This window comes from Leiobunum rupestre, chromosome 3, assembly GCF_980474605.1.
Source record: "Leiobunum rupestre chromosome 3, qqLeiRupe1.1.hap1, whole genome shotgun sequence".
Taxonomy (NCBI): domain Eukaryota; kingdom Metazoa; phylum Arthropoda; class Arachnida; order Opiliones; family Sclerosomatidae; genus Leiobunum; species Leiobunum rupestre.
The window spans coordinates 66187140-66259228 of NC_143386.1; the positions used below are offsets into that span (position 1 = coordinate 66187140).

At 36.7% G+C, this 72089-nt stretch overlaps 8 non-coding genes across 8 annotated transcripts; 4 read left to right on the forward strand and 4 right to left on the reverse strand.

Moving 5' to 3' along the window:
* Positions 1-22560: 22560 nt before the first annotated feature.
* TRNAT-GGU (transfer RNA threonine (anticodon GGU)) lies at positions 22561-22633 on the reverse strand. Its single transcript has one exon. It is a non-coding gene; the product is annotated as a tRNA-Thr (tRNA).
* A 941-nt stretch (positions 22634-23574) lies between these two features.
* Positions 23575-23647, reverse strand: TRNAT-GGU (transfer RNA threonine (anticodon GGU)). Its single transcript has one exon. It is a non-coding gene; the product is annotated as a tRNA-Thr (tRNA).
* Positions 23648-24250: 603 nt separating this feature from the next.
* On the reverse strand, positions 24251-24323 carry TRNAT-GGU (transfer RNA threonine (anticodon GGU)). Its single transcript has one exon. It is a non-coding gene; the product is annotated as a tRNA-Thr (tRNA).
* Positions 24324-24744: 421 nt separating this feature from the next.
* Positions 24745-24817, forward strand: TRNAT-GGU (transfer RNA threonine (anticodon GGU)). The gene has a single exon. It is a non-coding gene; the product is annotated as a tRNA-Thr (tRNA).
* A 265-nt stretch (positions 24818-25082) lies between these two features.
* Positions 25083-25155, forward strand: TRNAT-GGU (transfer RNA threonine (anticodon GGU)). The gene has a single exon. It is a non-coding gene; the product is annotated as a tRNA-Thr (tRNA).
* Positions 25156-25420: 265 nt separating this feature from the next.
* TRNAT-GGU (transfer RNA threonine (anticodon GGU)) lies at positions 25421-25493 on the forward strand. The gene has a single exon. It is a non-coding gene; the product is annotated as a tRNA-Thr (tRNA).
* Positions 25494-25758: 265 nt separating this feature from the next.
* On the forward strand, positions 25759-25831 carry TRNAT-GGU (transfer RNA threonine (anticodon GGU)). Its single transcript has one exon. It is a non-coding gene; the product is annotated as a tRNA-Thr (tRNA).
* A 10102-nt stretch (positions 25832-35933) lies between these two features.
* Positions 35934-36006, reverse strand: TRNAT-GGU (transfer RNA threonine (anticodon GGU)). The gene has a single exon. It is a non-coding gene; the product is annotated as a tRNA-Thr (tRNA).
* Positions 36007-72089: the final 36083 nt, after the last annotated feature.

A 72089-nucleotide genomic window follows, 5' to 3' on the forward strand; every position in this document is an offset into this window, starting at 1 on the left:
TTGCTGCCAATATCCCCAGTGCCGGACTTAGACTACTTCAGGTCCTGTTCTTAAAATACTTATGGAGGCTCCCCCCATTAGGGTCCAAGCTATAGATCATCAACGGCGTTAAAGCAAGTCGTGGCTTTTAGAAGGTATTTCAATATAAATTGTTAGAAACTTGTAATTTTGAGGTAAAATGGCTTATTTTAAATTTAAACCATACTAATAGCGTTTTCCAGTTCATTGCTTGAGATTCGCTCCCCATCTGTCTCTGACGTCATAGATCTCGCGGCGATCGACGACAGTAAAACCGTAAATGGAACATTCCATGAACATATGATGTTTTCCGTCTGCTAGTAATTTGAATTTTGGTGTCTTGGATTGCAAAAAATCTAGAAGGAACACGCAAAAATTTGCTCCGATCTCAATCTCAATCCGTTGGTTGATCTGTCAAAATCGGCATGTCGTTTTTGGGTGATTTTCGAGCACCCGAGAGCAGGAAATGAAACACGCGAAACTTGATCGGATCAGATCCGAGCACGCAAATGGAACACAAAATGTTGATCAGCAAGGTTTGGTCCCCTAGGATGAGTATTTCAATCACCGTGTCTGTCGGTGGGTGTGTCTGGGCTGCGAACGCGTACGTATTTTCGGGGCAAAGCGTAATCGCTGCGTACGCAGTTTCTTAGAATTAAGGAAAATGTTTTTCCAAAAGCGCCCACTTTTCGTCATTGAGTGAATTATAACTTTCTTTTGCTAATTGTGATTTTACGTGAAGAATCATCGACGTCTGGGACGGAAGGAGTGCTGAGGGTTTACGGTAAACGTCTCAACGTCCAAATGGCGGGGTTTCCACCAAATGTGGAGTGTTCTACCACAGAACCACCGATTCTTGTTACGCTTCATTGAAAATTATAAGCTCAGCTAAATCGTAAGAGTGTATTAATAGTTTTTAAAGTCTACATTTTTTTAGTTATGAAATTTTAAATGTCAAATCTTGTTTTAGCGCAGTTAGCAGAGATAAGAGGGATGTTCCACCTAGTTAGTTTTTTGTCTATCGGTACTTTTGAACCGTTAAGGGTCATTTATGAATACAATTTCAATTGGTATAGTACGCGCTTTTTTCTTTTTGCTCACTTTACTCGTAACTTCGTATTTTATTTTACGTGTTTTATTATCTACTTTAAATGTGCGATATATTTTCATTAATGTGGTTACGTTGGTTTTATATTTTGAGATATGCGCTGTTGTTTAGCCTTCACTATTCAGTTACGTTTTTTGTGTGCGTTATAAACCAGGAATTGTTAATGGTAAGGATTTTTGGTTTTTTCTATTACAATTTTCATTACCGTGGGTATTTAGATTGACTTTTTCTGGATTCCTAAGCATTGGCCGGATTTCAATTTATACTTTGTGTTACCAAAACAATAAAATTGGGCGAAGTAAAACTGACGAAGAGCTGTTTTATTAGTTCAGTATGTACTAATATCAAAAAATTTCGTGGGAGGGATAAAAACAGGGGCTTTTTGTGGAGAACAAAAGCAGTCTATTTCCGTGAACCACCTGTCACCTAACCTAACTTATCTTATACTACTCCATGTGACAGCATGTAACACGTGATGTTCAGTAATAGCCAATAATTTGTATTTCGCCCCCAAATATTTACTTTCTGTACTTGCATACAAACAATATTACATTTTTGAAAATACCGCCAAAACATTCCCAATTAATAACTTTTAAAACGGTCCCGTGTGATGGATGACCTACAAGTTCCTATTTCCTAGAGTGAAGTGTACTATAGTCTGAAAAAAATTAAATTCGTCACGTACCCTGTTATATCCTTGAAACTAATAAATTCAGATATTTAAGAAAAATCATACTATGGCTATAAATTGAAATTGTTGCTAGAAAAATTCTTTCAAATGGGATTCGGTTGTATAGGCATACGGTATATAACTACGTAGTTATATTATCTTTGTTCATACTCAAGCACAAACTCGTGAAAAATTCCACTTATCGCACGTGGTGGCGTTGGAGTAGCGACGACTGGAGATTTACGAGACAATCTGCGTTTTAGATCGCGCTTAAAAGTGGAATATTTTCAATCTTTCGAACAGTCTTTAATTTTTACCGCTTTTCAAGAAATCACAGCATTTTGAGAATTTTAGTATTTTAAAATACTAAAATAAAGTATTATATTTATTTTAAATACTTTATGCTGTGGGTATTTAGTATTATATTTTACCGCTTTTCAAGAAATCACAGCATTTTGAGAATTTTAGTATTTTAAAATACTAAAATAAAGTATTATATTTATTTTAAATACTTTATGCTGTGGGTATTTAGTATTATATTTTAAATCATTTACCGTAGGAGTATTTAGTATTTTATTATTTTAAATACTTTACTGTTTGAGTATTCAGTATTTTACCCAACACTGTGTAGCCAGAAATTCGACAAAGGGGGGGGGGGGGTCTAAGTATGTGAATGTTAAGAGGCGGTCGAGAAGGGGGTGAAAATGTAGTACAGTCAAAGCTAGGCCCAAGGACAGGGAGTCTGGACCTCGAAAACCCCCTTGTCTACGCCACTGAATAATAAAAATAATAATTAAAATAATATGATTCAGTCTTGTATAGATTAAGTAAGCAGGATATAAATTAATATGTATTATCAAATTAGAATCTTAAATATAAAAATATTAATTATCTTTTGATGAGATTCGAACTCGTTAATCCCTCAACCGCATTTAGTGCAGATATCTCACAATTAACCATTCGACCACGCACGGATAACTAACAGGAAAGTACAAAAATGTTAATAATCGAAGTGTAAGCCAAAACTTAGTTAAAGCACGAGCTAGTGCATCGCGGCGATACGCCATTTTATTTTTATGATAGAGTAGAGACATAATCAATAGAGGCTCAGGCTAGACAACCAAGGTTAAAATATTTGGAGCTGTAGTTGTATCGACATCTGGTGGTATCAATTTTGGAACGTTTGTAAATTAATTTTTAAATACTTATTTGGCAATTAATTTAATAAAATATACAAAAGCACACAACCTACTCTCAAACGAAGATTCCTTTAAAAAAAATTAAAACATCGGATAAACCATTTTTAAATTAAAAATGCGCAAAGAATAGTTGATTTTGCCATAGCGTGAAGCCCATTAGAAAGTCCCATTATTCCCATAGCATTTGGTGGCAAAACGGGATAATTTTTACATAGCGTTACGGTGGGGGAAGGATGAGGTTTTAATGTTAAACTCGAGACTACCTACTGGACACGGTACTCAATGATATTACACCATCAAAAGCGTCCTCCAAAAAATGTTATCCCGGTGCTACCAGTAGATAATTTTTATTTTAATTATTATAAATATTACAGATATTATTGCAACAAATTTCCAATATCAATAGAACAAAAAACCAACTTTAGACCCAAAATGTTATTAAATTACCAAAGCAACAAAATGAGAAATAGAAAATACAAATTTAAAAAATTATTAGAACGCTCACGAAACGTAAAATATAAGTGCAAGAAACTATTTTATAGAGAAAAACCAACCCATTGTATTATAGGTCTAAAACAATCAAATTTATATGGTAAAACAAAAGATAAAGCGAAAACCAAAACTATACCCATGTAGCACAGCGCGGTCGGTTAGTAGTCGGTTAAGAGACTGAGAGTCGGTTAAAGGTCGGGTCGGTTTTGCCGACTGAAACCGACTACAGTCCAATGTTTTGACTTTTTGCCATCGGCGGTTAAAGTGGGCACTAAGCAGACGGCCATTGCAACACTCCCAGTTCAATGAATTCTTAGGTGCCGACTATTTACCAACGCTGATTAAGATAACCATTTTAAAGTCGGCATTTGCAACCCTAAATTTGTTAGTACGAGAGGTCGGCTCAACCAACCATTGACCGACCTCAAGTGAATCGGTCTTAGGTCGGTGAAATTAACTGACATACGGCTAACTAATGTACGACTGCTCTTGTGGTCGTTTTAACCGACCTTTCCGTTTTATATGTGTTGTATGTGCCGCCTGTTTACCAACACTGTTTCGGTTTGCCATTTTACAGTCGTCAATAACGACCCATACTTTGATATTCGAAAAGTCGGGTTAAACAACTATCTGCCGACGTAAAATAAATGTACCTAAAATTTTGATTATAAACTGATTTGCTGATAGGTAATTGTCGACTCAATTTATTGACGGTTTTACCGACTCAGTAATTAGATTCTGACTAGAATGAGAGTGGCTAAAATGAGATAGAGGATATGCTATTTGGGTAAGTGTCATCATATTTTAATTTACGAGTTATAACAGTTTTGACCTGCCACCTGTTGGTAGCGTCTATTTCAAACGGGGGAACTAAAGTTCGTTAGCCTTCTACCATACAAATATCTTTCCGTGCGTACCACGTTATACTCGGAAATCAGGACTCTGAGAGAGAAGGGGAAAGCCGGTAGCTGCTCGCCCTGCTCGTTGCATGTCGTGGTCAAAAGTTTAAGTTTTACTTTATTCGACCGTGTTAAATTTATATCTCTATGGTGTAAATACTTGTAATGATAATTTAGATAATTTTTGAAATTTAAGAAGTTGAAAGATAACAGTGAGTTATTATCTTCTTTAAAGAGCTATTATTTGTTTGAAAACAAGACAGTCGTAAACGATTAAACGTGTCCGTGACTGGTAAATTTAAGCCTTTGCTTTATCAAATAATCATTTACCAATGCTTTGTAATATAGTTAAGCGAATTAATCATAATTATTCAGGTGTGTTCTCAGATTTCCTACATTTATCTACCAAATATTGATTCAAAATATTTTTAAGTAATATTTTTAGCTGGATATAGTTCAGCTGATGATGTTAGTAATAAGCAGAGATGGGCGAAACTGTAAACACTCTCAATCGTAGCACTCTCCCTCTAGAGTGCGAGTGATCGTCGAAAGAGGGGATTTTCCCCCTCTTTCGACACTCTTCCCGCTCTTACCACTCCCTCTTTCGAAAGAGTGGCATTCTCGGAACTCTGAGTATTCCACTCTTATTGTTCTTCTGGCGCGCTAAAAATGGCGCGAAATTTGAATTTCAATATTTTTTCCAGGTCTTTAAAGGGCGGGAATTTTGAATTTCAATATTTTTATATATCTTTAATGAGCCGGGAAATTCCAATTTTCACTTTATTCTTATTTTTAGAGTACTTGAAATAGTTTAGTGATTTTAAATTAAATATTTAAATGTAATGAAGTCTTAAACGCATAGCATAGTAAATAATTTTTTATTAGTGATTAGAATTAATCAAGGGTGAGATTTGTGTTACGGCCACGCCAACGGGGTGATACTTGGGAATATGGATGGGACACCCGTAACGGAAGTATAACAACCACCCGTTTGTAGATTGTTGTTTTTTCTCACAAGGCCGTCCACATTCGGTCTCCAAAATGCTTTGTATTACAAGACTATGCTACTTGTCCCGGCAGTTATTGAAATAAACCAAGTAATAAGTAAATCTGAAGTATTATTTTTTAAGATGACATTATTTGTAAAGTAAAGAAGTACTAGAGAACCAGACTGTATACTGTACTGAACTAGGTTAAAACTCTACTGGTTCGATATATATGCAACATATTAGAAAACAAACTAGGTTATTATCAGTAAAACGTTATCTTGTTTACAAACACCGAAGATACATGAAGAAACGGTAACGCGTAATTTGAACAAAGTCAATATCGATTGTTTTTTTCCTTCAACACTGGCCCTCGATGAAGACCTTGTCATACGCGTGTAGATTTAACTCCGGCGTAACGAGTGAAAGGCTCTGCCGGTAATAGTTTCGCGAAGATATCTTGACTCGGAACGTAGGCTATATTAATGAATCCTTTGCTGAACACACTCTCTTACGTTGTACTGTCGAACGCTAGCCTTGTGTTTCGTGATTGTTCCACTTTCATCTGTTTACACACGGAAAAACCATTTGTTCCCAATTATTTAACGTTCACCGTGGAGGAGTGATCAAGTCGTAGACTCCGTGTTTGTTTATCGCCCTTTTCCACTCGGTGGAATCAAGATTGGAATGAGCTTCTTCAACTGTTTTTGGCAAAGCGTCGCGTATAAGAAACACTTTATCCGCAGGAGGAGAGCAGACACTACATGATGGCTTCCTCAGCTTCGAGCGATCCCTCAGGACAGGGCCGTCAGCTCCGGCTGGACATATTTTGGGTAGTTTGACGGGTAAGGCATCTTCTCGTTCCTCGACGTATCTGGTAGTCAAGTCATCTCTTGACTTGACGGATCTGGTAGTCGCGTCATCCCCACTCTCATCTGATTCCGATGTTGCATCATGAGAGTTCGTCGACTGCTCACTCTGGCTAAAGGCATCTTCCGAACCAGAAATCCACGTCTCCACAACGAATTTCTCGGGACTGAACCGACCGTCCCGAGACCGTAAGACATTTGAGCTCAGGAACGTAGACTCGTTATTCGTTGGAATTTTCTTCGTAGCCGGCGATCACACCTTTATAGGCTTTCTTCCCCAGTTTCTTTCTCGTCACCTTTGGACTGTGAACCAAGCATTTTGTTCCGAAAAATCATAGGACGGATTCGTCTTCCCAGTCGATAGCTCATACGGTGTCTTCCCGGCAATACGAGTCGGAGCCGTTCAGTTTAATACATACGTCGTGGTATTAACCGCCTAGGCCCCACAGATTGGGTGGGAGATCTGAATTAACATGTACACTAACATCGCTCGGACGGACTCCATAATCGTTTGGTTATCTCGCTTGGCTACCCCGTTCCGATCTGGGGTGTATGGTATTGACTCGCGATTTCATCTGGTGAAAGTCGTCGTGTACGTTCTCAGTACCGTTGTCGGTTACCAACTCTAGAACAGTGTACCCGTGGGTTGTAAAAAGAGCGATAAAGTCTCTAAAACGGTCGACCACATCAGATTTCTTCGCCAGAAAATGCGTGACCCTCAAGCCAGAGTATTCATACTTAAGAAGTAGGTAGTATATCTTGCCCTTCATAAACGGTGTTGGCGATAGTCCCCAGAGATTAGATTGAATCCGATCTCCAGGTCTTTCCGCCTTGTCCAGACGAGTGCTTAAACGGTATCTGGTCTTTTTGCTGTACATACAGGCTTTTCAGCGCTTGTCAATCTTCGACTCAACCACTTCATAGCAGAGTCTCTTTAGCGTAGCTGCAACGTGACGCTTATCTTAATGACCAAAGCGTTCGTGCCAGACTTGGAGATCTGCCTTTCTTTCATTCTTTGGATCAGCTGCCAGATGTACGGATTTTCTCGACCTTTCTAGCGTGATGTCCAGACGGAATAGGTGATCGACCTTCCCAGGTAGACGCATTTTTTGGGTTCCCTCGCCATTCTCGTACAGGCCGCGTGACTTTGCCGTAGCTCTAAATTCCAAGCCATTGTTCTCGTAACTGCACTTTTCAACGAAAAAACATACAAGCGAAATCTTTGATACGCTAGACATTGTGAATGACCTCTCAATGTAACTCCTTTCCGATGCGGATTACTACTGCAAGGCCACCTTCACCGTCTGCAGACATCTGGGCTTTATTTCCGACCTGGACATTAGCTGGGGTGTTGAACTTCCGGAATCGTGTGTCTTTCCACTGCTACCTCGTGTATGGCCACCTCTCCCGTCGCCTTCATCCTTCCACGGTCTCTTCGGGTTAGGACAGTTTCTGGAGATTTGACCGTATTTGTTGCAATTATAGCACTTCGGTCTGTGATCTCTCGCAGTTTGTCCCACATCTCCTTCGGTTCCTTACGGTGATCATGTTCTGAACCTTCCTTGACAGTGATGACCAGATAAGGGTTCGAGCGCTACTGAAGGCCACTCGGAACTTCTTTTTGATAACGGTTCCATTCGGTCACCAGTGACGACGTCGAAAATATCTCAGATCGTGAGAATGACAATGACCTCCCGTTTCAAGCTCCTCCCGTTTTCTGGTCCAGTCAGTTTCTCAATGTCGTGTCGAGGAAGCCCATCCATCGTGATCAGGAAAGATCAGGAACTTATTTATTTCCGGATACTCACGTGTGGACGGTGATATCAGTGGCGCAGTGGAAGCGTACTGGGCCCATAACCTATTGAAGTTTTAAACTCATTGCATAGTCAATGAAATAAACCGACAAAATAGTAGGGCTGTGCGAGTACTCGAACTCGACCTCGAATAAGTAATTGGAGAATACTCGTCGATTACGGAGTACCAAAAAATTGCATATTTCGGTACCCGATTACTCGAATAAGCTGCTCTCGAAACTTGTTGAGTATTTGTTTTTTCTATACCCGAACAAGATAAAGTTTCAACTTAATCAAGTACGCGATAACCCGATTCGTTAAAAATATTACTCGAGGTTTTCCTTTTAGTTACTCGACTCGAACAAGAGAAAGTTTCAACTTAATCAAGTACTCGATAACCCGATTCGTTAAAAATATTACTCGAGGTTTTCCTTTTAGAAATTTATGATAATAATAATAATCAGTTATTCTAATACCCAAGAAATCAGCGACTTATAATGCCTTTAATCAGGTGGCCGGGTTACAATGCGTAGGAGGGTGGTATTAAGCCCTTCCTTCCACGCGAGCCAACAGCTCCCTACACTGACTATTATTAAACCTATAAAAATTTTATTGAAAGGGGAAACCGAAGAACACCAGGGAAAACCCCTTTAACAAGGGGGGGGGGGGATAACTTTCAAACTACGCAAAAGTAGTAGTTTTTCTAGTTCACTCATTATACTGACCATAAAAAATTAAAAGGGTTAAACGTTTCTGAAAATACGTTTTATCAGAAGTATATATTATACTTTTACGAGAGAAGTATCCATCTTCCTATATTGCTAATCTTATACGCAGGCTCTGGATGATTATTCAATATCGAAATTCGGGAAAAAAAAATAGTGCCGGGTCAAATGCATCGTATTTAAACTTTATATAGCTATTACGTCGGGAAAATAAGGTGTATAAAGCGCTAAATATCCCTACGCCGTGTAATTTCCACGTTTTACATCGATAAACTCAGCATTGCTCGCGGTAAATTCTATCACGTGATGTTATGTACACATCCGCGATTTGACGGCAAGTTCGCGCCCAATATATATTGCCTCGACCCTGCGAAGGTGAGTGTCTACCATTAATGTCGCAAATGGTAACTTATCACGTAATAGATACCATTTTAACTTCTGGTTTTATATATTACAACGCTTGAATACGATAAGATAAATGGTGTGAAAATGCAATTTCGAGTCTCAAGAGGACTAGAAATTTTTATAAATTGAAGCGAATACTGGCATGATATTTAGTTCCACGCGACAAGCTTTTTACACTCGCGATATACGCGAATCGTATTCCGAGCTGAGTGCTTTAATGTTTTTTCCCCAAATTTTTGTTATTGTTTGTAACACTCGTGAAAGGAAAAAAATTTGAACTTTGTACGCTTATAAAACTTAAAAGTAAGACCTCGCGGTTACGTTAAAATGTTTTGGTGGGTTAGAAAAACCGAGAATGAATTATGTTAAAGACCGAGAGCAGGGCGAATTGCTACCCCTCTAATCCTGTACTCGATGTTTTGACGAGTGACTGTGACAGCTTAACTGACAAATATGATAAATTGATTGACAGCTTGAGTGACCGCTTATACAGGGTGTCCACTAAAAAATGAACCAGGGCGAATATCTCAAAATCTGTTTTAGGTACGATTTTGAAATTCTCAAGTCGTTTACAAGATGTAGGGGGAAACCTACTGCGAAAATGTCGATTACCTTGAACCATGTCTTCAAGGTCATCCAAAAACAAACTCGAGAACCGTAAGTGTTACAATGTTGGTTCCAATTAGAAAAGTGTTTCACGTCACTTTGTAGGTCTAATTAGCTTTGATTCGATCGAATTTAACCAATAGGAAATCTAGGAACTGTTTTTCAAAATCACAAAGGTCGTTAAAAAGAAACTTGAAAGAAAACGACCATAACTCGAAACCAATTCGTGTTACATCGAAATTTGCTAGACAAACTTATTATGGTGGGAGATTTTCAAGTTTGTAAAATTGGATGACCTTGAAGACGTGGAACACTTTTCTAATTGGAACCAACTTTCTAGAGGTCGAGGATGGTCAACTTTTATTCAAAATTATTCGTAAAACGTTTTGATCAAGTAATTTATATTTCTGTATTATCCGATTAATTTTTGATAAATTTGTAAGACTAATCGGAAAAACGACGTTTTTTTCGACAAAAAGCTCAAATTTTACGAATAATACATGTTTTTTAATCATTTTCCGAAATATTAACTAGTAAATTTCTTTGTTTAAATTTTTTTTTCCGAAAAAAATCAATTTAAACAGGGATGAGTAACCGTCACAACTTTCTAACACTTACGGTTCTCGCGTTTGTTTTTTGGATGACCTTGAAGACATGGTTCAAGGTCATTTAATTTTTTAAGCTAAAGACCCTCAATCCTGATGAGGATGTGTAGCAAATTTCAGTACTCTAACACGGGTATCTTTAGAGTTATCAGCTCCCGAACCTCGCTTTCGACACGTTATCAACTTAACGACCTACTTGTTTTTCATCTAGCATTTATCGGCTTCCTATTGGTCAAATCCGATCAACTCAAAGCTATTTGTAAATAAAAAGTAACGTGGAACACGTTTCTAATTGGAACCAACTTTGTCACACTTACGGGTCTCGAGTTAGTTTTTGGATGACCTTGAAGACATGGTTCAAGGTCATAGAAATTTTCGCAGTAGGGTTCCCCTGCACACTCTATGCGACATGCAAATTTCAATTTCGTACCTAAAACAAATTTTGAAATATTCGCCCTGGTTAATTTTTTAGTGGACACCCTGTATTATTGTACAAGTCAAAAACAGTCTGAGCCGTCGGTCACTCTTCAAGAAATCAACAAGTTCAGATATGTGAGGGTTTTTTGGAAATAGTTCGAAAATTTTAGTTAGGCACCCGGGCCGACGGGCCCCTTTCGGAGGCCCGGGCCCGGGGTACTTTCGCCCTGCTAACGCCGGCCCTGGGCTTTCTAACGAAGCGAACCAACGAAGAGGTTACTCTAACATGGGATAACTAAACCTGGAACTGGAATTTAATGCGTTGCCACATTTTAAAAAAAAACCATACCACTCAGCTAATTTTGAAAAATAAATACAAGAAAACTTGACACTAAGAATATCGCCGTTACAACATCAAAGCGGGGACTACAGTTGCGCCTGCATGTTCTCAGTTAACATTAATTCACTCTTGGTAAAACTGGTTCCCCCTTTTTCGAAGTTCTCCCCCTTTCGGAAGCGTGCCACTCTCGGGACGCTGATAATTCGCTCTTTTGGTTTTTCTAGCGCGCTAAGTAAGGGCGCGATGTTCTTCTTAAAGGGCGGGATTGTGGAATTTCAATTCTTTGGTTTGCCTTTAACGGGGCGGGAAATTCCAATCTTCTATTTAGTTTTACTTTTAGAGTGCTTGAAATAGTCAGTGATTCAATATTTAAATAGCTGTTAAATTTATTCTTCGCTCACTGAGTACGCTGACCATAAAATATTAAACAAGGTTAAAACCGTGTCTGAAATTTACGGCAAAATTGTTGAATAAGATTACGATATATTAGGTGAATAAGATAACGTCCAAATAGGTGAATAAGATTACGATATAATAGGTGGATAAGATTACATCAAAATAGGTGAATAAGATTACGATATAATATTAAAATAGTCATAGTGAGAATTTTGCCACGGTTTTAGAAAAGTGAGCGTCACAAGCGGAACTTCAATATTTGAAGGATGGTGGATGGGCTCTCTTATCGTCAAAAATACTTTTCATTTCTTTCTTTTGAGATGGAATAGTTCTTTTTATAAAATAACCTTGGCCATCTTGTTGAAATGTTGCCTCCCAGCTTCAACTGTGAATCCGTTTTCTCTCGCACTAAAGAGTTCATGAACTCATTCTTAGGCTTTGGCTGAACTATTTCAGGGCAACATTTCAACAAGTTGGGCAAGCGTAAAGACATTTTATAAAATCAACTATTATACTTCAGTTTATCAGGATTATTTAATTTGAGCGTGGGCGCCCGCGCGGGGTGGGGTAACGGGCAATTTCCCCCCCTTTTATGAGCTATAAATGCAAAAATAAAGGTATGAAGTTCCTTCCCCCTTTTGATTAGGTATGCAGATTTCCCCCCCTTTGTAAACTTTCTGCGGGCGCCCCTGAATTTGAGTCCTTAAGAATTTGTCCCATAAAAGGTAATGATTTCGTACGAAGATAATCTTTATGTTAAACGCCTTCCTTTCGCATTAAATGTATTTTTATCCGGATTAAGAGCGAAAACGGAACCATCGATTCAATATCATCTGTTTTTAACTCAAAAGTTCTTTAATATCATCATGGGCCAAAAAATGATAAATCCAGGACATCACTCTGCGAAAAATCCGTCCAACAGCACTAACACCCGACCACTATTGCCCCCTATTACGAAAAACGCCCATGATATCATCGTGATCGTACGGTTGGAAAGACCTTGAAATGCTCTCCCCACTCTTAGAGGGGCCTAAAAAAAGGGGAAAGGCCCTTCGAAACCACGGCCGCTGAGTATTGCACGGCGCGTATCTCGTCAGTCTCTCCTGGAAACAGCGGGGTACCCAGTCGTTGGCGTCGCTAGCGCAGACACAAAGGAAGCGGTTGCCGCGCAAATCCCCCGTCGTAGTCGTAAAGCCCGGGAATCCACTGGGGTCTAAATTTAAATGGTACATTTTCAATCGAGATTTTTTAAGATTTTTTCGTTAATAATAGTTACAAAAACCTGGTGTTTTCAATCTTGGTTGTTTTCAAAGAATACCCAAAGAGTAAAAACCCGGTCATTTAACATTTAGGCTCAAAATCTAAACGGTAAATCTAATTCAAATTATGTTTGTAGCAGTAATGGAGTTATTATTTTCGAAAAAGTACTAATCAATTAGAAATTGATTTTATAGACTTTAAACCACTAAAATAAGAGTATTTTATATACTTCTGATAAAATGTAATTTCGAAATATACTTATTTACCTATTAAATCCCAATCTTATTCGCCTTTTAAACCGTAATCTTATTCAACTATTTTAACGTAAGCACTCTTTTGGTTTTTCTAGCGCGCTAAAAAAGGGGGCGATATTCTACTTAACGGGAGGGATTTTGTAATTTCAATACTTTGGTTTGCCTTTAACGGGGCGGGAAATTCGATTCTTCAATTTAGTGTTACTTTTAGTGCTTGAAATTTATTACGGGTGCCCAGTTCAGAAAGAGACCCAGACAGCTAAGAATGAGCTTGGAAGTGATACTAAACTGATTAAGAGCCTTAAGGGCAGCCAGACTGTCCGAAAAAATCTGAACAGTCTTGCCCCGATACTTCTTCGTAAGAACAGAAGTCTACACAGAAGCAGATTGCAGAAATCTCAGCATGAAAACCGTAGTAAAAACGCCAAGGCTCTCAGAGAAGCCCAACTTCCTAGTCCGACGGTAAACTCCATCTCCCACCCCTGAGTGAGTCTTGGAGCCATCCGTGAACCAAACAGTTTCACCTTTGGCTCCAAAAACTGTGTCGCCAGTCCAGTCTAGGCGACTTGGAAAGTAAACACTAAACTGCTTTTCAAATTGTAACTTTGCAGCTATCTTGTCAGAACCCATCAATAAGATCGGTAAATGACCAGAATATTGCCGAAACAATTTGGTGTGGCTGCATTCCCAATAAGCAGACCTCCACCAACCATTATGCGGAAGAGACTCATATAATTGCAACCTCCTCTATATAAAGATGGAGCGTTAGAATATTTAGGAGCACCTCTAAAGAAACGCTTGGGTCTTTCCCAAAGAAAGAAAAATCGTTAAACGAGCCTGTACCACCCTCCGAGTGAAAGGAACCAGGCTCGTCTTCAGTAGCGGCGCCAGCAACAGCCCGGGGTAGGCTTGGGCCTACTTGAAATTTTGATAGGGGCCTCCAAAAGTCGTTTTAAGGGGCCTCCAAAATGGGTCCTCCAAATTATTTAATATCAGAAAATTCTGTAATTTATTTGCAAAATAATTTTATTATTTATTAATTTTTCAATATTCAACGCGAGTGATTCCTTTAACGACACTGCTGTTTTTATTCCTTTCAAAGGTACGAGTCACTTTTTTTTGGCAGTAGTTTATTTTTTAGTTTTAATATTTCGCGAGCGCTACTTTATCCAAATTGTATCTTTAATTTTATCATTACAAATAAATGGTTCATAAACTTACTTTACTTACGACGTTAGTGTACCTACGTACATTCATTTTCGTAAAGTTGTAAGTTCTGATATATGGGACGTACATGCGAAGTACCGAAGGAATTAATGTAAATTGGTAGAAATAAGTAAATAACCACTCATTTGTTAAGTGTTATCGGTACACAAAAAAGGATCAACACACACTCTGTTTTTAGTAATGTTTAAATTCATAATTAATTCTAATTGTTTCGTCGCGTACCCATTTTACCCAAAATATTCACCACCTGCTTAAAAAATTTAAATAGTTCACGCGGACGGATTTGAAAAAATTGTGGTGGTGGGGGGGTGCCTCCATAATTTTGGGTGGCCTCCAAATGTTTGGCCTACCTCCCCAAAAATCCTGGCGCCGCTACTGCTCGTCTTGTCAGAATTGACGGTGAGGCCAAAATCCCTACGCCAGCATTCCACAGAGATGAGAGCTTTTTTCATATAGCCGAAATGGTTTCTGGGAACCTCGCAGTAATAATCATTGCGACATCGTCAGCGTAATCAAAGCCGCAACAACCATCCCTGTTTAGCCTCACCAAGAGATCGTCCACAACCATGCACCACAGCCCCCCTTGAGGGCAGCCCCGGCTGGTGGTGACCCTCACTCTAAAAATGGTTGGGTAAAAATTATTCGGTAAAATATTTTTTGACCCATTTTTAGTCCCTTTTGGCCCAATTCGGGTTATTACAACTTTTTTGGGTAGCTGGGTTTCCCCAAGGCTTTTGGGTTATTTATGGATTATAGCACCAGCCCAACTTGTGTTATTTTCTGGCCACAAAGTAGTAAAAGAAATTTGGTCGTCTTTTCAACTTTCTGGTTCATAAAATAAAAGTGATTGGCCACTTTTTCGAATATTCGTTTCCCACCTCACAAACTGGCGACAGACGTTGGAAGGATTTTGCTTAAGGGTAAATTAATTTATCGTACTTAAGATTGCGTTTAGAATTAGATCCGACTTATTAATTGTTTAATATTAGGCTTAATTTGCATAGATCTAGGCTGTCAACTGACAAGTTTCCACCTCTTCACCATAAGCTTTCCAGACTGTTCTAATAAGCAATAGCTCTTAAAAAGTCTACGATTTGGGTCTTTGAACTGGTTGCTTTGTTAAAGCAATAAGTACTATTAATCTTCTTAATCTAAATTGACGTAACGTTGATTTTTATAAAACACGTTTGTTAAGTTAGCATGGTACATCAGAGGCGAACAAAAGTGGAAAGCGCTTGCTTTTTTGAAAAACTCCCACAATGAGCGCGCACTTATATCAGTTTGAAAATCATCGTGTTTCACTCACTGTCAGCGAGGAAGCCCCACTGAGTAATTCCTAAGTGAACGCTGAAACATTCACTAGCCCATGAAGGTTCACGGCGGGGTGAGTGAGATCGTTAGAGCGTCAATGAGCGGAATACCATATTTGGTATTTTCTTGAAGGCATGATTGGTATCAAAAGTCAAAATTTCAAGCAAAGATTCAAACAAGACCGGTTTCACTCATTTGGGTCTAATCAGTACTGTGTAGGAATTCCGTCTTTACTCGGAAGAAGCTAATATACATCCAGGGTGCCCTATATTTGAGCAGTCCATTGCAATTTATAGTGAGGTTATTCACCTATTATTGCACGGCGGTCGCTATACAGCAGACAACAATTATACTAGGGCTTCCGTTTGAAAATCCAACGTTAAAAATTATATTAAATGTCAAAATTTCTTTCAGAGAAAAGGGCGAACCGGTCTAGTGTTGGAATCTCTGGCTGAAATTTGGATTTTTGATATAGTTCTTAACGTTAGATTTTCTAACGGAAACCCGAGCATAAACGTTGTCTGCAGTATAGCGACCGCCTTGCAATAATAGGTGAATAACTTCACTATAAATTTCAATGGACTACTCACATTTAGGGAACTCTGGATGTACATTAGTTTAATGGTATCGGCAGCTTCTTCCGAGTAAAGACGGAGTTCTACACTGTGCTGATTAGCCCTCAAATGGGGAACCGGTCTGCGGTTTTAATCTCTGACTGAAGTTTTGACTCTGGATATATTTCTTAACCTTGGAGTTTCAAATAGAACCTCGAGCCAAAAAGCTGTCTGCTGTATAGCGACCGTCATGCAATAGAAGGTGAATAACTTCGCTGCAAAATTCACATATAGGGCACCCTAGGTGTATAATGGTTAGTAACAGTGGGAATGGTGGAATAAGTATCTTCACGAGTGACTATAAGTCAAATTTCTGATGGAGTAATCCAGTTCTTTGGGTCAAATATATATTTGGCTCTTTTAATTGGGCACTTTTTCAATCAACCCTTATAATAAACTACCAAGATATTTGGGTTAAATTAACAATTTAACCTTTAAATTTGGGCTATTTTGAATACAACCCATTTTTTGGGTTAATATTTTATTAAGTATTTTATTACCCAAAATTTTGGGTAATTTTAGATTGACCGACATTTGGGTAATACTTTTTGCCCAATTTGGGTATTTCAAGGTTTGCTCAATTTCTTGGATAGGTGCAATGGTGGACAAATAGTTTTGGGTAAAATTTTACCCATTTTGGGTACCATTTGACCCAACCTTTTTAAGAGCGTACGGGTGTCATAACTATCGTTGCAGTGGCGTAGCACATAGGGTTACAGGGGAACGATGTACCCCATTTAAAATTGGAAAGGGGCGCTAAAAGTGTATTTTTATAACGTTTAAAAGGGACGCCAAATTCCATATTCCAACTGTACCACCCTAAATCCAAAACGTTCCTATGCGCCTGTGTCGTTGGAAACATCAGTTCGTGTACAATCTCCATGTTAATCTCAGATTCCTGGACGTAAATTTGTCAGCGCGCTATCTTCTGATCAGCCTTAATCTTTTATTTCGTGATCAGATACGTTTCTCTTTCGCTACCAATCGAGCAGATAGATTCGTACTGGTATGCAATATTCACTTCCAAGTTTCATTCTAACGTGTGTTTCAATGTACAGCTCATAGTTATGAAATCCCGGCTCGCGTGATATCAATTCTACGAATATAATTCGGTGGAATAACCGTAGCTTCTTTAGCCCACAGATTTATTTTTGGTTCTGGTAACGATGTTATGTCCAAATTAAGAAGTCGCATTCTTTTTCATTAGGACGCTCTTCGAATATGTGTAAGTGGTTTTTGCGTTTAACAACTAGGCCTGTATAGTGGATCTTCCAGGTTGCGTTCGATGGTTGAGCTCTGATTAGAGATGGAATCGTTGTCATCAGCCTGACAGTCGTCTGAATTTGGCATTTTGTCGTTAAAATTCGTTGGACTGTCAACCGCTTCGTGAAAATAATCTGCGTTATCGTCGAGAATACCTTCGTTGTTGTAGCGGATTATTATTAAAAATATCGTGGTGCACAATGAGTGCGTAGGCAGTTACATTGATAGTGTGTTTTCGGTAGAATGGTTTTTTAAGCTGAGAATTTGGTTTTCGGGTTTTGTATAGTTGGAATCCGGCAGTGAAGGGCGATTCTTTTCGTCTAGTCGCCTGTGTTTTCTTTTTTAGAGTTAAAGTATTTATTTTTCGTCACTTACTTTTTAAATTGCGCGCGTTTTTATTCGTGCTGTTTATCCGTGTGAAGAGTTAATGAATAGTTGCCTCAAATAGGTCTTTTTTGCCATCTATTAAGCCTGGTTGCTTTTCTCCTCATAAACCCATTGCTATTTTGGATAAATATTCCACTTCTGAAATTTTAGAGTGACCTCTTCGTTGGTTAGCTTCGTTAGAAGGACTTGGCGATGAACGAATTTAACAATTAACTTTAGATCAAAGAGTTTAATGGCGATAAAATACTAGAACAATCTTATATGTTGTAATGTTGAAAACTGAATCTAAGAGACTTTTCTCATAAGCGCGCGTTACCATAGTAACTTGAAGCATAAGCAACAAAGTGGCCTTTAAAGATATAAAGTAAAGAGAGTTAACATCCGTGCGATTTTCCTGGATGTTCTCCATTATGACTGCTCTATATGACTCTATACGTTTCGGCGAAACCAGGGTTAACTGCTACGGCTTGCTAGATGTGGATGCTACTTGTTGCTGTGTTACTTCGTTGGATTACTCTCCGGTTCACCATGACAAATCATTTGACCTCGAGTGCCGTTTCGGTTCGCTCCCATCAACTATATTGTTAACGTTGACTATACAATTTCGCCTTTGAATCTTTGATAGCCGTTCGGTTTATTGACCTTGCATCTCTTCCGTGTTGTAGCTCTTTGTCAAAGGTGGTTTCATACCAAATGCGTCAATATGACTCGTGAAGAATACCGCCGTATTGGCTCCGCAAATGAACGTTACATTTATCCGACATTCACCTTAACCGCGTTCAATGATTCGTTTTTCGCTGTTGGTGACTCTTCAACACGTTTTGGTACTGGCCAGTCAATTTCAAAGCCATCGAAACGTTCCAGAAATGTCACATTTCTTCTCTCTAACGTGTGTAGCGTACGTAAAAAGATCAATTACTTAACTCTTTTAAATTTGGAACATTACGATGTTATTGGTCCCACTATGACATGGATGGACCCCTCGGTTCTGGGCTCGGAAATATTTCATCCAGACTATGTTATTTTCGTTGCAGCTGTCCTACGCGTGCATGGAGGTGGTGCCCTTATTGCTATTCTTGACTCCCTTCATCTTCTTTCAGTGGAAGTGGCAGATGAATTACAGGAAACAGATAACGGCATTGTCGTAGACGCAATTTTCTTGACTTTAACATGTGGTACCCGAACAGTTGTGGCTATAGTTGAGTCTACATCTCGCGTAGTTCTTCCATGGAATACGTTTACAGACTTTGTGACATTCTTGGCTACTTACATGAAACTATTCCACCTCATGAGGTTTTCTTCCTGATGCATGGGAGACTTCAACCTGCATGTTGACTGAACGAATCCGTCTTCTAGTCCTACAATGGTATATTTTTTTCGATACTGTGATCGGATTGTGGCATTTCCAACTCATGAAAGAAGTACACTAGACTTGGTTTTTATCAACTACCATTGTTTCCTCAAAGAGATTGACAGTAAAGCCAACCTACCTAGTGATCATTTCATTATTTCTGGCACCCTTGGTACTATACTCAACTAGAAGGATCTGTCTGAGGGAGATGTTGTTGAGACTGTGTCCTATGCTCCATGGGATATGGTTTTTACTTCAAGTAATGTTGATGAGACTTGGTAATTTTGGCTGGACAAAGCGTCCCCCCTGGATTATTACCATATCCGCTCAAAATCCAAGATACTACCGGCTTCGTCATTTGAAGTACAGAATTGTCAATTGTCATGTCCTTTGGAGATTTCATTTACCGTAGTTTTACAAGTTGGAGCCTGACTTAACTCTACCTTTCCTTACACCTTCGGATAATGTTTTCTCGTTTTCCTCAGTTGACGCAACAGATGTACCTTTGGCCTAACAGCGATTAAAGAACGGCTCAGCCTGCGGACTAGATGGTATAACTCCTCGTCTTCGTTTTCTCGAGTTGGAAGCTTACTAATGTCATTCCAGTCTCTAAAGGGTCTGGAAAGCGTATTGATCTTTCGACGTCTATCATTGGCAAGTTACCGGAATCCATAGTTTCCAAGAAGCTTTTAATACGTTCCTAGTTGTTAATTCCGTTATACCTGCCTCGCAATTAGGATTCCGTCAGGGACGTTCTTGTACCCACCAGCTTCTACAATCCTTCCATGACACAAAAGGGATTCTGCTGACTAATTGAAGAAGTACGAGGACAAGGAATACCAGCCTTATACCCTTGCGAATTCGAAATTTCGACGTTAACGTACCATTTAGCTTGCAATAATGAAAACCTGTACGGTATGCAACAACGGTTTCCTTTTAATCGGGTAGCTTTTTTGACATCAAAAACACGACGTTCTGTTTACAGGTGAGAAGTTTCCATTATTTCAAAAAGCACAAAAACAAAACAGAAACTAGCAGTTCCTGGCTTTCGGAAATATTACTTCTTGGTGGTTTCCTTTACGATGTTTTATAGAATGGCCTATTATTTACAATTCATTTGAATTGGAAGGTTCGGTAAGAAAATTTGCTGAAAAATGTGAAACATTGTCATACTTATTGTTGTTAGCTTACTTATGATAAAACGTATTTCCAGAAATGCTTAGCGTATTTAATTTTCTGTGGTCAGTGTAATGAGTGCGCTAGCTATAAATTTAACTGTCTTTGGCATTATCATTTTATACCTATTTAATTATTGAATTTAAAATCACTAAACTATTTCAAGCACTCTAAAAATAAGAATAAAGCGAAGATTGGAATTTCCCGGCTCATTAAAGATATATAAAAATATTGAAATTCAAAATTCCCGCCCTTTAAAGACCTGTAAAAATATTGAAATTCAAATTTCGCGCCCTTTTTTAGCGCGCCAGAAGAACAATAAGAGTGGAATACTCAGAGTTCCGAGAATGCCACTCTTTCGAAAGAGGGAGAGTGGGGAGAGCGTCGAAAGAGGGGAAAAATCCCCTCTTCGCAGAGAGTGGTATATGCGAGAGGGAGAGGGAAAGAGGGACGCATTCGTTTCCTCTTTACACTCTCCCTCAGAGTTTCGCCCATCTCTGGTAATAAGCTAAAGAGCCGGCGAAAGACAGTTAACGCATGGATTACTGTTTAATCCATGGTTAACGTGTAATCGTTATAAGATGGTGTTTCGACTGAAAGTTTCAATTTTAATTTAAAAGTGGGTGATCTGTCGTGTAATATCAAAATATTATTATTTTTAAGAATTTTTAATTTATTTACGGTTTTCTTTAATTGATTTGAATGTTTTTGACGAAATTGTTAAAAAAAAGGTTTGTATTAATTTTTCTGTATATTCCTGATTTTTGAAAGTTTTTAAGACATATGCTACCATTTTTTATACACAGGTAACGATTTAGCTCCTAGAAATAACCAATTGGAAGTCTCTTAAGTTTTTGATTATTTTTGTTATATTGTGAATTGTACAATCTATTACCTTAAACTTATACCTTTGCATCTAAACCAAACTTTCATTAAAAAATTATATTTGACTTAAGCTAAATAAAAGTTCAGAAGAATATTATTTTATGTGATAAAATACTCTTATTAAGTAATTAGTTTTGCAATAAATTAATTTTCATAAAAATCAAGAAATAAATTTTATAATTAAATTGAAATTGTTTGCAGTTTCTTAGGGGAGATAATTTCACAACCTTTTCTTGGATAGAACATCCCGACAATTTTGGGTGGTATCCATCATACTGAAGGCTCGGCAATAAAATGACCTATCAGATAATACTGTAGGCCAATATCGAATTCTTAGGTGGGGATACAAACATTTAGATGTCGGCCAAATAAAGATCTACTGGCGGTTAATTTGTATATTTAGAAAAGGCCAACAGTAGGGCCGACTAAAAAACTACCAACTGAGCTACCCACAAATAATAAGTCGGAAAAGAGGTCAATATGCTGTCGGCCAGTTTGTGTTACTTTTATTAGTCGGGCCAACCATGGCGCGGGTAGGACATCCCGACTAATCGCCTAGTAGTGTATAGACACCACCCCCGACTTAGTCCCGACTAGTCGTCCCTACCAAAATCGTAGCGTTCGGGCCGACTAAAAAACTACCAGCTGAGCTACCCACAAATAATAAGTCGGAAAAGAGGTCAATATGCTGTCGGCCAGTTTGTGTTACTTTTATTAGTCGGGCCAACCATGGCGCGGGTAGGACATCCCGACTAATCGCCTAGTAGTGTATAGACACCAACCCCGACTTAGTCCCGACTAGTCGTCCCTACCAAAATCGTAGCGTTCGGGCCGACTGCTTTGTGCTACATGTGTATAAGTGAAAGCACTATTAACAAGTTGGGAATCCAAAATATACCTCTCCTCGGAAGAATTGTCCCTAGTGGTATTAATTTCTCGAGATGATCCTTAAAGATATATCTCCGCAATTCAGAGTTATTTAATAAAAACGCAATCCCGGCTCAATCCTGCCCGGTATAAAATTTGAATTATAATTAAAATAATTGAGACGAAACAACCGAGTTAGACTGACTAAACAACAACAAAAATAACCAATAGAAAAATATAAAAGAATATTCAACCAAGGAATAAGTTTAAGTTAACCCAAATACTTCGAAATCAAGAATAAATAAACCCAAATACTGAAATTTTGAGAATTTATTATTTATAATTACGCAGGAATTAATATATATAGAAGTTTCATTTCAAATCAAGGAATACCTCTGCGTATTGTTCCATACCAGAGTGACTGAGAAAAATCATTTCACCTCGGGCAGGAATCGAACCTACGACCTTTGGGTTACCGTCCCAACGCCACTACCATTGGACTACCGAGGCCACGAATAATCAGGCCTCGGACATCCAATTTAAGAATGACTCGATCTGGTTCACATTATTGACGGGATACATTTAACCCGTTGTTGACGGTGCCGTAGCATTTTACGTCCACTAATTATAACAGGACCTTGATAGCCTGTAGTCATAACATTGAGAATTTATTATTTATAATTACGCAGGAATTAATATATATAGAAGTTTCATTTCAAATCAAGGAATACCTCTGCGTATTGTTCCATACCAGAGTGACTGAGAAAAATCATTTCACCTCGGGCAGGAATCGAACCTACGACCTTTGGGTTACCGTCCCAACGCCACTACCATTGGACTACCGAGACCACGAATAATCAGGCCTCGGACATCCAATTTAAGAATGACTCGATCTGGTTCACATTATTGACGGGATACATTTAACCCGTTGTTGACGGTGCCGTAGCATTTTACGTCAACTAATTATAACAGGACCTTGATAGCCTGTAGTCATAACATTGAGAATTTATTATTTATAATTACGCAGGAATTAATATATATAGAAGTTTCATTTCAAATCAAGGAATACCTCTGCGTATTGTTCCATACCAGAGTGACTGAGAAAAATCATTTCACCTCGGGCAGGAATCGAACCTACGACCTTTGGGTTACCTTCCCAACGCCACTACCATTGGACTACCGAGGCCACGAATAATCAGGCCTCGGACATCCAATTTAAGAATGACTCGATCTGGTTCACATTATTGACGGGATATATTTAACCCGTTGTTGACGGTGCCGTAGCATTTTACGTCAACTAATTATAACAGGACCTTGATAGCCTGTAGTCATAACATTGAGAATTTATTATTTATAATTACGCAGGAATTAATATATATAGAAGTTTCATTTCAAATCAAGGAATACCTCTGCGTATTGTTCCATACCAGAGTGACTGAGAAAAATCATTTCACCTCGGGCAGGAATCGAACCTACGACCTTTGGGTTACCGTCCCAACGCCACTACCATTGGACTACCGAGGCCACGAATAATCAGGCCTCGGACATCCAATTTAAGAATGACTCGATCTGGTTCACATTATTGACGGGATACATTTAACCCGTTGTTGACGGTGCCGTAGCATTTTACGTCAACTAATTATAACAGGACCTTGATAGCCTGTAGTCATAACATTGAGAATTTATTATTTATAATTACGCAGGAATTAATATATATAGAAGTTTCATTTCAAATCAAGGAATACCTCTGCGTATTGTTCCATACCAGAGTGACTGAGAAAAATCATTTCACCTCGGGCAGGAATCGAACCTACGACCTTTGGGTTACCTTCCCAACGCCACTACCATTGGACTACCGAGGCCACGAATAATCAGGCCTCGGACATCCAATTTAAGAATGACTCGATCTGGTTCACATTATTGACGGGATACATTTAACCCGTTGTTGACGGTGCCGTAGCATTTTACGTCAACTAATTATAACAGGACCTTGATAGCCTGTAGTCATAACATTGAGAATTTATTATTTATAATTACGCAGGAATTAATATATATAGAAGTTTCATTTCAAATCAAGGAATACCTCTGCGTATTGTTCCATACCAGAGTGACTGAGAAAAATCATTTCACCTCGGGCAGGAATCGAACCTACGACCTTTGGGTTACCGTCCCAACGCCACTACCATTGGACTACCGAGGCCACGAATAATCAGGCCTCGGACATCCAATTTAAGAATGACTCGATCTGGTTCACATTATTGACGGGATACATTTAACCCGTTGTTGACGGTGCCGTAGCATTTTACGTCAACTAATTATAACAGGACCTTGATAGCCTGTAGTCATAACATTGAGAATTTATTATTTATAATTACGCAGGAATTAATATATATAGAAGTTTCATTTCAAATCAAGGAATGAAACTTCTATATATATTAATTCCTGCGTAATTATAAATAATAAATTCTCAATGTTATGACTACAGGCTATCAAGGTCCTGTTATAATTAGTTGACGTAAAATGCTACGGCACCGTCAACAACGGGTTAAATGTATCCCGTCAATAATGTGAACCAGATCGAGTCATTCTTAAATTGGATGTCCGAGGCCTGATTATTCGTGGCCTCGGTAGTCCAATGGTAGTGGCGTTGGGACGGTAACCCAAAGGTCGTAGGTTCGATTCCTGCCCGAGGTGAAATGATTTTTCTCAGTCACTCTGGTATGGAACAATACGCAGAGGTATTCCTTGATTTGAAATGAAACTTCTATATATATTAATTCCTGCGTAATTATAAATAATAAATTCTCAATGTTATGACTACAGGCTATCAAGGTCCTGTTATAATTAGTTGACGTAAAATGCTACGGCACCGTCAACAACGGGTTAAATGTATCCCGTCAATAATGTGAACCAGATCGAGTCATTCTTAAATTGGATGTCCGAGGCCTGATTATTCGTGGCCTCGGTAGTCCAATGGTAGTGGCGTTGGGACGGTAACCCAAAGGTCGTAGGTTCGATTCCTGCCCGAGGTGAAATGATTTTTCTCAGTCACTCTGGTATGGAACAATACGCAGAGGTATTCCTTGATTTGAAATGAAACTTCTATATATATTAATTCCTGCGTAATTATAAATAATAAATTCTCAATGTTATGACTACAGGCTATCAAGGTCCTGTTATAATTAGTTGACGTAAAATGCTACGGCACCGTCAACAACGGGTTAAATGTATCCCGTCAATAATGTGAACCAGATCGAGTCATTCTTAAATTGGATGTCCGAGGCCTGATTATTCGTGGCCTCGGTAGTCCAATGGTAGTGGCGTTGGGACGGTAACCCAAAGGTCGTAGGTTCGATTCCTGCCCGAGGTGAAATGATTTTTCTCAGTCACTCTGGTATGGAACAATACGCAGAGGTATTCCTTGATTTGAAATGAAACTTCTATATATATTAATTCCTGCGTAATTATAAATAATAAATTCTCAATGTTATGACTACAGGCTATCAAGGTCCTGTTATAATTAGTTGACCTAAAATGCTACGGCACCGTCAACAACGGGTTAAATGTATCCCGTCAATAATGTGAACCAGATCGAGTCATTCTTAAATTGGATGTCCGAGGCCTGATTATTCGTGGCCTCGGTAGTCCAATGGTAGTGGCGTTGGGACGGTAACCCAAAGGTCGTAGGTTCGATTCCTGCCCGAGGTGAAATGATTTTTCTCAGTCACTCTGGTATGGAACAATACGCAGAGGTATTCCTTGATTTGAAATGAAACTTCTATACCAAATACTGAAAGTTGAAAAAATTATGTTAAAGGAAAAACGAAAAACACCTTTCCGTTAGCAATACACGGCTTACAACGTGCAATAAATGACCGTAGATGAAATAGTTAGGGCTCTTAATAAATAAAAACAAACAAACCCAATTGATGAACTGCATTAAACATCTTAATCCGTCGAGAAAACGCTTCAAATAAATAACGAAGTAATGACGACCCAGTTAAAAACCAGACCAACATAAATTTAAGAGCACGATATATTCAACTCGAAATTATATTCATAAATGAACGATTACGCTTGAAAACTAATACGCTAAACACACAATAGATAAAAAATATACGATTGAAAAAAACAAATAAATTACAAAAAACTAACTAGGTGGACCACCCACGGGTTCTACCCTTTAACCATCTTATCTGCTGACTAAGCTAAAACAAGATTTGACCTTTAAAATTTCATAGGTAAAAAAATTTAGACTTTATAAACTTTTAATATACTCTTCCGCTTAAGCTGAGCTTATAATTTTCTTTGCATGTATTGGTGGTTCTGTGGTAGAGCACTCGCCTGTCATGCAGGAGGGCTCGGGGTCGAAACCCGCCCGAGGCGATCGCAATTTGATACTAAGACGAATACCGTAAACAATTGGTGGAAACCCCGCCATTTGGACGTTGAGACGTTTACCGTAACCCTCAGCACTCGGTCCGTCCCAAACGTCGAAGATTCATCACCCAATTCGCAATTGTAAATTATAATACACCCAATGACGAAAAGAGGGCGCTTTTGGAAAAACCTTTTCCCTAATTTTAAGAAACTGCGTACGCAGCGATTACACTTTGCTCCGAAAATTCGAACGCAGCCCAGACAGACACGGTGATTGTAATACCCCTCCTAGGGGACTATGTTAACTGTACTAACAATTATTTGACACTGTCTGGGAAGCTCGGCCTTCGGCCGGGCCCCAGCTAGTTGTGGTTAAAATTAGTTATATTAGTATATAATTAAAATGAAATGAGATGAACGATTTAATAATTGTCAACACGATAGGAAAATTTATTCCACAGAGTCGAGAAAATTCACTTTTAGTTTTATAGGCAAAGTCAGTTTGAAAATGCCACGTAAAGCTGACCATAAGGATAAATTGACAAAAATACCCTTCCCGGGAGTTATAGTTACCGCTGTGATTGAATAGATTGGTAAATTTTAGGTCTAGTTGTCACAATGTAGCATATCATACCTTGAGTTTTGGAGTGGAAAGGACCCCTCCCATACACAATGCCCCCGTCAATCGAGTCCTGGGGTAAATGGTCTTAGTTTAAAATAGCCTGCGTTTCACTAGGCCTACCTTATTTCCAAAACCTGGTAACTCGAAAAATTCGATCTGTCTAAACATTTATTTAAATTACGGTATTGGCGTTTCATTACTTTATTTCTAAAACCAGGTAACTCGAAAAATTCAATTTCGATAAATTTCTTCTTAAGTACACAATGATTGCAATTTTGTTCAAATTTAAATTTACTATTTAAAATATATTTAATACATCGGAGGATTGTGTATATTTAAATGTCCGTGACATCTGATTTTACTTTGATTTAACTTGAAATGACGGAGACGGGACCCAACGAAGTAACACGCGCATGTTATAAGTTTGGAGTGGGAGTACTATCGCCTAAGAGCGTTTAAATGGGCAAAAGCCCAACTGGCGGACCCCCAATAATAAAAATTGGTTTCGAGATATCGATGATTTATAAATGCCCGGTATTTTGACGCAATATTTTCCATTTTAAGCGAAACCATTGACGAGTAATGGCCACTGGTTTTGGAGTCCCGCGAATAGACGCTGCAATAAAACACCTTCAAGGGAAGTCATATTTTCGATAGCCAGGACCTGCAAGCTACTTTTTATATAATGCTGGTTGAAATAATTGAAATGTTTATGAAACTTCTGGTTTTCGCTGTGCTAAAGATTTTAAGTCATATTTGTTGTTGATAAAGTTTATTTAGCAATTCTAAAGTGGTTCTAGTTCGATAGCCTTTAACGTCCGATTGACCCATTCATGATTCGGTAAGCAAATATTCCAAGGAAATGTCTGTCTTCAAAACTAAATGAAAGATTCCAGTCTAAAGAAGAGATATATAATAATAATAATAGGATTTTATTGTACAGGAAATTCAAAGTGTATACACTTATTGAACTATGTTTCTTGTGAAATAAAGTAAAATGAAAAATAATAAAGGTAAGAATTGCATGGAAATTCTTAAAAGAAGTCCATCATCAAGAGAATCAATCAAATCTAAGACTACAGCATTTGAATTTTAGATTAACAATCAAATTCAAGGAATGGCATTTAATTTTCAATATGTGGAAAACTTATAACAGTTTAACAAGGATTTCCACATCTATATACATGTATATATAGAGTGGAACTATTGTTTTCGTCCGATAGATGTGAAGTGTTGTTGCTGTCGTCCCCATTAGCAACACTTTCCATATATTTTTATCCTCTATACTTGCAACCATACTTTCTGATCTAACGTATTGATTAGTGCCGAATCGAATGACACCAGCCGCATGTCTGTAGGATGATTCGTTTCCGAGTTATAACTAAATATGCGAGGAATAAAATTGGGTGTTTTTCATAAAGTTTTATAATTGTCATTTAAACCTCCAACGTTGTCAAAATATTGCTCTCCGGGCCTCCAAAATGTACCCATCCTACGCACCACCAAGTGCTGAATCGACTGAGACCAACTACAACGCCGTGAGGAGACTACCCGAGGTGGTTATCTCCGATTTTGTTCAAACTCGGGTGTTAAGTAGACCTTCATGTAACTTGAAAATCCATAAAAGGGTGGACAAGAATGGACTTTCGTTTTGCCATGGCAACCAAAAATGTTTTTGATAACTTAAAAACTGATTTTCTCTATGGAAATTAACATGGTAAAATCAAAGATTTTTTAATTTTTCAAAATATTAAAAATTTCATAAACTAGAAGGGTCATTCCATACGATTTCGACCACTCATGTCACCATGGGTCAATCGTTTTTTTTAAATTTTAAACACAGATAGATCTGTCAAAAAAAACGGTGATATCCAAGGTTTTAGCTGAAAATATTGAGAAGTTTTAGAATAAACACAGTTTAACCGAAACCCCACATTTTTTGGTATATCGTACCTCGATTTCAGTACCCCTTCGCTTTAAGTTTAATAACTTTTTATAAATATATTTTATTTTAACAAAATAACACAATCTTACATATTTTGACAAGGCCAATTCAATGGTGGAGTTTATATAGTCCTAACTAGAATTGATACCAGGTTATTGGATGTCAAAATGTACATTTTTATTTTTGGGGGGTCTCATTCGAGGGGTTAAAGGGTCATGTGGGCGATTGAAAACACGAAATATAAATACACTATTTGATAGCTCTATAAAAGAGCTTTAACATAAGCTCTTAAAAAAGGGGTATTTTCCTTGTTTTTATTTGATAAATCAATAACCATTTTCTTGAAATTCAACACTTTTGAAATTGTTTATTTTTGATATCATACAAAAAATGGTTTAAATCTTTTAGATATTATTACTACGTATTTAACGATGTGTGATAAATAATGCTCGAATATTTTCTAAATCATAATCTTTAAGAATAAAGGATCTAGCCCTGGAAGAAGTCGCTGTCGGCGTTGATATTAGTTGCAAAATCAAGTTAAGAGGTACATGCCATTTGTCGTCCCTTTTAGGCCATGACAGACTGTTAACTTATGTATATATTTTTCAACCCTTAATTTTGAGTAGTAAATTGATAAAATATTGAATTGAAAATAATTACGTGTTAAATAGAGGCATTGAACTTTTTAGTATCGCCTGTAATGTTTGTTGTAACCTAATCTATAAATAACTAGAAAAAACCTTATACCCTTCCGTATTGATGTTTTCTAATCCACCATTTTGGTTAGCTTGGAAAATACATTAAGAAACACATGGTAATAAATGCTTCCGAATTTTATTTTTACCTTTTATTATACCAAGCTCCCATAAGTATCAACACTTGCAAAAGATTCATTTTATATCATCTATAATGTGTGATAGGTTCAATTTAACCTTCTTAGGGGGCAGCCTCGGCTGTGACCAGTTCATTTTTCACTGAATCTTAGGCGGAATTCACAATAATAATTTATATGTATAGTCAGGAGTGGTTCTTTGAAATATTTTCAATTACTAACTCTAAAACAATATTACTTTTAACTACGTATACAATTCAAAACTAAATTTGTGTTAAAATAATACTCAACGGCTCATGTTCCTCACTTCGTAAAACTCACCTTTTTATATCTGCTTATGGAAGAGATGATTTTATATAATGGTTTTTGAGGCACCAGTTTAAAATGATTAAAAGGTAAATATTATATTTTAAAATCGGAATATAATACTTGCCTTTTCATTCGGTTTATTCGGATTTCGATTTAATTTCGACGGCCCATTCTCGACAAAATGTGTCGAGTAAATGTAGCGGCGATTTTTTAAATAAGAAATTTTTTCTAATGAAGCCAAGTCCCACACACTAGCTTTTAACCATTGCTCAAATTTAATAGGTTGTTTTTGAGGGTTTGGATAACGATAGAATGGAATTTCCAAAGAATTATTACCGTTGAGGTTCCTACTGTTGTTTTTGCAATCACCGAAATAGCACCTTATCGGTCCCATGACCAAAAACAGTTGATGGTCTACTTACCACCCGAGTTTGAACAAAATCGGAGATAACCATCTCGGGTAATCTCCTTGTTAGTGGTACGTAGGATGAGTATATTTTGGTGGCCCGGAGAGCAATATTTCGACAACTCTGGAGGTTTAAATGCCTATTTTATAACTTTATGAAAAATAACCAATTTAGTTCCTCGCATATTTAGTTATAACTCGGAAACAAATCATCCTACAGACTTGCGGTTGGTGTCATTCGATTCGGCACTAATCAATACGCAAGATCCGAAAGTGTGGTTGCAAGTATAGAGGAAATCCGAAAGTATGGTTGGACCTGGCGAAATATTTGTTATAACCTTCGCTGGTTAAAAGTAGTTAGCGGCGATTTGTCAACCCCTTTCATCCGACCTCCCTTGAACACTTTAAAAAAAAATACGCAGTCTTACAATTTTAGATCCGATTGACTTTTAAATTCCGCTTCATTTTTAATCTATATTACTGGTATATCTCTACACTGTGTGCAAGTTTCAGCTCTGTCAGTTTAACAGGGGGTGCAACAACCCCTTTTTACCTCTCCGAGGGGACTTTACAACCACCGTGTCTGTCTGTCTGTGGGTGGGTCTGTCTGTGAGGCCTGCGAACGCGTACCCAGTTTCTTAGAATCAGGGAAAAGGTTTTTCCAAAAGCGCCCTCTTTTTGTCATTGGGTGTAGTATAATTTTTTAATCGGCCGGGATTCGAACGCGAGCCCTCTTGCACGACAGGTGAGCGTTCTACCGCAGAACCACGGATACAGGTACGCTTCACTGGAAATTAAAAACTCTTCCGAGGAGAGGTATATTTTTTTATTTTGGGCGTTGATTTACGCACTCTAACAACTGAGTGACTTAAAAATTGATTTAATTTTAAAATTAGTATTTACGTTATCTAATAATGTGCCAGGTTTCGGTGCCCTAGAAAAATTAGGCACCCTTGGGCGCCGCATAAACCACATTACCGCTGACGTTCGTTTTTGCCTTACGCAAAGTAGGAAAATTCCCAAAAAATATCCCGGAGTGGGTCATTAATAAATTAATTTCTATTGGATTTGAGATACGGGACCCAAACCTATAGAATACAGATAAAGAAGCTGAAGTCTGACGCTATAGTGCGTGACGTTATGTTTCTCGTGTGCACGTAAATGAAAGAGTATGGTGGGTGGTACACAAATATTCAGAATAATTAATAATTAATAATAATGAGGAGAATCGGATTATCAATGGTACAACTTAAGGGGGCGCGTCTGGGGGGCGGTAGCTCACCTGATAGGATTTTAGGGATTAATAATTAGTAATTAAATAACTAATGAAATAATTATTGTTGAAATGCTTTAGAACTTACATATATACACTAATTACCACCCTGGTTAAGCAAAACCTAATATATGTTAGGTATTTTAGATAGGGGGCGCTAAATACTCATATTTGAAGTTAACTCAGTTTTTGAACTAAACTACGTGATGTAGGGTATCAAATTAAAGCTTATAACCTCAAGACTAACACTATGTAAACTATAATAACCCTGGGCGTATTTATGCACAGTATTAAAGATAGGGGGCGCGTCAAACCATAACCCCAGATACTTTGATGTCACCGTTTGGAATATAACCGCACGGTGTAAAGTATCAAATGAAATCTTAATACGTCAAAAATTATAATATATAGAGAGCAGGCTAAGAGCGCGTTAGTTAAAGCATTTTTTAGGTTATAAAAGGGTTTTATATTACTGAAAGATAAATATTTATTACGCTATTTTAATATAACAATAATGGTTAAATATATTTGATATCATATTTTTAAAGAAATGCACATTTTTAAAAGGGAATACACCTTTTAAAAAGAAAGTTCCGTTTCACTATCATCATCTTCACTAGAACCTTCAAGGTCTTCGACATTTTCATTTTCTATGTACGAATTGTCACAGTTTTCTGGGTCGCCACACGCGCACATTTCAGTACATTTAATTCGAGGAGCGTGGGAAGCACATTTACAGGAGGGTTTGCAAAGGCCACGTCCACAATTGCACTTAATAAAATCCGAAACGTCCTCTGGAGCGCAAGGAAGGTCGCGCAGCACTGGTTGATAGGTACCATCTTGAACGAACCACCCGTAATTATCTGGTGGTGGTAATCGGAGATGCGGTATTATATCTCTTGCCCATTCCATGCTTTGATAATGCGCCTTACGTATTGCAGGTCTCAATGCTGCAGGTGTAGGTGGTAGCATTTCTCCTTGCAAACCTTTTTTTGAAAAAAGCCACCAACGAAGCTCACCCAGTGTGGTTTTCGATACATTTTTCGTTGGTTTTAGATATGCTAAGCAAACAAACTTCTCCAATAAACTGAATATTTCTTCTGTAATGTTTTCGCCTTTTCCAAGTGACGCTAACGCGTGCAGAATGTCCTCGTCCGCGTCTAAAAATGCTTTCCAAAATGATGTCTTTTCCCGCGAACCAGCTAGTTACATCAGCACCGGAAACGGCGTGAAATCCTGGAAGAGCCGACGACCTCAGTGGCCCTAGTGCATTGTAATAGTCTTTCAATTTTTTTTCACCGGTTCGAACAAATGTGCTTTGAGGACAAAATAAAGGGTAGCGACGTATAGCCAAAATTAGAACATCGGTATCCGGAGAGAATATGAACAATCTAGTAGCACCTCTCCTCGAAGAATATATAGCGTGGAGTATTAATTTAGTGTCTGCCTCTTTTAAATCGGAGACGTCAATGTTTGTAGATTTGGCTTCTTCTTACGTTTTTGTTTAAGATTTTACCTTCTTGTATTAAAGCATTTCCAATGAAAACTGTAAATTCTTCTTTGGTTTTAACGTGAGACAAAAGTTTCTTTATAGAAATATTTCGAATTTGGGTGTTTTTTTTTTAAATTTTATATTGCACAGACGTTGTTCCTTTTTTTCTCCTCAAACGTGTAGCGTTTTTTAACGAGTTCTCAAAGTATGTCTCGAATACTACTTGAATCTCTGAGAATGTTCCATATTTAGTAAAGATACGATGGCAGAACTCTCTGGCTAGGTCAGCGCGAGTGTTCAGAGATGTGGAAGTTAATGATTGAACGTCGGCCATTCCATCTACTATTGATACCTCAAATACTTCCATAATATTTGTAGAGATATTTAGCTCGACTTCAGGACAAGCACTCTGACTTTCCGTCAATTTGACTAGTGATTGGAGGAGGTTAACTACTTTGGCTTTATCACCACTGTTGTTTAAAGAACCATCCGCTCCAAACAATGCCCGTGGGACAACAGTCAATTGAAAAGTACTGACCGCCTCTTCTAGTTTTTGATCTTGTCGAGACCGACACAACAGAATTAACCGCTGAAATAGACTTCGGTCTTCTTTTAGTACTACCTCTCCAGCTTTTGTTTTCAACTTCACGCTCTTGGCCGTTGTTTTCCAGAGTTTCAGGTTGATGTTGCGTAACGGATCCCAGAGGTTTTTACTTCCATCTATAATGCGTTCCTTTACGAATTTCTGATATTCTTTCGAACCAATATCTGACATATCGCAGACATCTTTGCATACGACTTCGGTTGCAACAGATTTGGTGACAAGATTGATTAGATCACCTTCGTATCTAAAGGGGCTAGTGAATATCTCAATGGTAGATATAAGCTTTGTCACGTTCTTCAATTTCCGGGACGATACTGATTCTTTATTTTCGTGGTGTTTCGTTTCTTTTTGACAAGTAATCAAATTAGTTCCAACCATGACTTTAGCTTCTTCTGAGAGTCTCGAAAGGTGTGGAGCAACTAAGAAGAATTTCGTCAGAGTTTCCGGTCGTAAGGTAATACCAACTAAACCACCAAGAACTTTCATCTTCCTATTCTCCTGTTCGAGAGCTTCATCGTCACCTAAATTGCAAAATGGAGCAACACTTTTGATCGGGCTCCATTCACCTCTCTTAAGCTCGTTTCCAAGTCTGACTGTCGTTATGTTTTAATTCGTTCATTTCTGCCAAATGCCACGCCGACATAGTTTGGCAGATCCATCGAGAAAAAATATTTCGTAAAATCGTCTAGCGCTGACAATCTAAGCTCCCAGTCAGAACTACGAACGGCTCGAATGAATGCGAGCGAGGAATGAACCATATCAGAAATACATGAACCGAAATTATCAACGACCTCCTTTTTATTGGGGGGCAATTTCCCCATGCGACAAGGGAGGGTTAAATAGCGAGGCCTTGTTAATTTTCCGCCTCCCGCGACTACAGGGAACATTTCGAATGCACCACGGGTAACTAGACCGCCATCTATTGAGGCTAAGAGAAATTTTATCAAAGAAAATCGTGAGAAAGGTGGTCTGCAAACCTAAGCTTAGCCGTGTTTTGTTTTTGACAGAGGTCAGTGGAACTGTGGAAGGCGGTAGCTGGAGCAGCTGTCCAAATTGGAAAAAGTAGATGAATTAAAAACCTTTTTAGCTAATCTTATCATACCATTTATGTTTGAAAGAACAGATAAATTCTTAGTTTATTAGAATAAGAAAATATACAAATTACTTAATGAAGCTACTTAAGATATATGAAACCCAGATAATAATATTTAGGCTTGCAGTAGCAAAGAATATGGGAAGACCAAAGAAACAGAAGGCCACGGAAGAAGAAGAAACGGAATTAAACAACGAGAAAATAACTAGTAGAAATAAGAAATAAAAATGATGATTTCGTTTACGAGTAAGGCTACTTTTACGTTGAAATTTAGTTTTATATTTCAAATAAAAAAAGTACAATTATTTTAACAAAATAATACATATATTTATTGTGTATAATTCTTAACGTAGTCAAGTTAGTCTAGTTTTTATTAGTCGTTAACTGGGCTTCATTAATTAATAGCAACTGATCACGACCATATTTGTTTGAGCTATTCTCTCCTTGAACGTTTCTTCTAATAGTCACAGCTTTTCTTTCACTGACACATGATGCATTTCTAATTTTTCCCAGCATCATATATTATTTATTTGTTTTTCGAGAAAGGTTCACTCGGCCGTCGCCAGGTAGCGTATTCAAACCTTCGCCGCGGGAGTGAGGAGGTTCTCTTTTCGAGAAGGGGAAGATGACCTCCGGCCACTAAGGTGGGGGGAAACGGGGAACTTGCCTCCCGTGTTAGAGAAATAGGACGCTGATAATTTCGGTTCATGTATTTCTGACCATATTCATATACTATAGAGATAATTTTAATTTTATTATTACGCAGGAATTAACATAATTCGAAGTTTCATTTAAATCAAGGAATACTTCTGCGTATTGTTCCATACCAGAGTGACTGAGAAAAATCATATCACCTCGGGTAGGAATCGAACCTACGCCCTTTGGGTTACCGTCCCAACGCCACTACCATTGGACTACCGAGGCCACGAATAATCAGGCCTCGGACATCCAATTTAAGAATGACTCGATCTGGTTCACATTATTGACGGGATATATTTAACCCGTTGTTGACCTGAGGTGATATGATTTTTCTCAGTCACTCTGGTATGGAACAATACGCAGAAGTATTCCTTGATTTAAATGAAACTTCGAATTATATTAATTCCTGCGTAATAATAAAATTAAAATTATCTCTATGTTATGACTACAGGCTATCAAGGTCCTGTTATAAATTAGTTGATGTTAAATGCTACGGCACCGTCAATGGTAGTGGCGTTGGGACGGTAACCCAAAGGTCGTAGGTTCGATTCCTACCCGAGGTGATATGATTTTTCTCAGTCACTCTGGTATAGAACAATACGCAGAAGTATTCCTTGATTTAAATGAAACTTCGAATTATATTCATATACTGTTTCGCGAATTTGAATGTTGGATTTTTAAATGAAAACTTATCGCAAAACGATTCTATTTTTTCGGCCAATTTCATCGATTCTAACTTTTTACTGAACTTTTCGGCTTCGAGGGCGACATTTTCCGGAATATTACTTTTCCAGGAGTCCGAGAGCTGTTTGCGCAGTGTTCTACATTCTTCTTCTTCCGCTGGGTGGTGTTCGAAAAATACTTCGGTAAGTAATTTTGTTAGAGCTTGTAGAGTTGTTAAATGAGCGTCAATTGATCTCCTTAGAGGTTTTTATCCCAGAATACAATTGACAGTGTGCGATCCATACAGTCCAGATTCTACCCATATCTCTCGAATACCAAAAAGTTCAAGGAATTTTCAAAAAGCTTTTAATTCCGCCATTTCGATGTGAAGTTCGCCGGGCAAAAGTGCACATCCTTTCGCATTTATCGCCATTTTTAGTGTTTAATTTGGCGGTAAAGCCCCATATCTAAAGAAAAGATGAGCTTTGTTTCGGGGCCACGTAGAAGATTGCTAGTTTTTTCTAGAATGTCTAATACAGTCACTTGAACTGATCGTTCGGTAGGAAAGAATCCAAGCAGTGGTAGAACAGCGATGCGTGTAATTTCTTTGGTATTGTACACGAGGGAATTGTGTGCTGACCAAGTGAGCCCATGGTCTAAACCATATTGTTTTCCACTACCTGTTCTTGAAGGAATCCACATGAAATCGTGATTGAAAGCTTTTTCCATTTGACTAGAAACTCCAACATCTTGGGTATAAGTGGGAAATACTGCGCTTTTAGGGCGTATTGACTTCGAAACTGAGCATGGAAGTAATTTGAAAATTGACGGTGAAATTTCTTTATTTTGTGCCTCTTCTTTAAAGAGAAATAGTTCATTTGCATCAGATGACTTGACTTTTTGATAAATAACCATAACTGTTCCCTGCATAGTACGTTGACCACCAGGGATATCCTCTTGGAAGTCTTAAGATGTCAAAACAAACGATATTGCTCTTCCAAATATGAAATTCGGTGGAAGATAGATACCGCCGTTTTCGTTCATTCTACAAAGCACATTTTTAGCTATTAAATTCTCAACGTCTTTTACTCTTGAATAATTGACGCTCATTCCTAAATGACTTAGTAGTTCAACTAGTTTTGAGCTTCGTGATTAATTGTGAATGGATAGTCCGACCCCCAACTGCAAAGGCATTTCACGGGTTCTTCTTATACTTTGCGATGTCGTGACAGATGCTTGACGAGGAGATAAACATTCGACAATTAGAGTCTGAGCTAATCTTAATTTCGCGTTTTTAATTGGAACTAAGAGTAGCTTTTCCGATCATACACCAATAAAAAAAAGTAATATTTCTTGAGGTATTACGTCACTCTCCATGTCAAGAGACTCATTAAAATACCACTTTTCTGACGACGCTTTGAACAGACTCCTGACCTGAAACTATTGGTTATCTTCGTCTTTCAACGGGGTTAAAGGAATAAAGCCGCGTCTTTGGGGCCTCTCAAAGAGACTAATTCCGAGGAGCACTTTTGTTTTGCTTGAGAAAAGTCGATTCCTAGTACTTCATCTTTTAAAAAATCTTTCAGTTGCCTTCTTGACATAATTTCGTCTTTAGTTTGGTCAAGACCATTTGAAGTACAAATATTTAAGGACAAGGCATGAAGTTCAGCTATAGATATGACTTTCTGTGCAAAGTCTTCTTCAACTAGAATAAGGAACTCGATGCCCGAAGCTACCACTGCCGCCTTTTTAACTTTCTGTGGAGCTGCCATTAACGGCTTGGATCGTAACGCGTTAGTTACGTTTTTTAACCAACATTGCAAGTGATACATAATATGTACTGCGTGTGCCTCCGTTTCATTTATACATTAATTTAATCGTACCCTCCATGTGTCGTTCCCACTTAATTCAACTGCTTCTCTTAAAGATGCACCGCTTGAATCATACGATATAATATGTTAAGGGTGTCTTTTAGTTTCTTTGTTATCACAAAAAGTTTAGAGTACTTTGGGGTTTTGTTTCTCGTAAAAGGCAATGGTACACTCTCAGTCTGACCCATGCTAGTAGAAGCGGCTAGCTCTAAAGTCTCTTTGCTAGCTTCAGATTTCAATTTTTCTCGATAACGTTTTTCAATTTGACTTGCAGATAATTTTTTTATAACAGGTCAAATGCCACTTTACCTTTCGCTTCTTTAAGTTTTCAACTGCTACATTTCGACCCAGAAAATTTAGAAGTTCTTGGCTGTCAACGTCTTCTTGATCTGCATATTTCGTCAATAAAGAAGATATAGTCTCGTAAGTAGAATTTGCTGGAATTTCCACTAGGTTTTCTCTGGTATCCTTTTTACAAAACACACAGCTATCACGTTTAGGCGCTCGTGACATCTTAAAAATAAATTTCAATCCCCAGAAAACAAACGTTTCCTTAGCTGACCGAAACTCTTTGCTAAATAAATCGAGGTTCTCGAAGTCAGCAAACGCTATCGATCTGCCGATCCACATGACCCTAAATAATAGCCCTGAAATTTGGTGTAACAGTTAGGTGTTATAACCGGAGACCTTTGCCTTATTCCCCCGCTTATCTTTCTCCCGTTCTATGCGAGGCCGCTAATTACGTATAGTTTCATATTACCTTTCTAACTTTATGGCACTGGAAACGTTTTATGTTGTTTAAGTATACCCCTTGAAACTATATTTTTTTTAAAAACAATACTTTTGGACGTAATAAGCTTTCATTTGACACCCTACACCGTGCGGTTATATTCCAAACGGCGACATCAAAGTATCTGGGGTTATGGTTTGACGAGCTCCCTATCTTTAATACTTTGCATAAATACACCCAGGGTTATTATAGTTTACATAGTGTTAGTCTTGAGGTTATAAGCTTTAATTTGATACCCTACAGGGTTGGTCGATAATTATCGATGGATAATTATCAATGATAATTATCACGATAATTATCGATATTTATCCGATGAAAAAATTATGATAATTATCGAATTAAATTAAAATTTAAAATATATGAAAAAAGTTTTTAAAGTTAAATTTAATAATTTTGAAAGCAATATCCAGCAGTATTAAGTATTTATGACATTTATGCTCGCATTTATGTAATGTTTACAACTATCCAAAATGAATTTTATCAAATTTTAAACTTTAAAATTTGAAATTTTTTTGAAACTTGAAAAGGCAATGTTGTTAATTCATCGGAATCATCGTTAAATTTTACAACTTAAATTCCAAATATTCGTAATTATCCAAATAATCCTATATTTATCCAAATAATCCGATAATTATCCAAATAATCGGATTATTATCAAATAATCGGATAATTATCAAAAAATCCGATAATTATCGTATAAATCGGATTTTTTTATTTTTTCCGAAAAAATCCGATTTTTTGCCAACCCTGACCCTACATCACGTGGTTTAGTTAAAAAACTGAGTTAACTTCAAATGTGCGAAGGGGGCGGAGTATATAGCGCCCCCTATCTAAAATAAATAACACATATTAGGTTTTGCTTAACCAGGGTGGTAATTAGTGTATATATGTAAGTTCTAAAGCATTTCAACAATAATTATTTAATTAGTTAATTAATTACTAATTATTAATCCCTGAAAAGCTATTGGGTGGGCTACCGCCCCTCAGACGCGCCCCTGAAGTCTGAACCTATGCTTAACTCTTTCAACCCGCGTCTACATTTGACACTATATTTATTCATATTAACATGTGCCAAGGCTTATAAATTAATGGCCTACACGACTTTTCTTCGTAGTTTGGATTAGATTAAAAAATTAAATTTCACCACATCGATGTGGAACTAATATTTCGTCCTTGGCTGAATTGTCTACACTATGCTGTAGGCAATATTTTGCGTAACAGACTCAATACTCGTGGTCCTACTCCCACTAGTTTCTGAATTATAAATAAATTATATGTAAATTCAAAATTGAACAGAAGTGGGTGTAACTTTCCGTTAATGTTTATTTCCAACAAATGATTTAGCCCGTTCCAAGCTGTTCGTAGTTGAGCTTTCTCAGTCCCTCATGGCAGGCAAAATTAATTAATTTAAAAGCTTTAAAAATCGCATTAACAGAACTCTTTTTAATGGTCTAGCCTCGTTTCGCTTAACTCAGATCGAATTATAGAAGTTAAGCAATATCCGACAACCCTTAAAAATTAGTTTGACGAAACGTTTGAAAAGCATTGTGGAAATATAGTCGAACCCGTTTTTACCGTCAGGTGATGAATGAGTATTAACTTGAAAGGGTTATTTTTAGCTTCACAGGTCGATTTATTTAGCGTGTGCAAATACCTAATACATTAACTATACTCAGAAAAGCTTTTACATTAACTCCAGCCAAAAACACAGCGGTATTTACGGTCGGTAAATTATCCCAAGTGCAATAAAACTAAACTTAGTAATGAAAGTGAAACGGTACGTGTCTTTTCCATGAAATGCTGCGGCCATTTTATTGCGTTTGATTTAAAACACAAATTGGAGTAAATACGAGAACGAAAATATTACAGGTATTGATTCTATACATATTTTAAAAGTTAACAATGGAAATTGTTCTTATTTTATATCTCATTTGGATGGATATGGCTGAAATTCAAAAAGAAACAAATTGGAGAATTATAAGATTCAAATGTAACATAGATTTACGTCGAAAATGTTGCTATGACAAATATAAGTATCCACAGACGTAGGCTGGTAAGTTTTAACTTTGAATTTACCTTCATAAATATAATCAAACATTGATCACGTTAGATTTATTTTATATTTACAATAATTCAGAACAAGTTCAATTTATATAAAAAACTTCAATTAGATTCAATTGTAAAGTTTGACAAGTATGTATCGTTTTTTATGAACCATTACGTAGAAAAACTAGAATACTTCAATGTAATGTCAAGTTGAATATTAGAATAACTTATATATTAGTTATCCGAAACTCGAAGCCTTTGCCTATGAGTGACTAATTTTAATAAAGAAAGGTTTAATATTATCAAAAACCTTTACTATTATGATTACTTTAAAATCGTAATTTTATTCTGAAATATGTCAAAAAAAACGTTAATTTTTGCGAGAACAATAACTGGCATTTATAATTCTTGGCAAATAGAAGACGTTGGCCTAAGTTTATTTCTTTCTAAGCTCTTTTGTCCTAAATTTTGCTATTATATAAGAATTTGTATCGGATTTAACAAGGAACGTCTCGAATGTGTGTAGTGTATAGTCGTTCTTGCAAGCTGAATTATGCTTCAAAAGAAATTTTCATACAATCGTATACCCCTACCAGTTTCAACCTGAACTTGAGATATGTTTGTAAAAAAACATTTGTCACAATATTGTGCACTTCCCAAATATTTTTAAGAAATCTCATAATCATTTGCTTTTTTCCTAAATTGTAAAGAGCTAATTTTTTATAGTATATTACTGTGAGTACGTAAAGTGCTATTCATAATAATAATATTAATCAGCTAGGCATTAACCCATGGCACCTGACCTTTATTGCTTAAATTCAGGTGGCAGGGTTAAATATCGTAGGAGGGGGGGGGCAAGCCCTAAATGCGACGCTAGCCAACTGCTCCCTACACCTACTATTATCCCAACAAGTTTTTATGGAAGATGATCTTACACCTACTATTACCTCAAGTTTATATGGATCTTAAGAAGTGATCAGTGATATTTTAACATGTCAATGCAGAAGTGCAAATCCCATAGGGGTTTCAAGATGATATTGAAAAAGCACAGTCACATTTGACGTTGTTCCTAATAGACCAGCAGGCTTATTGCCCTTCAGACACTCTAGCTTACAAAAACCTTCAGGACAGCTTTCTGGAATTATTTATATGAATCATTTGACATAGATTTGTATTCCTTGTGGTATTTGTTCCAATTATTTGGACATTTTAAAATTAAATCTAACAGAAGGCTACGGAAGGATCAGTATTTGGGGCCTTATCTTAACTCTAGGGACTTACAAGGAGACATTCCGAAGTGTAACCCACCAATTTAGTTCAAACTCGGGGGATTTTTTAGACCTTCATGTAACTTGAAAAATCCTAATGGGAATTTATTCAATGGGCAACTGTTTTGCCATGGCAACCAAAAATGTTTTTGACAACCACAAATGGAATTTTTCCCATTGAAAATGCCAAAAATAGAAAAAATAGATAAAAGTTGACAAAAAAAAAATCAAAATTGATCAACTTTTGATTAATTTGAGGTCAAAAGCCCATGTTATTTTAAATGGGAAAATTTAATACTTTGTGTTGTCAAAAACATTTTTCGTTGCCATGGCAAAACGGTTGCCCATTGAATAAATTCCCATTAGGATTTTTCAAGTTACATGAAGGTCTACCAATCCCCCGAGTTTGAACAAAATCGGTGGGTTACACTTCAGGATGTCTCCTTGTTAAGGTTGGGGGCTGCGTTTCCAGTCAGAATTTGTATTACAATCGAAATCCTTTAGGCTTTATAATATTACATAATTTTGAAAACGCAAAATTCCTTTCGCTTTTCTAACTTTAACAATCTTTAGTTTGGTTTGTACCTGGAAATCACCAGATTTCGTTTCCATAGTTATACATATACTTAATCATGGATAAGGCGCAAAATTTTAACCCACCTAATGATCTGTTAGTATACTCCTTGCCTTGAAAGAAAATCAAAGAGGCCGAGTAGCTTTTGGTGGTCTAATATTTTATCTTCCCATGCTATTGAAACACACTATAGCTAAATCAGAGGTTCAGATGTTGGGATAATGTGTCTTCGGAGGCTAACCGACTCTGCTACATAAGTTAGTATTTAGTTAGTCATTATTAAATAATGAAACTGTAGAGTAAGATATAATAAACCCTACTTTGGGAAGGTTAATGTTCATCTTGTCCAGCTGGTTAAGCCTAAACAATTCTTTTAATTAATGTAATTTACTTTACATCCTCTAGTGATTCTGCGCCAGCTCTGCCACCAGGGCCCTCACCACCCTAAAAAATTATGTAGCTCTATTGCTACACAGTTCACACAGACATAAAATGACTCCGATTAGTATTTACAGTGATTTAAATCCATTCGTCATATATTTACTCCATGAAAAGATAAGCTAGTATTCAAAGCCACGATACTTTACATTACAATATTTTAATCATCCCAAATGCACACTGTTAATTATACAATCATTTTTAGAGGTAGGATAATAAAAATATGACCGAAGTGTTTAAATGGTAAATTTTATGTGCTATTGCCCCACTGCGAGTAAAGTACGATCTCAAAAGCGATTTGGGCACATTGTCTGTCTTTCAGCGCTCAATATGTTAAAAATATATAAGCCAACAGCTTGCTACACTAACTATTACCGTTAACCTCAACAAGTTTTTATGGAAGGGGAAACCGATATAATATAATAGTGTAGGGAGCTGTTGGCTCGCGTGGCATGAGGGGCTTGCCACCACCCTCCTACGCATTGTAACCCGGCCACCTGATTTAATGGAGCCTTTAAAAATAGCTTGATGACTTAGGCCTATGGTGGTGCCTTGGGTATTCGCATAGCTGAGTATATTATTATTATCCACTCCTAGTCTTTTCTTGTATTTGCTGGGAATATTTGTTTTACCTAAAAAGATTTACTCAGATCATTTGAGGCTGTTTATTATATGTATTTTTAATTGATAGCATTCACCATTGGTATATAACGAAGCAAACGCAAATATTGGAACTTACTTCGAAGGACTTACTGGGCCAATTACGGACCTCTTTATAAAAGCTTCAAAAAGTCTCAAGTAAGCTTACCAATTGAAATAAATGTCTTGTAAATTTACCTAAATTGCAAAAAAAAAACTTGAAAAATTATAGTAGAGCGGCTGAATTTAGGGTACTCCAAGGTAACGCTACTGAACTGATTCTAATCAGGCGGGTACGAATGTTTTAAAATTAGGGGGTACAGTTTCAATATTGATTTTACCGCCCCACATTGAACATAATTTTAAAACATGAATTGGAAGCATTTTTGTGTTGTGTTATGATTTTTTTCACAACCATGACCAACAAACCAATTAAATACTCGCTATTTGCTTTGGCCAAAATTAACATCCCAATTATTTTTCGTATTAATTTTGATAGATGGCGAAATGTGAATTATTTAAATGACGAAACATATTAACGGAAATGATTATTTCCGAAGAACAATTGTATACTTTTTAAACCATCGACTCATCGGAGAGGCCGGTGGTTAATGGTTAAGCACGCGCACTTAAGAGCGAACGGGAGAAAGATCGAATCTCGCTACCGTTAATATTTTTTCATTTTAATTTTACTTTCAGTTTGAACATTTTATCTTCTTTTTATATCAAATAAATTATATAACTTAAATTCCTCGAATAATATTACTTATATTCCTAGAATTCATTCTCTTGTCATTTTCATTCATTTTAGGCTCCCAACGCCATCTCGTATAAAAAAATAACTAAGAATTTTGGAATTGTTGTATTTTTCACTTAATATAACTAAGAATTTCGGAATTGCTCTATTTTTCACTTAATATAACTAAGAATTTCGGAATTGTTGTATTTTTCACTTAATATAACTAAGAATTTCGGAATTGCTGTATTTTTCACTTAATATAACTAAGAATTTCGGAATTGCTGTATTTTTCACTTAATATAAATTGATTATTCATAACGGTGTTTAAATTTATTAGTATTTAAAATTATAGTTTGAACATTTAATCCAATTTTTATACCGCCATCTAGTAACAAAACTTAACTAAGAATTTTGTAATTTCTATATTTTCCACTTATAATTATTTATAATAGTATTTAATTTCAGTAGTATTTACAAAAATATTGTAAAAAATATTAAATTACACTCTTTAAATCTGAGCAACCCAGCACCTACACACGGGTACACGATTCATATTACAAAAATTTATTTTTGTTTCCTAGTTTTTTGAAAAACTGGCTCAATTATCAACAAACTTTTATTGATACAAACATTTAATTTTTAATATTTAAAAAAAAATACAAGAGTGACTCAACCAAATTTTCTAAACCACCACTTCTCATAAATGGGCATATATTATAACAAAAACAGTTCTTCGAACTGAAAAGCAGTTTAGAGCTCGTTAGAGGTGCCGCCTTAAAGGAACATATATTATTTTTTATTGTTGATTAATTTGTCAAATTAATTGAAATAGTATTAAAAAATACTACTGTGAACAACAGAATGACGTCATTCTGCTTTCAAATCACAGTCCACTGCTCATCCAATTTTTAACACAAAATCTTTGGTCAAATTTTGCCCACAAAGGTATCCATATTTATATTTATTTTCTTCACTACTCATTTAACATTAAAAATTGAAAATTTATTATTATTAGTTCATTTTTTGTTGCAGATTACTGCAATAAAATTAAAATTAAAATTTTTAAATTTATTATTATTAATTTATTTTTTGTTGCAGATTACTGCAATAAATAACTAATAAACTAATAATAATAAATTTAAAAATTTTAATGTTAAATGTGTAGTGAAGAAAATAAATATAAATATGGATACCTTTGTGGGCAAAATTTTACCAAAGATTTTATGTTAAAAATTGGAGGAGCAGTGGACTGTGATTTGAAAGCAGAATGACGTCATTGTGTTGTTCACAGGAGTATTTTTTAATACTATTTCAATTAATTTGACAAATTAATCAACAATAAAAAATAATATATGTTCCTTTAAGGCCGCACCTCTAACGAGCTCTAAACTGTTTTTTCAGTTCCAGGAACTGTTTTTGTTATAATTTATTTACTATATCATATTTTTTATGGTTCTACCAAGCTAGCTACTTACAACACAGAAAAGGTTAGTTTGTTTATTTAAAATCTGCTGCGCCATCTATACTAGATATCAAGGCTGTATTATAAATATTTTTTATTGTTATTTTACTTTGTTGGTTTATAAATATTTATTATTTTAAATGTTTTTTAAAGGCCCTATTTTTTAATTTAAAATTTTTGTAATAAAAAATTATAAGGCAGATGGCTCTAGTTTAGCAAACTACTGCACGTGGTCTCTACTCCCGCCTGGCCAATTTTTGTGATCTCTCTTAGAATATAAAACCCCTTTGTTAGCATCACAATTTCGAAGCGAGGCCACTTGAATTCGTAGACGTTGTTCGAAACGTTATTCACGAGCAAAGTAAGTAATATTTTTATTAACATAACTACTTTTCAATTAGGTGCAAAAATTTACAGCTATAGTAATTCATTATAAGATTTTCTAGTCTTTACTCAGAAGAATAAAGGCCAAAGTCTGGGAAAAACGCCAAACCCCTATTAAATATAAACGTTTAAGCTTCACAACTGTCGAAATTTAAAATTCGAGTAGTGTTGGAAATGTTGAAGAAATTCCTAAATCTGCCCTAATTAAGTTCCTAGGATAGTGAAACGAGAGAAGTTGTGCCATTGACAAAGATTAATAGATTTAATCCAAAGCATTCGTCTTTTAACTGACGAAAATGATGATAATAAAGAAGAATTGGTGAGCGTTTTGAAGTTAGGCAGTATGTATATTTTTTCTATACAGCATTCTACTGACACAAGTTAAAATATTACTTCCATTATTATAGCAACTGAAATAGATATTTTACAGTGTAACAAAAGGGTGAAGGTTCCTAACTCGAAATATTTAAATACGACAGAGGTAGAAAAAAGCTTAAATGTAAGACTACTACAGTATCAAAAGGGCATGAAAATTCCAGGATAAGAAAGATCCTTAAAACCAAAGCAAATAAGAAGCGAAATCATGACCCCTAGGCTTGGGTGAATAAACTATTTAACTCAAATTATTATTATAGAGATATGATTTATATTATGCCTAACTTTGTTTGCTGTTTGGCACGTGTTTAATATTTGCATAATAATAATAATTATCAGCCAGGGTAATACCCAGGTCACCACCACAGGCCGAAGTCAATTAGCGACTTATGAGGCCTTTTAACCAGTGAGCGGATTATATCGTGCAGAACGTGATGGTAAGCCCTTCATCCCACCTGAGCTAACAGACAGCTCCCTACACTTACTATTACTGTTAACCTCAGGAAGGTTTTATGCTTTTCAATATCGGACATTGTGGCGCTACAAACAGCGCTGCCACCAACGAAACAAAAGCTCGGGTTCAGTAGTTTATTCATCCAATATTTAGGCACCTTGCGATTTCATCTCAGATCTCCTTTGAAGTTTATCTAACTTTTTTTTAGAATGAAAATCTAGCTAAGACTAGTGATGAAAATGATAGGCCTATATTAATTAGTGATGAAGATAGTGTCTCAATAGCTGCGAACGATAAAGATGATCCAGTGAAAATTACTAACGGTAATTTAAACACATTAATCTACTCCTGGAAATAGCTAATGATCTATGTTATTTAATAAGATGAAAAGGAAGAAAAAAGAAAATCAGATTTTCAGTTTCAAAATGACCAAATTTATAAAGGTGATTTGATTTTAATTCTTTAGTTGATGTTCATATACTCAAATTATAGCTTTTGGTATCTTTAATCAGACCGCTCAAAAATAAGAAAAATTAGCTTTTGTTATGATGATGATAACAACCCATCATATATTGCACCTTTAATGCCTTCCGAAATTGAAAGTTCATCCATGTCAACTACAAGAATGTCTCCACTACTTTCTCTAGAAAAACCACGAACTTGTGATGATTTATATGGTAACTTGCCAAACTAAAGTAAATAATTTATAGTATTATATAATAACTAGTATAATTTAAAAAAATTTAAGATAATAAAATATTATATTATAGGTAGTGACGAAGAGGATTTAGTATATGTAGAAAATTTCCACGATCAAAATGATCCTGGTCGAAGACATAGTAATTAGGTAGTCCAACGAAACAGGCCTGATTTTAATGATGAAAGTGATGAACAAAGCCATCATCAAGCTGATGACAATTACGAGAAAAATTCTAAATGGGATGATGCACTTACTAAACTAGACCCTTTAATTGCTGATGGTTTGTGCATTGTTATTTATTGTGCCTATATTTTTTAATGATTGATTTTATTTGATTAAGGTATTAAAAGTGAATTTCGTATCTTAAAGAATAAAATTATTGAATTGCAAAAGGAAAATGTAGAGTTTTCATCTCTGAATAGGAAATTACAAAGTATATTTTGCGATACAAAAGTTACGAAAGGTAAAAACAATTTTTGAAATATGCTGTAAAGTACGTGAGGTATTTATGGACAATTTACCGAGTGTTAAGAAAAATACTATCGAAAGCATAAGTTTGTTAAGCTATGCGTGTTCAAGTTTTTGGACTGTTTCTAGTTAAGTTTTTAGCATGACATTTCATTACAGTTTTACCATAAGTATGACACTGAACACGTGGGGTTAATGATAGTGTTGTAGAGCGATTCCGTAATCGGAAGTTTGGCCAATTTTTTTTCTACTCCATGCAGCTAGCATGGGGTGCAAAATATGTGTATTCGTAAGAACCTGAATTTATTTTTGTTTCACTTTGATATTTTAGAGTCTTGCTACAACAGAAGTACGGAAGCAAAAATTACAATCAATAGTAAAAGCCTCGATAATAACCACTTGGATGATGAACAGGAGCGTTTCAGTGAAAACCATAATGGAACTGTAGTAACATTGCCTTAAGCCGTTTGACTTTTACTCTCACTTCAATGTTAATATTTCTAACAGGTATTTTTAGGATGCGGTGTTTACTTGGATACAAGAAAGTGGAATGACTGTATATCATCACAGAATGAATCAAAGTTCATAAAAAATTTAGCAGTGGCGATATGGGGAGGAAAGGTATTTAGTGAGAGAAGCGTTAGTGGTGTTGCTTCAAACCGCGATGGAAACAAAAATAAAGAACCTAGACCGCCATTAACCCCTAAAAAGCTACATATAGTCAGAGGTAAATTTTAATAGTTTATTGGTTTTAAAATTTTTAATTTATGCTTCTTTTAAGCGAATTCTTTTGTAAAAATAAAACCTTTTGGAACTTTTGTATCTATATTATAAAAAACACTTCGTCGTCTTTATATTATAAAAAACACTTCGTCGTCGTCGTCGTCGTTCGAGCTTTAGGTTAGTCAGTAAGGAAGGCGAAGGCGGGCTGGCGAAAAAAAAACGACCCGCGGAATAGAGAGAAACCGAGACTGCCTTTGGCTTCGTTACTGAGGTGGTTCGACTATCCATTTTGAGCTTTTGGTTAGTCAGTAACGAAGGCGAAGCCGGGCCGGCGATGAAAAAGCGACCCACGGAACAGAGGGAAACCGAAATTACCTTTGGCTTCGTTACTGAGGTGGTTCGACCATGGATTAAAAAAACTAAGGGTGTTCCGCAGAGCTAGAAACGTTAAAAATACCTGACCCGAACGCTCTCTAGCGGCCGAAATCGTTTAAACGGATATAGTATTTTTTTTGGTGCGTCTCACGTGACCTACCCTAGAGAGAGCGGAACAGCAGCCGACGAATGTCGTAACTTTTACCAAGTAGATGCTTAAAATTGATTATGTTTTCGAATTATACTTCTGAAACATTAGGTTTGCCTTCATCAAAGGATGTCAAAGAAATTTCTTATTCAGATTTATCATCAGGTAAGCCTTTCATTTACGAAGTTTGCATTTAATTTAGAAATTAGATTAAGCCTTGGCTGAGTTGGCTCACCTGTAGAGGCTGTAGTTATAAAAAAACCATTTAAATACATAAACGTGTACCATGGATTAATTAATTAATCCATGCGTGTACCATCGATTAAAAAATTTATACTTGAACCGTGGATGAAATAAAACCAAATGTAGAGTTTCATTGTGAATTTTAATGCATTATATACATTTAATCTAGATGACGATGATTTCAATTGGAGTAACGTTACGAAAGTAATTGACTTTGACCAAGATTCAAAACCAGAGTATGAGTTAGAATACGAGGATCGCAATGAACTTCCAAGTCAATCATCAAAAAGAAAAGCATCTCCATTAAAGAAAAGAATAAAAAACCATCAAACCCAAAAGCAGTCAACTCGAAAACCAATATTAAGAAATCATCAAGATTAGCTTTCCAACTTGTGAATGAATCGTAAGTTAATTTTGATTCGTAACCATAATGAAATATATTAATTTTTTCATGACTTTATTAGTAATGTTCCTGAGGCAGAAAAAAAGATTGGAATAATTGATGGTAAGGCCCTAATTATATGTAGTAGTTACAACAATTGTTTATTTTAATGTGAAATGCCTTTCAGCTAATTCGTATGATGTTCTATTTCACAATGTCTGGATTAAAGCGAAGTTAATGGTGAAATCAGAGTTAGCTGGTTTTCCAGTGACCCCTATTAATACGGAGGTAATCAACTGGATCTCTAATTTGGAAGAAAATGGGATGCTGTATTTCATTTTCAAAGAAATTCTTCGAATTTTATTGACAGAAACAGAATCTGATAAATTGTACTCTGAATATAAAATGATTAGCAAGAATATTGACTATACCGAAGCCCTAAGTTTTTACCAAGATGTGAAACTACCCGTAAGTCCCTTCATTTCTTTTCTCCATATTTAAAAAAGTAGGTGAAATAACTTATTTCTTTTAAGGATGCTGATAAGGTCACAGGGCTGCATTCACTACTTCGGGCTCTTTATAATACTGCGTTACACATAACAACTGAATCAAATGCAATAGTGACTCAAGAAAATGAAATTACAGAAGACAATGACGTTTTTTATTATGTGATAGGATATTTGATGAACAATCTTTTAAATCACAAGAGTACAGAGGAAAAGAAAAGACTTGGAAGGGCTCTTGAAGAAACCCAGCTAGAAAATGTACCATCAAAGTACAAAAAATGGACGGAAATTCAAGATCGAGGAGGGCTTAAATACCCCAACTCCGAGGCATTAAGCTTGTTTGAGGACGTTCAAAGACATGTAGGAAAATATTATGGAACAGTTTTCTATAAAAACAAAAAAATTGAAGCTATGGAGGCTATTGAGAAAGATGAAAAGATAGATACTAAATGGAAAGCAATTTATCAGCGAGCTGGGGTCAGCGAGACTTTAGCAAGTTCAATTAAAAAAATGTTCCTAAGAAAATACCTCAATACCATAGGCAAAGGCCACACAAATAAATTGAGAAATTTAAATAAAGGCAAGTTAAGGGCCAAGCAAATGGAAACAAAAGCTAATACCAAAGAAAAAACAGTCAAGAAAGTTATAGAAAAGTTCCTAGAAAAAGAGAAGACAAAAGAATTTCATTTAATACTTTAATTTCATTTTAATGTAACTGAACCAAAGAATTTGTGATAAAAGCGCTGTTTTATTTTTATGAGATTTTTTTTCATTGACAATTTCCACCAGTACCTGTCGTTTTAACACTAATATTACCCTCTGCTAATCTGAAAAGTCTCGGAGTATTTTGGGCAAACTTATCAAGTGTTGGTTTATTTCCTGCCATACACGCTTGTCTATGTTTACCAAAAAGTTGTTCTAGGGGATCTTGGTTAAAGTGGTCCGTAAGAACAAATTTAGCATTGTGAGAAAGTAAAAAAGGCACCAATTCCAAAATGCATTTAGCTAGTAAAAAAAATTTGATTATATTTCTCTGTAGGCGAGTGCAGTTTGAACATACATACTTGTTTGCCGTAAACCTGACAGAGTCTCTCTTGAAAGAAGCATTCTATTTCGCTCTGATAACTTATATGGTTGAGCGTGGGCATATTCTTCCCATTTATCCAAATAATCCAGGAAGACTTCTTTGAGCCACTACAACAATTATAATGAAATCAGTCTAATATTTATTTATAATTAAAATTACAAAATAACCGACCTTCAATCGATCATCATTTGGCGAAGTAAATGGTCTGACATTGGTGTTACGGGTGTGAAATCCAGTCATTAGGTGTCCAACATTCATTATGTCAAACCATTTATTAAAATGTTCGATGAATTTTATTAGTTCCTTGCACGTATCACCAAATTCAATCTTTAATGCATTCGCAACTGATTGACTAAGGACTTGAGTTGCGTATTTGACCTTCATCCTATTTTGGAGATTCACGTGTTCAGATGTCAGTTTGTGAAGCTTTACTAAGTTTCCTTTAGAATAAAGTCCTTTGTTGTAAATATCCCTAATATTTCTCCAGGTAAGATGTTCACCATTTATCTTCATAAATCTATATCCATTATCCTCTTTACTGTTGGCTAAGCAATTTCTGACAGTTTTAATAAGATGGGGTGCGTCGAATATGAAGTAAATAAAACGTTCCTCTGAACCAGAATATGGATTTTTGCATTTAAAATCCCCTTCACTGCCACTACCACCATTCATTTGGAAACATTTTCTGTTTGTTGTAGCTCCATCGCCGATCACCGATATAACTTTAAATCCACAAAGCTCTAGTTTTTCAATGGCTTCCCAAATTAGGCTATCAAGCTTTTCTGCATTTAAGGAATGAGTGCCGAAATAAGCAAATGGATATTTAAATCCAGATGAAGCACCTCTTAACACGAATTGCAATACGTGTGAGGCTAGTTTTTTGTCTGTTTATTTTTGTAACTTCAGTGCCTCTATTTTATCGTAGATATTACTCAATTGGGTATAGCCTATTAAATCACCCGTGTCCGCCCGATAGACAAGGTCTTCTTCAACTTTAATTTCGTCCAATACCAAACTGAAATATTCTTGATGGTCGAAAACTTTCTTTTGTTGAGCATCTTCTTTCATTTTCTGGAAAATATCTCCATGAAATCCTGGATTGGAACCTAAATTAGACGCATGTTTACGTAATGTGGACCTAGATGGTAATTGGAGAATACCAGATTGTTCCAACACATCATATAGGGATGGGGATTTTTCATACATGTATAGACACCATTGTATCACGTAAGGATGCCACCGTCTGCGGTTTAAATGTTTTTGCTTTAGCATCTGAAGTTGAGTTTTCATGAAAAGGTTTCGAAACTCAATGTTGGTCTTGTTCCCCGAACTTCCGATGTCTTTATTTTCATCATTCTTTTGTTCAGTTTCAAGAGCTTTCTCTAATATGTTCACGAAAAATGTATCCGTACCTCTGTCCAATTCTTTCCCTTTCTTGTTAATAATACGTTCATATTTTATACGGATGCGGCGAACTTCACATTTGAGTTTTGATAGAGAAGAACTCTTTTCCTTTAGACGATCTACTAATTCATCTCGGGTTAAATTCTTGAATGGGGTGTTGCTACTTTTAATTCTCCTCTTAACAATGGTTCTGAAACTATCTCTTTGTTTAATACAGTAAAAGCATCTCTTCCGTTGCTTGTTTTTTTTATCCATTATGAGACTACAGCGGTTGCTATGTATTTCTCCGTTAACACCTTGAAAAGCCGAAAGTTCTTTTCGAGTTTGGAAAATGTGAACATATTGATCTTCTGGGTTTCCGCAACAAAGTGTCGTTTTGGTTAGTTTTTGAATAACAGCATCAAGTTCAGTACATGAAACAATTTGTTGAGGAAATTCTTGGATAGAAATCTGACTATTGATGACTTTTCCGTTGACGTAATACATACTTTCAAAAGTACATGAAATTGTAACACCGTAGAGGACTGAGCTAGTTTCTTCAACTAATTTCCTTATTTTAAAACAATCTTCAAACATGGTGATAGACCAGCCTAGAGCGCATTTGAAGTTCTGGAAAACCACCTTGAAATCGGTTACAAAGGTTTCGGGAGTATTTTTAGACATTGCAACGTTCATCTCTTCATTTACATTAACCAATGGATCAAAGTCTTTTGGTATATCTTCATTTTCAGTAACTGATGGATTACCTTCTTCCGATATATCTCCAGGCACTGCTCGATTAATCACTTCTTTTTCAATAACCAATGGGTTATTTTTATCAGGCATAGGAGTTACGTTGTCATCCATATGTAAACTGTTGATCTGTTTTGAAACAACTTCCAAAACATCCACATCCATGGGTATCATTCCTGTTTCTTTATCCACTGGCTTATGAATTGTAACGTCTGGTCTAGGTCGCAAGAAAGACACGTAGATCTATAACATTCAAAATACAATTAGTGATAATTGTTGGTTCTTATAACTAACCAAAGGTTTCTTAAATTCTTACCTTCTGGGAATGAATTGGATCTGGATATTTCGGGGTTGGTCCATTCCCACCAACAAAGTGTTTCGAACACAAGTACGTATGGGCGCTGACTCGTTCAATAGGGTAGTCATCTCTGTCAAGCCACTGAAGCCACTTTACACATGTACTACAGTTTCTACCAGGTTTTGGAAACGGAATGAACCCTACGTCTTTCATATACTCTTTATAATGATAACGAGCATCACTCTTACAAGATTTGTAAACACAAATCTTATCTCTAACCATTGTCAAAGCTGTGACCTAGGCTAAAACAGTAACAGAAAATAGTTAACTTAAACCTTGGCTAATTATTTTATAATTATTGAATTAACTCACTCGAAGGGTTATATGTCCAACTTTACAATAAATATGTATAAAAGTCGAAAATCAAACTAAACAAAAACCGTTATAATTCAAAAACGCTACGAGAACTGCACGCGTGACTAGGTATATGTGGTCATGGATCCATGATGTGGTGCTGTGAATAAACGAAAGGTGGCGCCGTAATAAGAATTCTTTTTCCGTTTGCCGCAGTAAAAGAGGGGGTGGGAAGGGGATGACATCCACAATTTTGGGACACCTAGCTACACTTCATTTAGTAGAGATATCTAGCTCTGCGGAACATCCTTAGTTTTTTTAATCCATGGTTCGACTATCTATTTTCTCAAAATATGTCGCCCCTGAGAGTTGGGCCGTGTTTGTCCCAACCCGCAATACACCCGAAATTTTCTGTCTTATCGCGGCGAATTTCGGAGTGGGGGGGGGATCGTATCGGGTAGTTTCAGAAGGCCTGTGAGTTTCGGAAACGGGGAGGGGCGGGCAGTTTCGGGGTGGTTCCAATTTAAAAGTCCCGTGGCCTTTATGCATTAGCCATTGGATACAGGGGGTTTAAAGGGGTACAGAGGGTTTGATACGACTGCGAGTTTGAGTTATTTTGGCGGGGAAAGCGGTACCACGGAAATTCTCGCATTGGAAAGGGGGAGGGGAGTACTACGGAAATTCTCGCATGGAGAAAAGGGGGAGAGAGTACCACGGTAATTATCACATGGGAAAAAGGGCCTTACTTCGGTGGTTCTACTATGGGGAAAATGGTACCACGGTAATTATCACGTGGGAAAAAGGGGGAGGTGGGTACCACGGTAATTATCACATGGGGAAAATGAGGAGGGGGTACCCCGGTAATTATCACATGGGGAAAATGAGGAGGGGGTACCCCGGTAATTATCACATGGGGAAAAGTGGGACGAAGGGCCTTACTGGGGTGGTTCTACTTTGGGGAAAAGGGTACCATGGAAATTATCGCATGGGAAAAGGGGGAGGGGGCCTTACGGGGGAGGTCGACTATGGGGTTAAGGGTACCATGGAAATTATCGCATGGAAAAAAGGGAGGCGGCCTTACTGCGGTGGTTCGACTATGAGGAAGAGGGTGCCACGGAAATTCTCGCATGGGTAAAAGGGGGGAGGGTGCCTTACTGCGATGGTTCGACTATGGGGAAAAGGGTGGCACGGAAATTATCCCATGGGAAAAAGGGGTTAGGGTGCGTACTGGGGTGGAGTGCCTCGAAACACACCACTAGCTGAGGGCCCGCCTTACAGGCGGGCTTCTCGGATAATTGTAGATAGCGTCCGATACTTCGCTAAGACCAAAGGAAAAACGGAGGATTTTCAGGAAGCAGCTGCAAAAGCTGTCAATAAAACTATTTCCGAAAAAATATCGGACTTAAGGAGGCCTACTAAAAATGTCTCAACTGATTGAAATAAAATTTATTTTTAATGTGGAGAAAAATTTAATTTATAAAACACTAACTATTACTGATATAAACTATTAAAAACAAATGGGAACCATTTAGAGGAGCTAGTGGGTACCATTTACTTAATACCATGGGAAGCCATTAAAAATACAGTGTAGACCATTTAGTTGAAACTATAATAGACCATTAAGAAATCCAGTGGGGACCATTTACTTGAAACTATAATAGACCATTAAGAAATCCAGTGGGGACCATTTACTTGAAACTATAATAGACCATTAAGAAATCAAGTGGGGACCATTTGGATAAGACCATTAAAAAATCCAGAGGGGACCATTCGGTTAAAGCAATTAAAAACTCCATTGGAGATCATTTGGATAAGACCATTAAGAAATACAGAGGAGGCCATTTGTTTGAAACCATACTAGACCATTAAGAAATCCTGTGGGGACCATTTGGATAAGACCATTAGGAAATACAGAGTGAACCATTTGGTTGAAACCATAAGAGACCATTAAGAAATCCAGTGGGGATCATTTGGTTGAGACCATTAGGAAAAAAAAATAGTATCAGCTGATTGAAACCATTAAGAAAACCATTGAAGACCGTTAAACCAGATAACTATGGTACCAAATGGAAAACTGTTCCAAAACACATATAGGACCATAAGACCATTCCCAACAGGAACCGTAGGGAAAAATTCGGCTGTTCTTTTCATAAGGGAAGGGAGGCCCGGCGAGAATCCAACTTGGGATCTCCTGTTTTGAAGACAGGCACTTTCACCACTAATCCACGCGGCTATGTAGCCGAAGCTGTTTAAACCAAATTTTAGTTGAATTTTTTTTTAGCGTATTTAAGTATTTAAAGGGAGTAGTGTTACCGTTGCGTATGATTTAGTAGGTTTTACCAAACTTAGAAAATTCGCCGCTTCTGCCTTTCGCTAATATCGCTAATGAGTAAATCGATTACGATACAGCTTTAGGAAATAAGACGCTTCTCGATTTTGTATCACAAACAACCAGACGCCTGTAGCAGCTTACCTATAGTCAGTTGCAGGCTAAGAAAGACAAAATATATAGTACAGTCGGCGCAAGGATACCTCAGACCATTTCCGGCCAGTCGACCGCGCGTAATTTAAATTTGACCACTTAACGGTCAATTTCAAATTTCGTGAGTTTCATCGTTTTTTCGCGCCATCTAGGAACCTTAATTGAAATCTAATTTTTAATTTCATGTTGTCATGAGTTTAATTACTGAATGCAGCTAAAGAAGGTTCGATAATTGAAGCTCCAAATATTTTAAATAGCCCAAGAGGTTACTTTGAAAAGCATGATAAAGGTTTATTGTTAACAAGTAAAGATAAAAATATAATTTTAAACGTCTATAGCTCATTAAGACAACGTTACCTCCAAGAAAGCGTGGTAACTATTTTAAAAGAAACTGCCGATTTAACTGGTAAGACGTAGAAATAAATTTACAAAATTAAATAATTATACATACTATTTTAAATTTAAGAATGATAGGAATGCCTTATCTTTTATATTTACTCACCACCTTAATTATGAAATTAAAAAATAAAGATTCCAATTTCGGTCTCTAGATGGCGCTAAAAGACGACAAAAAAGACGACCGTAAAATGGCCAAATTCAAATTTCGCGCGGTGGAATGACCGGAAACGATCTGAGGCATCCTATATATTTTGTCTTTCTTAGCCTGCAACTCACTATAGTTCTCTAGTATCTACCCACTAGCTAGTTGTAGCTGCCGTTTGACCTTTCTTCCCGTAATAGAACATTTACCTCTATATTTCCAGTAAAGAAAGAGACTCACTCGCCTCACTGGTCTAAATGCTGTATATTATCTTAGAGTTCTAACTAGTATTGATATTATGGAATCAACCCTCCCGAAATGTTTTCTTCCACTCTATAGTGTATACATCCATTTCATAGTTATCATACAATTCATTCCTATTTACAAACGTCAAAATAACTTGCAAGTATAAATTTTGTTTGCTTCGTCACTAGTGACCTTCGGTTTTGTCGTGCAGATTTGATTTTTTGTTTACTAACCAAATAATTTAATAAATTTGGATTAAAATCGACAAAATCAAATTACATTAATTTAAATAGAATAGTCGTTTTTTAAATTTCACTTTTTGGTATTCTAGAATTTTGAAAACTAGAATTCGATTTGTCCGTGCGAATAGTTTAGGGGCTGTTCACAAATTACGTAACGTGGTAGGGCGGGGGGAGGGTTTTTTTTTGCAAGCGTTACAAATTGTTACGGGGGGGGGGGGTGAGGGTGCACTAAATGTTACGTAACACATCTTATTTTTAATATCGTAGAATAAAATTTTCATCACTTTCAGAAACAGTCGCAATTATTAAAAACATAAGCATTTTCTTTGGTTTACTCACGTTTAAAAGAATTTCATACCCATGGGTATAAAGTGTTGCATAAAAATACAGTTGTAATTTCAAAATTTAGTACCTGATCTTATTGTACTTTATGACCAGCATATTAGTTGTTACGTACTATAATAATTTAAGGGGGGGATTCGATATTTGTTACGTAATTTAAGAAGAGGGGTCTTTCCATTTGTTACTCTTTGTTACGAGGGGGAGGGGAGGGGTCCAAAAAGTGGTTTTTCTGCGTTACGTAATTTGTGAACAGCCCCAGCCTAAAAATGACCAAATAATTTGGTCAAATCGTTAAATCAGGGAACACTTAACAGAGGGAACGGCAGCACAACGTTAAAAACGCGGCTGAATTTTCCCTCTCCCGCTTCGCCAAATATTAGGCTCTATACCGTAAAGCGCAGGCGCGAGTGACGTACTGCGCCACGTGTTAAGTGTTCCCTGCTCTCCCGACCTCTCCATGTGGCAGGGTTAAGTCCGGCATTGTTAGCGCTGTTAAAATTGTCAGCAGTTACAATGCCCTTGAGAACCGCGAAGTCCGAACTACGAGGTGACCGTCGCTATCAATATAAGTACGTAACTTATTCGAAGCGCGCGCATGCGCAAAGGTAAAATAAGCCTGCGCGTTTAGAAACGAGCGAGAAGGTATTTTCGGATGCGATCCGCCGGGTCATTGCCTTTCCCTCTGTTAAGTGTTCCCTGGTTAAATGACGAATACTTTGCAAAGCCCTACACAAAGATCACAACTCATCTTCTTTACTCAAAATGGCCTACGTTTAAAATGGAATATATGGAGACCATAGCTAAATAGACCTTTTGAAATATATAGATATAATGAACTGTAGGTTTTGCGGGTTTAAAATATAATATACAACTGTGTTGTTATGTAATAGTTGTATATTAGTTTTACTGATACCGGCTTTTTTCAGAATTCTTCCAAAGTACCGATGAGCCCCACAAGATAGAAATCATTCAATTTTTGGAGTCGCCGTCTGAAATTTGACTTTGATAGATTTAAAATATTCCGTTTTGGTGTCTCACCAGATGTTTGGTCGGAGAAGTTTGAATGGTAGAAAACAAAGAGTCTTATATTTGCATTCGCAAATTTAGGCGTTGTCCCTAACAGCCTTTCCCTTAACTTCTGAGAGTTATCGCGTTGTTTTGGGCCAACGCTGCTGGGGAAGGTAGGGATGACTCATCCTCGCTCGCGTCGTCCCAGGGGCGTATTAACCATTAGGCAAAGTAGGCACGTGCCTAGGGCGGCATTTTTCTAAGGGCGCCAAAACTCTGATAAAACCCCACGGTCCATGTACTTGGATTGCCCCTACTCAAAACAACGCCGAAAAGGTTTGTTGAAACTAAAATATATTTATTTATTTATTAAAAACCGATACGCCCCTCCTTAGCTGACCAATGCCAAGGGGCGCCAAATTTTTCTGTGCCTAAAGGCGCCGAAAGGATTAATCCGCCCCTACGTCGTCCACCTTCGGAATTATATATATATATATATATATATATATATATATATATATATATATATATATATATATATAAAATAAAAGAGTATTTTTCAGTTCGACTCTCGTACACGGTTTAAACATAAGCCAGCAATATCCAGGCTTCAATCTCCAGTTCCAATTAATAAATCTTGCCACAACAAATAAATCCCACAAAACAATTCTGTTCAACTTACGGTGATACCTGAAGGAAATAATGTTCGCAAAGTATGAATACGAAGAAAATAGTAGAATAGATTTATAATTTGATCATGTCCATTGGTGTTGATGTCATTTATGAAAAACCAAATCAAGACCTCAAAAAATAGAATGTTCCTCCAAATGAAAAATAAATAATAATAATCAGCTAGGCTAATACCCAAGGCACTACCTTAGGCCTAAGTCATAAAGCTACTTTTGAAGCCATTACATCAGGTGGCCGGGTTACAATGCGTAGGAGGGTGGTGGCCAGCCCTTCAAGCCATGCGAGCCAACAGCTCCCTACACTAACTATTACCGTTAACCTCAACAAGTTTTTATACAAGGGGAAACCGAAGAGCTCGGGGGAAACTCCTTAAACCAACGGGGAGAGTTGTTCCGAGTTTTCACCCAGTGCCACACGCTGCGTTCGAACCCGGCTCCTCTTGCTGCGAGGCGAAAGTGCTAACCACTCCGCCACCCCACTATAGGGGTAGCACAATTAAATGCATCATAGATTTTATCTGCAACACAGGTACAATCATCGACAAAAAGACAAGGAACAATTAATGCCACCGTCGCAACAAAGTATCCACTTACTCCATCAAAAGTAGATATATCCACCAATAATGGACCAGTGTTAACTCCATGCATCTTCGAAATTACGTAAAAATGCAATGTAACAATTATAGCCATCGCAGTAGCTAAGGAATAATTCAGTGAACTAGAAGTAACAAATGTTGAACTATAATTCAGTGAAATAGTAGCAAACAAATGTTGTACCTTAGTTCAGTGAGCGTTGAATATTCAGCTTTGATTGCAATTCCATTTTTTAATTTAACGCAATGATTGGGTTGCCGTTATTATGATGATTTTTGAAAATCTTAAATTATACACAAATTTTAAGAAATTACATTTCTCATATCCATGTATTGAGTTTGTTATTGCTATTACATTTACCATATTAAAATTGGATCTTCTCTTTATTTACAGTTGGACACTCAAGGACCAAACGGTAAAAGTGAGTATTTACTAATGTTTTGACAAGACAACGGTGGTAGCAGCGGCTGGCTGAGGAAGAGAAAGAGATGATTCAGAATTGGGGAGTGAATGTAGTCACTGGCACCATGGACTTTATTATACCTACGAGCTGGCACCTTGGATTAAGAATGTGCATAACTCTTGCGTTTTGTAGGCTTTCAAAATTCTGAACAGTGCTCGGCGCCATCTATCGGTTTGACGCGTTTTGGTGATACAAATAAAGCGGCGTGTTTTCTATAGTTGGATATTGTAGTTTTGTCATATCAACAGATATTTTATTATATTTATTTATTGAATATATTTTTGGGTTGTAAAGTAGATACGAATTTATTACTTGTATAAACGTATTAATATTCAAAATAACTTAATAATTGTATGTATCATCTTTTCCCTGGAAACGCGATCTCCGGAGCGTTTTTATCAATTCCGTTAAGCGCCGACGAATGCCTCAGGCCCTCAATGACGAAGGTAGAGTGCTACATCCAGTAAGCGTAAGCTGTCCACACAATCGGTAACCAAGTTTTGGCGAGATTTTTAACAAAGTCCGTGGTAATAAAGGTATAGGCTTGTAAATGAATCGACTGAAATTCATAATCGGTGGGAAGAACAAAAAAGACAGCCTGCAGGAAGATACACCGTATTCGTAAGGATTTCAAAAAAACCAAAGATGCATAAGATTAAGAAAGCAGAGATATTAAAATAGTTATGCAATACCAAAGTATATTAATCTGCAAAAAGAACCCAAATTTTATAAAATGAGGGGTCAAACATTTGCAAATTTTATGCACGGGATTTTGAATCTCAAAGTAATTTCAGAAATAAAAAACTGATTTTTGAGATTACAAAGCACGATTTTCGTGTTGATTTTTGTTTTTTTTTTAGGATAATTTTGATAATTTGAACACACATATTTTAGGATTTTCATGTTCGTTTCAAGATTTCTAAAATCCTTTTTCTCTAGAGTGTAAGGGATTTGTACAAATGTCGGACCCCTCGGTTATACATGGATTAATATTATTTCTGTATTTTAGTTCACTCAGGGGTGTAAAGTTATTTAACGTTTTCCAACCCTACGTGCTCTCCTCAAAATACACAATTATCTTGGTCCACTTGTAGTATGTCATAAGAAATATATTTCGTATATAATGTCGTGGGTGGTAAGATCCGTGCAAGGAATATTTGATACCAACGGACTACAGGTGCGAGAATCCTGTGTTGTTGCTAAGTTGCTAACCCTCTCTAACAAACTTCCAGGACAACGATTTTTGGATGTATCCGTACTCACTGACATATGGAAGAATTATCAAGTACCAGTACACAGCGGAATTATACTATTCCAGAGTTGTAATTCTGTCTAAAAAGGCTGATTACGAATACAGTTCACCACTTTCAAGCATCATGAACGTTTCATCTTGGGTAAGGTCCGGGTCATACCGACAGATAGGGCACAAAATCTGCAATTATGTTAGCTACATTATTTAGATTTCAAGACATTACATTCGCTCCGGATAACAAAATATTGATAAATGTCTCTTAAATAAGACTCATTTGACTTAATTTACTCAAATTGAAATATTACGGGTGGGTATAGTGAAGAAAAAAATTACAATATCAAATATTTTGATGTCTTTGCCCAAATCTAAAGCTACAACTGAGTATTGTTTTTCATTTTATAAAAATTAATATAGGTTAAAAATATTTTCAGTTTTTATTTTCTGTTGTTACCACGTACGTTATGTTATTTGGGATAAGCATCGCATTTGATTACATCTTGCCGCATGTCCACAAGAGGAAACGTAGATTTGCTTGGACGTTCTTTGAGTCTTTTCTAAAACAGCGTAAGTGTATATGTCTGTCTGTTGCAATGTTACAACTGATAAATTAGTACAATTTTTACGAATGTTAAAACTTTAACTAATGCGTTTTGAAAACCATAATTTAGCTGGTCTTCAGAAATACTATAAAAGATTTAATGTAAGCTTTTCGATAATCAGTTCCAAGAAATAAGACTACGTTTATATTTAAAAGAGTGCCCTATATACGCGATCAGTACAGTTCGTGTGATCACTTGTTACTAAATTAGAGAGCTGCATAAATCAAATACCATTCTCAGCCGTTCTCGGGCTCAAAATTTCCCATCCTATTTCCGTTCAAGTATTTGTCTTCCATCTGTTATAATGATACATAACTTTCCATCTCAAACCATTCCCATTCCATTTGATCGAAATTTTAAAATTCCGCTCATATAAGACTTAATAACATGATATAATTAACTGAAATCGTTAGCTTAGCTCTTCCACGTACAGGTAACCAAATGGGACTTTTTCAAAATACATTAATTTGGTACTTACTCGAAGCGTAGTAGGCATACTTCATAACTAAGCCCTACCTTGAAACGGCTGCCACAACATCAATTTCACGTCACAGATCACGAGGAAAAATGCTACACGATCCTGCGAAATAATAACGTGACCTTAATGTCGTTACTAGGGCAACGAACACAAGCCACACCCACGAACAAGATACAATTAGTGAACAATTATTATTAAAGGCAGGGTGACCCTTCTTCTTTTATTTTATAAGTTTTCCTATAATTCAATGCTTTCCTTTATTTTCCTGTAATTTTATAATTTTTCCATAATTAGATATGATTTTGTATTTCGCGCGGTTTTTTCGAATTTCCCGCTTGCCTAGTTCACTTTTCATAGTACAGATGACGCTTAATGTACTAAATCCCTTTGATAAAATGTAAACTGCTTCTCCAAGAACTGCACGAAACTGAATTAGAAATATCGTCGTCTGCTTATTAATCTGACTTAACTGTGGGTTAGCTTTGCCTCTTATAGTAAAACAAATTTAAATTTTAGAAACTACTCCTATATGTTCCTATATTATCAAAGAAAATACTTTTTTGGGATTGATGAGTGGTCACCCTGGTAAGGGGGAAAAAGTTGATGCCTAGAAGAATTTAAAGACCTAAAATAGGCTTTCGAATCCAAAACTGATTAAAAATTATATTAAGAAGCTAGAATCTCCCACAGTAGACCTGTTTCATCCTGTTTGGAACTTATCAGTATGTGACTAAAAAGTCAAAACGAGAAGCTAAGGCTAAAAAAAAATTCAAATCTCTTGGCGCAGCAATGGAAAATGTTTCGACTTGTTAGTTGAACGTGATAAACCCAAAATAGACAAAACCGATCTACTGTTGGGGATTCTGGCTAATTTCTTTAATGTTTAGTTCATTGTTTTACTCAAATTCGTATAAGGTCAGTAACATGGAACTTCTAAGTATGGCCTAGAATGGCTGCGCAGTCGCAAATTCAAGAATTTCCAAAATTACACGAAAAATGGAATATTCATTTTACTCCACACCATCAGAGAAGATGTAACCCTACGTCATAGCCGTCTATGCCAGGGAACGCGTCACTCTTGAGGATTTACGGAACTTCGGGTTATGTTCAGAAAATTGAAAATTACAAACCCGAGTGACGCCTCATCTCTAGGCAAAAATTTACAAGTTTTATTTCTGGGAGCCATTGGTTTAGTGGAATTCGCAGCTAGAAAATGAAATAACAATTTCCGACAAATCCCGATTTCCAAATTTCCATTTCCATATCAATCGCAACCTCAAAATTTCCATGTCATTCCCAACCTCAAATTTTAATTTCCATATCATTCCCAACCAATATTTTGTTTTTCATTCATCACCATTCCATTTCACATAAATAGTTTTATTCCCGCCATTTCCGCGGTTATCATGGTAAATGGTATAATCCGTTTCCATGCAGCTCCCTAGGCTAGATCGACATTTTCCCAAACTCTATCTCCACTGATTTTGGTCTTATCCAAATATCACCGTCTTTTCCTTATGACCAATGACGTTGGTTTTTGGAATTTTATTTTAAATTTTGTGTTAGTGAATTTTGAAGTTAATTTAATTTAATAATTTAGCTTTTCACCAGTAAAACAAAAAAGCTCTGGTAAAGATTTGGCTTAGTGAATTTAAAAAAATTAAATAAACGTATTTTAATTAACATTTTATACAATACATATACATTGTATATATTTTCAGCTAACGCTCCCAAGCGGTATAGAAAATCAATAAAAATCCTTCAATGCGTTTGGTATCTTTCTTTGCTCATTTTTCATAACGTGATGAATTCCACTTTCGTGAAAAACATGATCAAAGGAGATCGTTCATTCGTTAACAATATTGATGATGTACTTCAAAACCAAGATTTATTCATTTTTGTTTCGGGCTATGCTTCAAGTTTAAGAGAAATTTTAAATGTAAGTTTAACAAAAACTGATGTTCCTTAAATATCTTTAGTAGCCCAATTTTCCAAAATTTAAACAATGATACGTTATTGGTGCCTACATGTAATTTAACAAAAAATTTAAAACCCGAAATATCAAAATTAAATATTTTTAGAGCTTTTTATACAGTCTTTCGTTGTGCATAGCTAATTAAATAATATCAAACCGATGTGTTTGCGTGAATCCCTAAAATCCCAGTCACCATTTTTACTACGAAAAATTAGATTAACTTTTGTATAGCTTGGAAAGCAGCTAGAAATTTAGCCAATGCTGCTTGGCCGTTTATTCATTCTTTTATTAAATTTTTCTCTTTTAATTGACATCCACTCCGTTCACTGTTTTGTATTTTTGTATTAGTCTGACAGTGAGATAAATAAAGCACTCTAGCGCGTGTTCAATCCGGCTAAATACATTCCGCTCATAGATAATTCAACGCTCAACTAAACCGAATTAAATAAATGTCGCTGAAATGTATAAAATTGGATAGTTGATTTTATTCTTTTAAACTTAATGCAAGTGGCCATGTAGGGGGCGCTTGATTTGTTTTCTTCTACAAGTCGTAAGTTGGTTTTCCAAGAAGGATTTTATACCGCGTGGAAACCTTATACTCCTTCGTGTAGCCACGTGGTGCAATTTCGCTGTCATTCGAGAATTTTCATTAATTTATTTCTCATGGAGAAATGAGCTGAGTTAGTTTCCGAAAGTTTGATGTTAGTAGAAGGAAAGTGAGGTTGACCCATCAGTCCCGGGGTCGGGGTCGGGGTCGGGTTCGGGATCGGGATCCGGGATTTAAGGGGTGAAATGGGGGTAAAATCGTCGAAAAGTCAATGTATTTATGATATTTTTCGCGACGATTTGTTTTTTCGTATATCAACATATTATGTTCAGGCCAGCTTGTTCATTTATCTCCGCTTATCTCGAAAGACACTTGAACGTATATCTTATCACGTTTTATCGTACGGAATGATGTAAAAAGTGATAACCTGGGCGGCGCGTGCGTGGATTACCCAGGGGACGCGGTTAATTTGAATTTAAGAGTGTTTTGACGTCATTGAATATTCGTTGTTAAAGTAGAATGGAAATATTTTTAAACTTCATTTTAATATCATTGTAGTACTTAAATACGCTTGGCACTTGAACCTATCTCACGAGTATTTGAAACGAATATTTCAAGTTTAAGTATGAGAAACGTATATCGTTCTCAAGTATTGTAATTGTACACGTGATTCCGTATGAGGACCGGGTAAATTCCTATAAACGTAACGCGATACACTTCAAAATGCGTATACGTAGAACGGAATTAATTTTAAACTCCGTTTTATTAAATAAGATATCGAAGATAAATAATTTCAGAGTATAAAAAGGGAAAACCGTATAATAGTAAGACCATATTTAGAAAGTTCACCATCTGAATTGTATTGGAAGTGACTCCGAGGAACCTTAAAATGTAAGTAGGAATACTCGGTGATAATTCTTATCTTTGTCTTAATGTATGTATTTTATAGGAATTGTTCATTTCCTGTGTCTGGTGATAAAGGGTTAATCGTTTATGCAGATGAAACCATCTACTGCGGTCTATTGGATTTAACAAAGGGCATCAAACTAACAGAAGCGGAACTGCAAGAGCTATGGACAAAGAAAGATGCTATTGAAGCTTATTTCAATAACGAAGCTGAAACTTCGTGGGTTTTTACAGGTTCTGAAACCAAACGGTTTTCGGTTCATAGATTTGCCGAACAAAAGGTTTTAGATGTTAGACAAATGTACCATGGTTATGGGGTAAACTATGGAAAATTGTTACCGACTAAAGAGGGGGTAGCTTTCGCTCAATCTTCTTGGTTGAATTTCCTCGACCAGTACGAGTCTATTCAGAAGTGTTTAAAGCAAATCAAGGAAATAAAGGAGGCGATGACTAACGTTGTAATTAAACAATTACACGAAGCTCTTAAGAAAGCGTGCAATGGCTGTCAAATTGATCATCCATCTCAACTCCAGCATGATTGTATAATGACGGATTATTCTAAGCGTGTAGATTTACATTTTTATGAAATAATTATGTCGGTAGATTGTGAAAATATTATTGAAATGTTTACTATTCGCTGTGAATTATCAAAATAAATTTTAAATAATATAATGTCACTAATAATATGCAATGCTAAAAACTTGTTAAAAAACTAATAAAATTGATTGCACTAATGTTCCGATTCTCATTAACCATTATGGATTTAAGCTTACAACATCCAATGATCTTTCCGCATTGGGTGGACCGGGCTTGTAGCCGGGTCCACCCAATGCGGAAAGTCATTCCTGGTGGGACGGTTGATTCAATATAAGAAGACCTGCATATCCCCTCCTCCGGAGAGGATAATATGGTGTTATACCGAGTATCAGCCAAAACTATTTCAATCAATATTAGAGCACATACCTTCATTCGAGTTTCACGAAGGGTTACTCGATGTTAATATATTAAACCCGCAAATTAGAAATTCAGTTATTTAGACGATTTATTATGCGAGATATCTAATAATAAAGATGTAACTAATTTATTTATTCGTGGATCTCATCACAGAAACACCTCCGTACTAATTTTAATGCAAAACCTTTATTACACCGGAAAAGAAATAATAACTTTAAATTTAAATGCTCATTATCTATTTATTTTTAAATAACCACGAGATAAATCAACAATTTATCATCTCCAACCAATAGCAAATACGTTATTGATGCGTTTCAACAAGCTACGTCACGGAAATTTGGGTATTTATTAGTTGACTTGAAACCTCACACCCCAGATCAGTATTTACTACGAACAGGTTTAATACCGGGTGAAGAATCGTCTGTCTTTATTCCAAAATGAAGTGTATTATAGAAGGGAATTTTTTTAGGGTTAATCGAGAGTGGATTATTAAAGAATTAACTTACGTAGTATTAGAAACGGAAGAATCGGAAGTGTTTACTTTCAAATCTCCATACCCTTTCAAAGAGCTTTCAAACGAAGATAAAAGACAATGCAGATGGATATCTCATAACATTTGTCACCTTCGATGGGATGACGGCGAACGTCCTTACAGAACGAGACGTGACATTTGCAATCAGATAGCGGAAAAAGCGACTTCGTTTTTCACCAAAGGTTTAGAAAAAGCTGCAGTATTATCGACACTCCTCGGTGTTCCAGTAACTAACATCGAAATTATCAGAACTAGAAGACGTTGAATTAAACTGCCCTTTTCATTCCGAAACGGTTCATTGCGCTTTAAGAAAGGCTAAGAAAATCTCTAAATGGATGTCTCAAAACGAGTAAAGAAAAACATAGACTTTCTACGTTTCCTAACATCCTGTAATCTAAATCAAAGAAAGACAGCTCTCGTTGAATGTTGTATAAATGTATTGCACGGAACAATTGAACTGTCAGAACGTCATCGTAATCGGTTAAAGAAACATAGCGCGGTTATACGAAACGTGTCGAAGAAAAACCCTTTATCAAAACGACGAAAGATTCTGGTACAAAAGGGTGGTTTTCTTCCATTTTTATTAGCGCCACTGCTATCTATCGTTAGCTCAGTCGCCGGAAGTGCAATAAGCCAAGCTATAAACCGATGATGGCTCGAAAAATAGTTCTAGTACCTGAAGATGTAATGGAGAGTTTAAAAAACACTACACCTTCTAAAACAGAAGAAACACCTGTACTTCAAAAAGAGAAGACACTCGATGATGAACTGAAATCTATTCTAGATAATCCAGATTTAAACGAATCAGAGAAATTAGCATTATACAATCAAACTCTCCAACGACGGTTAACTTACGTACGTAAAGAACAAATCTCTCCCGTTATTGAAAACTGAACGACTTAAAACCTGGTTCGCGCAAATATCTTATTCTCTACCTGCAACTTATGTTAGTGATGCAATTTCATTATACCGAGCGACTACGGAAGATCCGAGATATATTAGATGGGCTAACTCAGGAGAGCTTTCTATTCGAGGACAAGTGATTGGAGGATCTAATATAATCGATCTTTTGTATGACGCTGTGAGAAAAACGCCTGGAACAGCGATTGATGCTATAGGAGTTACAGAGTTTTACGAGGGTATTCATAAGTCAAATATTTCAAAACGTTTAATTAAAAATCCTGTAAGATTGACACTGTTAAAAAACATTCGCTGTATTTCATACACCTAGAGGTGTCAATGAGCGAGCTGAGTCGAGTTTTCTAGCTTGGCTCGAAAATGGCTCGGCTCGGTTATGTCCCGACTCGATATGCGCTCAGCTCATTTGCGGCTCGCTTCGACAAAGGCTCGATTAAAACGGACTCGGCTCGAGTTCGGCTCGGGTAACGTTTTAGCTCGCCGAGCCTTATTTGAGTTAAGCTCGACTCATGTATAGCTTGATTCGTTTAAGACTCGTCTCGTCTAAGGCTCGCTCAAAACATAACTCGCTCGAAACGGTTTCCGAGTAAAATTGCTCGGTTCGATTCGGGCATCGCTCATTGAACCGAGCGAGTTCGTGAAAATAAATAAACACTTAAACACCTAAATGTAAGGTAAACTAATTATTATACTGCTAATTATTGTCAGCCGAATTCAAAAATACTTTAAAATAAAACTGAGTACAGAGTAGTGAGACGTTACTGGCTCTTCGTTTATAAAAACGCGAATAAGTAAAAAAGAGAGTCACTAACTGGGGGTAAACTAAAAGTTTTATTATGGAATAATACGCGGTATATATGTATCGGCAATCTCGTGACCTTGAAGTCCTATCGACCGGTACACCGCGTATTATTACCTAACGTAGTTGTTTCTTCGGTTATTGCGTGGTTTTTCTTGTTCGCGCTATTTATCAGAGCCAACCGAATGTTTCAGAATGGTGATGGCCCTGATTAAAGCGCTTACGCTATTTCAGCATGTAGTTACTTACAAATAAAGTACTATTATTTTGAACCTCAAATCAGTGCAAATGCAGTCCGAGTAAAAAGACAGTTAAATGAAATAAGGCAAGGTAAAAATCCACCGAAAATTAAAAATAGAAAGAAGTTAGACATTAAGTTGCCATTTTTAAAGTAAAATCAGGAAGAATTGTCGATGCCTAAATATAATTTTTACAATGAACTAGTGTTTTTTTGGTTCAAAATCGAAACTAGTTCAATAAGAACATTTTAATACTATTTTAAAATATTTTAACAAGCTTCAGGCAACCAAGAATTGCTATATAAATCGATTTAGGATAAACGGTGGTTGGAGTTCTTTATTCTCTTCAGATTCGGCAAATAAGGCCGTTTAACTCAGGGCCAGACTGACGTTTAGGGCAAGAGGGTGATGGCTCCTCGTGCCTTTTCTCAAGAAACAGTTTGCCGACCTAGTTCAGAACTAGGAACCCTACGTCCGACTAAGGCAACTTTACACCGCACCTTTACGTAACCAGTCCAGCCTTAGCTAAACTAATGAAATGTATAAATTTAATTTAGTCCTCCAGGAAGCCACATTTTTTAAAACTGTTTATTGTCTTGGGTTTAAAATTAAGGCTAGCTGTAAAAATGTGTCACACATTCATCACCATTCATGATTATCGCTGAGCAGCCCTTTGGTACACCCCCAAAACAACGCCCCTGATTCCGAAGATATAATACCAAATGATATCAACCTAAGTTCCATTTTTATAAAGTTGTTCCAATATACGTTCCTTTAACCTTACAAAAAATTTGGAGCTATTAAATAGCGAGCTAACTCATGAACCACTCACGAAAAAACTCGACTCATAACAATTTTCAAGCGAGCAGACTCGGCTCGTTTTAGCGCTCAATTTCTTAGCTTGTGGTTCGATTTGCTCGTCAAGAAACTAGATCGACTCGTTGCTCGCTCGATATGACTTTGGCTCAGCTCACGACTCGGCTCGTTTTCCGCTGGTTAACGAGCGAGCTCTAAAACTCGGTTCGATAATTTTTCGCTCGATTCGACACTCGACTTGTTTACTGCTAGCTCGACTCGCTTCGATTCACATTGAGCCGGGCGGAGTTGTGAGCCCTCATGAACTGGCTCGGTTCGTTGACACCTCTACATACACCACCAAGTAGTTCAATGTTATCATCATCGTCACCTAGTCCTCTAAGACCTTGGTTGCATACTAAATAAAATATATTAACCTGATAATTTTGTTCTTATTTCTTAGTAGAAGCCTACAATGGAAGGTTGTACAGAAACGGTCTCTTTAGGACTTTTAGCCTATTTATCACAATCATTTTCAAAATCACCGAAAATTATCACAGCTGTATTAATTATCATAGTTATTA